Below are 72,089 nucleotides of genomic sequence, written 5' to 3'. Positions count from 1 at the left end.
GTTTCCAACACGTGTTTGCAACTCTTGTTTGTAACCTGTTGAGCACGGTCGCCTGTTACTCGCCTTCACGTGTTTAAGACGTGGCGTTGGACACGTAAAAATCACGTAACTAGTTTCGTTTCTAGTCCGTGTTGTATTTCATTTGCAACACGTGTTCGATACGAGATTTCTCGCCTCAAATAATCATATGCGCGACGAAGCATTTATTTTAATTCTGTTTACATTTCAGTTGTCTGCAAAAATCCGCAACTTTCCCGAGTTAACTAGCATAAGCTAAAAATTTTCGAATACAAAAAGAGAGAAAAGAAAGTATTAAGAACGATAATGGTTTATTACTGTTATTCAATTGATTTACACTATATACTTTTGAAATAATGTAAAAACTGTGATAGCAATGCGGTTTGTATTATACTTAAACCTCATAATATATATAATATATATTATCGATAATATATTGCTGTTTTAATTGACTAAATTACTTTTTGTATTACACGAGTTTCATAGTAATGCGACTGATTTGTCAAATTTAAGTAAATTTTGCTTTTTAAATATAACTGACAAAAACAATGCATACAAATTGAGTAAAAAAATTTATCAACATTACAGACTTAAAAAACAAAATCAGTATAGACTAATAACATAAAAGTTTTTTAAAGTCTTCAAAGGCGATGCCGCTGTTTAGGTGCTACTCTTTTACGCCATTGCTTTTAACACTCGCTCGTTTTTGTTTTGAGGTATGTCTCTGAAAATGATTTCCACTTTTGTGTCAAAGACTTCAACATGCACATTAATAAAGTTTCTAATTCTGTTAATGCAACGTGGTCAAAATAGTTTTTTTCAGGTACATTATTGCCGTACATAAGATTGACTTTATCCTATTCTAAGATAGATACAATATGCTCCTTTTGATTGTCCGTTGAAAGAGCCAAAGTATCAAACGATAATTTTAGTTTCCGTTGAAGTTCAACGTCTGCTTTCAATTTGGCTTCAAAAGGAATAAAATCTTTAAAGTGGTTAATTCTGTTAAATAAACTACTGTCATCGTTGTCCGCGTTCTTAGTTAAAACTTCAGCTAATCGACTGAATTTTTTTTCTAATAAAACTAATCAGTGACTGATGTAACAAAGACAACATCACTTTTCGTTGAAACTCGGCCGCCTCCAATGGGTATTCGCTGTTTTCACTGTTTAATTGCACACCCCTTCTACTAGACATTGATAATTGTGATTTTGCATTTTCTGTAACTATAAAAAAGTAAGAAATATAGCGAAAACTATAAAAAAAGTAAGAAATATAGTGAAAAGTTCTTTAGAGAACTTTTCACTATATACTTTTTTTCTCCTCTTTATTAGTAAATTCATTATAAAGTTGAACTAAATTCAATAATATTGATCAGATACTTAAAAAGTATGTTAAAGGAAACCTGATTCCAAGTATTATTCATTGTAACCAATATCATTCTCACAGATAGTGTCTATTCCACTGGTGACAGGAAGAAATGTTAGCATTTTAGCTTGGTCTTGAACTAAAACGAAAGCATACAAGTACAAATATATAATATGTTGTATTTGAGTCATCAAAAAAAATATTTTGGATTATTAGGATTTTAGAATTACTACTTTACGTACGAATACATTTTTTTCACTCAACCGGTTTAATCTTACATTTTCGAATTTGATTATGTCAGCAATAATATTATTTCTTTCTAAGTCGTTGAAAAAATAAAAGCAACTATTTTATGTCAATTTTAGAGCAACATTTTTTTATAAATTAACAAACACATATATTTGTTTAACACTAGACACGCAAATGTATCAAATTATTTTTTTTTACAAATATCCTAAAAATTATCACTGGCAGAAAAAGATTAGTGATCATTTTCAGTAAAAATAAATAGTGAAAAGTTCAATTTTACATGACTTAATTGAAAAATTGAAGTATTACATGACCAAAAGAAATTCCATGAAATTTCTATGATTTCCAGTGGCCATTCGTAAATAGGAGTGGCTTCTGTATATTATATCATTATACTCAAGGAAATTCATGCAGACTGTTAACAGTTTGTATGAAATTTCGTGAGTATTTTATATTGGGCACATAGTTTAATAAAAATCATATGAGGTACATACACTGAGATAAAAATGAACTAAAAAGAAATTGATTTTTATCTAATGAAGAGTGTGTTAAAAATATACATTTATAAAAGAAAAAAATTTTCTGATCATAGATGTGAATATTGTCATGTCATGTGAATATTGTCCTGTCATGTCATAGATGTCAATATTGTCAACTGATCATAGATGTGAATATTTAAGACTTACCAACAGTAAAGTCCAATTTTTTCTAATTATTGACCACATTATTACGTGTTGGTTGTATTCTATCACCATGGCAGTGTTCGATACTGGGGTATTTAACTAACTAATCAACTAAAAAGAGAAAATAAAAGAACTGCCTAAAGTAAAAAAAAGAACATAATATAATATGTAACACGTGCAAAAATAATTTGAAATTGAATAACACCACAAGTATTCTCATGTGTAAATTTTTTGTTTATTACTGCACTTTTTCTTTGTTATTAAATCCACTTCAATTTCATAATACTATCTAATAATAAAAAAAACAATTAGCCTAAATTTATTGTTATATGAAACTGACAATATCATTGTCGAAACACTGACATTTAAATATTTTATATTTGGCATTTACTTTTGGATAATGTTCCTTTAAATTTGTGGTTACATCCCTCGTTAAACTCTGTAACTACAAAACAGGTACCTTAATAAAACAAGTTTATAATAAAAAAATTTTTAATTAAAAGAAATTTAAAAACTTACAAAGAAAACCAACATTTCGGGCTTTCTTTTTTATGTCTTAAAAATAGAAATGGCTTTTTGTCTTTATCTGTACTTGGAGTTCCAAGTTTTAGCTCTACAACTAATTCCTCAAATGAATCTAAATTTAAAAATATTCAATTTCTATAACTAACTAAATGAATAATAGAAACTGTAAAAAAACTCTAAATAACTATTAGAACACTTAATTTTAATTAATAGGAAAGAAAACCAAGATTTAGAAGGCTTAGTTCACAACTTTATCATTGATAGAACTGAATTAACAGGATTTCTTTGAAAAATTAATGTTTACTTTTAATGTCAATCCAACTACATGGAACGATGTCTTAAACAGTGTTTCGCCCTTCTTTCTCAACTGCAACACAGAATTTATGCTCTGTCATTTTCTAATTAGCTGCAAGAAAAAAATATATTTAAAAAAGATTTTTTAAATTAAGTTTTTTTTTAAACTTAACTTGAAGTTAGTAAAAATCTCAGGAAGCAAGATTTAATTTTATAACTTTTAAATAATAGCATTTATATTTTATTAATTGTTTATATTTATAAAAATGTAAATGTTATTGATTTCATAAAATTTGTAAAAATATTAAAGTTACTAAAAAAACATTTATATTTTTATAAATGTTATTATATAAAAATATATTATTTCTATAAAAACATGTTACCTATATGTTATTTCTACAACAACATTATTATCATTACATAAGCACACACATAATTTTACTGAACATTTTATATTAATAAGATAATATTAAATAAAAGTACTTTATTTTTATTCAAATAATTAAACTAATTAGATAATAGATTACTTATAAAAGCGTAAGTGCCCATACATAGTCAAAACATGAATAATAAAGAAAAGATATATTAATTAGGCTCATTATTAATTGAAAAAAATATTATATTTCTACTGAAGCAATTGATTTATCAGGTGTGATTGGTGGTTCATCATCAGAATCACAATTATGGTTTGAAAAATATTGATTATCTTCTGATTTCAATTGACTTTCCTTTATATAGCTAACTGACCAGATTTGGTAACTCTTCATCTTTTCATATAATCTTTTTAAGATTTTGAGCATTCCAATCACTTTATACCATTAAATAAATATAGTGACTTCTTTAAAATGCACACTTTAATACATAGTTAAACAAATTATTAAAAAAAAATACACTATACAAAAAAATACAAGAAGAATTTCTTCGTGATGGACCTACTGATGGTAAAACACAGTGTTGAAGAAAAAAAAAATTAGATAAGTTTTATTACTAATTTATTGCTCTGTTCTTTAAGAACATTGCGCACTCTGTTTGTAGTATACACGAACATAATTTATATAATATGTATGTATATAATGTATATAAATTAGGTTAGTGTATTCTACAAACAGAGTGCTCAATGTTCGTAAAGAACAGAGCAATAATAAATTAGTAAAAACACTTATCTAATATTTGTTTTCTTCAACACTATGTTTCACCATAGTGTTGAAGAAAACAAATAGTAGGTTCATTAGGAAGAATATATATATATATATATATATATATATATATATATATATATATATATATATATATATATAATATGTATATATATTTTATGTGTGTGTATATGTATATATAATATATGTATATATATATAATATATAATATATATATATATATATATATATATATATATATATATATATATATATATATATATATATATATATAATATTTTATCGAAATATTTAGAATTTGAACGAATTTAAATATGTATTGACAAAATAAAATTCGTTCTTGATATTCTTTTTAGCAAATGTTAACCTGGCGTTTTTAGCAAATGTTAACCTGGCTTACAATCAATGCCTACCTGACATTGATTAAGTGCTTATTGAAGATGCTGTATTAAATGGTTTGAAATTAAAAACCAAGAAAAAAAAACTAAATAATTCAAAATTTAATTATCCATTTTAAATGACTTTAACTACTACGTGTTATTATAAGTGTTTTATTATACGCATTCAGCTTTACTCGTTGTTTTTTTTCCATATAAAACATTTCCGGCGTTTGAATTTAGTTGCAGCAGCTCAAAACTTAGGTTAAAAGCACGAAAAAAATACTGCATTATGCACGGTGTTTAGCACGGAGTAAATGCTGTATTTAACACGTGACTAGAACTACTGGTGTAATTTTTAAGGTATTTAACACGTGTTGAGAACGTGTGGTGTTATTTAACACGCAATGTGCCGGCTGGGTACACTCCACTTTATTTCAAGTAACTGTAAGGGTACCACAAAGTTCTCTTTGCTCCTGTAATGTTTCTCATCTACAATAACAATTTTCATGAAAATTTTACATCTAAAGTACCTCTATTAGCTAAGGACTCAACTTTATACTCTTGTCTTGTCAAAAAATCTTCACTCATTGATTGCTTAGAGCAAGCGCTGGTTTTTAATATATATCTCTTTTGTAACAGCCTAAGGCTTGCAGTAGCTTGCAGATTTAAATTTTTTATGGCAACAAAATCATTTATTTACTGCAAAAAAATATTGCAATATTGCTGGCATACCTATATTGACGAATAACAACCTTCTTATTCTTAGACAAAGTCTAAAAGCAAAACCTGCTTTATCTGCCAAGCTTGAACCACTTCCCCATTGTTATAAGGTTGCATTTTCTTCTTTTTTCTATAAATACTATCATGGTCAATGTTTAAACGAGCTATCATTTCTATAACGATAAACCAAAACTTATTCTTACTTGGTTTCTTATTCAACAAGTTGCATCTTTTTACTGTATCTGTCCCTTCATGCTATAAAAACTTTTATTAATTCAGTTTTATGTTCTTACACATCAAAAAAGCCTTTTAACTCTTCCCCATCTTAGTGTTTTCATTTTTAATAAATACTGTAACTTTTAAAGTTTTCAGTTAACTGTATACTTTTTAACTCATAACTTAATAGTGGTTGCTTGCAATCTTGTTGAAAGTAAATTCGAGTTTAAAAATATATAAATATATGCCATTATGTAATAAATGTAAATGTAAATATAAAATTATAATACAAAAAGTATTATAAATTTTTTTCTAGCCCCGGTTATCAACCCCTGTTAAATCTTATAATTTTGCCGTGGCCGGTGCTGGGTTTACGAATAGTCTCATCTTGAGCCGGGCGCTTACCATATACGATATTTAAATTTGGTTCAATATTTAATCATGTTTTTAATTTATTATAATAGTGTTTAAGGTTACTCAAATGAGAGGAATGGGAGGAGCGACTCCACGGAAATTAGTTTAAAATGTTTTGAATGCTATCATGGAAAACATGCATTATTTAGCTTCTTAGTATAAACCTATAAAAGGTGAGCATTGAATGCGAGTTTGTAGCTATTGCATTTTACATAAGACTGAAATATTTATGTTAACAGTAAATAGAAGAATGTGAAACAGTAATACTTTGCTCATTTTCTCCTATTCAATATTTGCAAATATATTTGTGGTCGTGTTTTATTTTTACTTTGTTTTTTTATCTATGACTTTCCAAAACTTAAAACAAGGATTTTAATATAAACTTTTATTTTGGGTGTCTTTTAATTTATTGACTTTTTGGAAATCAAATTCAAAAGCAAAGTTTCTTTACTTTGCTTTTGAATTTCATTGTTTATTTTTGGTTTTCTATTTCTTTTTTTTATAGTGGAGTCTGTATGAGAATAAGCTGAATAAAATTAAACGATGAATGAACGGACAAAATTTTGACGTCCGTAAGACGTCCAAAAGCGTCTATTGTGGACCTCCGAACAGTCTGTTTTGGACGTCCTTGGACGTACTTTATAGGTCGGACGGACAAAAGTTGTTGCATTTGGTACGTCCGATGGACGTCCACGGACGTCCAGGATGTCCGAACTAGCCATTTTGGACGTCCTTGGACCTATTTTGGACGTCCGTGTGCCCATTGAGTTTGTAAAAAATTGGATCACAAATTAATAGCATACGAAAAAACGTAATTAGAGTTATAAAAATGATCGGTTTTAAAATAGATAGATCCAAACAAGATTAACTGCAGTCAACTTTTAAGATGTATCCTTTAACTTAGAAAAAATTCCTACCAACCTATCAAAAACCAAATGAAAATCTAAGTTGCATCCACACTGATTCCAACAATCCTCTGCAAATAATAAAGCAAATCCCCATCTCTATAAACATCAGATTATCACAAAATTCCTCAAATGAAAAAACATTTAATTTACCTATACCAGAATACGAAGTCGAATTAAGAAGAAATGGCTACTCTGGTTTTAATTTAAAGTATAACCACCAAAATAAAGAAAAGAAAAAGAAATGTAATATGGTTCACCCCCTCCCCCTCCGTATAGTCAAAACGTTTCTACCAATATCAGACATATCTTCCTAAACTTAATCGATAAACATTTTCCAACATCCCACTCCTAAGTAAACTATTCAAGCAAAATACCATCAAAGTGAGTTACAGCTGCCAAAAATATCGAAAGAATAATAAAAAGCCATAACAAGAAAGTCATTTCAGAAAGACCAAAAGAATATCCACCCTGTCACTACATAAATAAAGAAAACTGCCCAATAATAGGAAAATGTAGAGCCTGTTATTTATAAATGTATACACTCCAGAAAAAGTATATATTGGCCTAGTTGAATTTGAATGGAAAAAAAAGATAGGCTAACCACAAATACTCATTCACAAACAAAAAGCTGAAAAATCTAATCACACTTTCAAAGTATATATGGCAGATAAAAGAAAACTTAAAAATAACACCCAAATTAACCTGGTCTATAATTAAACAAGTCCCCGCCTACAGCAACGTAATAAAAAAATGCTTGCTTCGCTTCCTTGAAAAACTTTGCATAATATCATAAAAAGGTACGCAAGAATAATTAAATAAAGAAACAGAAATAGTATCTAAGTGCCGTCACTAAAACAAGTTCTTGCTTGACAACCACGAGCTCAAAGATTAAAAAACCAAACTTCGCAAAATAGTAGCAGTTTTATAATTGTTTTTGAACGTTACGGTGTGTATTAAGAGTATATTTTTTTACGAAAAAAAAAAAATGTATTTTTTACCTGATGATTGCAAAAGCCATAAAACTTTTAAGAGTAAAAATTATGTAGTTATATATATATATATATATATATATATATATATATATATATATATATATATATATATATATATATATATATATATATATATATATATATATATATGAGTTCTGGCGTCAAAACAAAACAAACAAGAAGCGTAAAACATGATTAATCTTTTTGTCAAATTAGAAAAGAAGCTGGCTACAGCTTGAGTTCTATCAAAGTCTTTCATCAGACACTTTTCATGAAAGCTGTCTGTTTTTATTTTCATGAAAAAGCAGAATTTCCGGTTATTTCTATATTATTTTCTTTTTAACGCCATATTGCGAAGGCATTGTTAATTTAAAACATTCTTTACTTTTGAAATAATGAAGCTATTTGAGCGTGTAGCATGTTTTCATAAAGTTTTTTATTATCTTAAACGGGTTCGTATCAGAGTATTTCGATTGAGTTTTTTATTAGGTTTACGATTACTAAAGGTATCTTTTTTAATGGCTGGTTAATAAGAAGCTAATACTAAAATCCCAAAAATCTGAAGAACTATTTGCACTAAGTTAAATTTTGATAAGAACTTATTTTAGAAGTAGTTGTACGCCTTTTTTTATTAAATAGTACAATATCCTGTCATAAGCATCCTGTCAAACCTGTCAAACCTGTCTTTGATATATCCTGTCATAAACATCCTGTCAAACCTGTCTTTGATATATCCTGTCATAAGCATCCTGTCAAACCTGTCAAACCTGTCTTTGATATATTCTGTTATAAGCATCCTGTCAAACCTGTCAAACCTGTCTTTAAAAGAACTGCTAAAAGTAAAATAAATTTGAAAGAACAAAAATTGCCCATGGGGTTTGAATCTTGGATCTTTTGTTTTTGAGGCAAGAGCGCTACCACTGCACCACGGCTGCTCAAAATCAATCAAGCAGATTAAGCGTATATCGATCAACAGTAGATTAAGCGGAGCCTCAGTTACAAGCTTGACACACATCACCACTAATTGAACTTGATACGGAAGACTTTCAAGCTCAATTATTGTTTGCCGACTAAATTTCACAATGTAATATTTTTTCAGACATATCAGCTGTCAATGTTAGATCGGCTATTTCATTGTCTTACCAGTTGGTGATTTACAGAATTTACATACTTGCGATTCCTGCATTACTTAACGTGACTGCTGAATAGTTTTTTTAAGATGTCTACACATGGCCTACTTAAATACATGGCCTTCTATTCTTCTTAAATCGAAAAGAAAGAAAAGGCCAGTTGAAAAAACGTAAATTTCATCAAATGGAAAAACTTTCTCAAAATATTTTGATATTGCACTATAAATTGTAAAAATCGTAATGACGTGTTTATAGAAAACAACACAACATTTATTAATCTTCATAATTATATATTACTAAAATGATTTTAAAAACACATGGGCTAGATTTGTCAATAGAAATTTTGGGATATTTAAGGACTGTACAAGAAATAAGAACACACAAATTCTCAAAAATAACCTTAAAAGATTTTTAAAAAAAGTTATACACAAACTGATTTAAAATGTAAAACAATTTTTTTTTTTTTTATAAAGGCAAAAATATCATCTGCAACAATGGAATCACTGACTCTCTTCCTGATGTTATTAAAATAAATATTTGAATAACAGTGTGTATAATTTCTTTTCTATGGTTGGTAAACTTTTCTACGGCGATGAACTAACTTTGCTGATTTATGGTGTTGCATTTCAGACTAATAAATAACATCAAATACATGATTTAGCATAGCAAAACTGTCACAGACATATTCTAAAAGCGGTAATGATGGAGTTGTAAGCCCGCCTCTGGACAATTTATTTAGATAATTATAATCATTCGACTCCTGTTGACAATTTTGAGTACACAGCAATTTGCAACATACTTTAAACATCTTAATCTGTTTTTTTGGCAATGAAACCAGCAATATAACTGGCAACTTAGCGAAAATTATCTGATTACACAATCTAAATCTCTTTCTTTGATCTGATCCATCAAAGATCTAGCATGTTGTGTATCTTCAAAAGCATTAATATCATTTTCAAAAATTTAAATTCATCTCTTTATTAAACTTTTTATTTGGATTATCTTCTTACTATAAATAACGTCTTTTAAACTGACAAGGAACCTGCCACCACTCATTTGGTGGTATTGTCTTAATCTTCTTTGTAACAGATCACTTTAAAATATTCAATATAAATATATAATTATCTTCCACCAGATCATCTATTAATGAAGCTTGACATAATAAAGTTTTTTGTAGTACTGATGATGTTTGAGTAGATAATGTCCCTTTACATTACATAAACTTAAAGTTTGGAACTTTTGTGCTTTTCCATATATTTATCAAGTCAGCAAATGCTTGAAAAACTTTTATCATTAATAATAGCAGCATTTCCAAAACGGTTATTAGAAAACTGATTTTTTGAATTTGTAGATGTTCACCATTTATTGAAAAGTATCTTTATCTATTATAAAGTATTGATATCTAAACGATCAGGAAATAATGGGTTTTTTGTTGCTACTGTAGTTTTATGGAAGATACCTAAAAACAACATTTTGTTTGTTTTTTCCAGGATAGACAACTTTGTTGTTTATTTTCGGTGTTTTTTTATAAAAAAAAGTTTGATATTTTTGTCAATACGAATACATTCAGCAACTTCAGGCATGTGTAGTTCATTTTGAATAATTTTATGAAACATGACACAAACATCAAATTTTGAAAATGAACATACTGTTGGTAAATTTTAAGTAAGTAATTTCCTTTGTATAGTCTATACCAGTTATGTCTATAAGCTGTTGCTATGCTAGCAGGGTATATTATAAAAACAGGCTTCAAATTATACAACAAACGAAATCTTTATGATGATGCTCCTTTGTGTATTAAAATTTCATCAAAATGTTTTGAATAAATCACTTAGTGACAGTCAAGGAATTTCTGTTTACAAATCTAACCCATAACTTTTTCAGATCATCATCTTTTGGAAAACCAAATTAGAGTTAAATTAGAGTTAAAACCAACAGCACAGCATTTATCAACCATTATTATAACTTATAACGAAATAAGTAGCCACAAATAAAAATACAAAGTTTAGTGAAGTTTCATAGCGATTGCTATTAATCCAACGCGAAAACTTTTATCCAGATTTACTTAAAAGTTATAGCGCAATAATTAAAATATTTTGAGAAAATTTGTCTATTTGATGAAGTTTACGCTTTTTCAACTAGCCTTCTATTTTTTTTCGATTTAAGCAGATTAGAAGGCTGTGGTTTTCGGTCCTGTATTTGATCGATTCAAATAAACTAGTAGATGTTGAAGAGAAAGTTTGTTTGCATCCCATAAAAAAAAAAACCATTGCAACTGTTGTTGAATTTCTTTTCGAAAAACGTATTTTCCCCCACCGTTGTTTCTGGCGTTAACGCTAGATTTGCCGCAGCCAACTGCCACAAACTTCTAAGCGTCAATATTTCTGGTAGTAAAATGATAAAGGTAGGTTGACGAATTTCGGGCCGCAACGAATTTCGTGCAAACAGCCTTTGATATCAAAAAAGTAACACTGCTTTTAATTTTATAACAGTGTTGTTTTACGTTTTAATAAATAAAATCCTTTTTCATACAGTAAATGGTAATGTCACGTCGTTAGTCCAATTATTTATAATAAAAACAGTGTTTTTAGTCACTATACAACAATTTTCCACATAAAAAGAAAAAAATTAAATCTTTTAACACCTAACTTTTAGACTTAACTGTGCAACTATGAAGTACGACACTTCCTTAAACAAATACGAATCGCCACCTAGTTTTACCAAATGTTTAAAAAAGTAATAAAATTAAAAAAAAGTTTACAAAACAACATTTTTTTGATTTAAAAAAGTTCTGCACGAATTAAGGCATCATATTTCGTGCAATATGCCCAAAATTTAATTCTACAGTATTAAATTTCGTGCATTATTTTATTTTTATTAAACGACATATTTGATTGCGTTTTGTGGTTTTAAATAATTAAACAACCTATGGTAAAGTTGCTAATGAAATTTATTAGACAATGCAAAAAATTAAAACAACAGGTGGTTATCAGCATGACTTGAACTCTGGTAATTAATTTAATATTTTTAATCAAACTCGATCTTGCAGAAACTAATTGATTGCGAATTAGCGTAAGTGCGCCGAACGAATTTGTGAACATTGGCATAAATGCTAATTGCCATTCTGCACTTATGTCAATTCGCACTTATGTTAGTTCGAATATTTGCAAAAAATTATGTTAAGCTACCGGGAAGTGTGTTTTAAATTTGCATATTTATGGTAAATTGTTCGTAATTAGCTTTGACCCTAACCACAGACACTGTTTTGCGTCCATGCATTTTTAAACGCAAGTAATTGTTTACACCCATTCACTTGGAATTCTATAATATGTTATATGTGGTATGAAAAATATAAAAAGTTGCTAATTTATAAATTGTCAAACTAATAGTTGTTATGTTGTTTTTATATGTCAAAAAATATTATTTAAAAAAAAAAAAACATTTACGCAAAAGGTTTGCAAATTTTTAAATTTGCTATATAATCATGGTAGAGTCAATATCATCAAATACTAGAAAAAGGAGCGGATCAAAGCTTTCGAAATACAAAGGTTTTGGAACAGACATTCTTGTATCAGAGTGACCAACGCTAAGAGATCTTCTTAGATATGGTCTATTTTACAAGAAAGAAACAATAAAAAGAAAAGAAATTATCAGATAAAATACTCAATGCACGATGTTTACTCAAAGTTGATTAGTAAATGGATCCACGCAAATGCTTTATTTGTAACACATATCAAACATTATATTACTGCGAGAAAGGAAAAGCAAGCTTAAAGGATAATGATAGATTTATTGCTAAACTTGACAAGTTATTTAATATACTGAATTGTAATTGCCGAACTATTACTTGTAAAGAGAAAAACTGTTCGTCAGAATGTAACGATGGAACCCATATTAATTGCACGTGCGAAAAGAAAAAATAGATCCCAAAGAAAGAGTAAGTTTTTATACTTGATAAATAAAATAGGGACTTCCGGTACACATCAAATCGGATTAGCACACTTAAAAGAAAACGAAAAGCTACATAATATTGGAGAAAGAACATTGAAGAAAAAAGTAAGGTTTTTTAATTAAATATCTTTTTTATTAATTTTAAGTTAAAAAATAAAATTATTACACTTCTGGTATGTATAAAAAGAAAAGAACATCATTAGTGTCAAACCGGTCTACGTAAAACTAGTAGTAACTGATAATTACCACTAGTGTTGAATTTAAAATAATCAAAATTGTGCAAAACGTTGAAAAAACATCGAATTGAAAAAAAGTAAATAAAAGATATTAAGTATTTATTTGTTTACTATTGTTTATATATATATATATATATATATATATATATATATATATATATATATATATATATATATATATATTACAAATAAATAAAAGATATAAAGTATTTATTTGTTTTTCAAATTATGTTGCAGAAAAAATTATTGGCTGCTCAAATTAACCTCCGTTTATTCCTGGAAGCTGTTTGTTCAGAATCCATGTTTGCGGCAAACGATTACCAAATATACTGATAATTGAGATGAGTGAAATATACTAATAATCGAGATGAGTGAAATATACTGAAGATCAAGATGAGTGAAATATACCGATGATCAAGATGAGTGAAATATACTGATAATCCAGATAAGTGAAATATACTCATGATCGAGATGAGTGAAATATACTGATGATCGAGATAAGTGAAATATACAGATAATCCTGATGCGGGAAATATAATGATAATTGAGATGAATTGCAATTACTGCAATCTTTTTAGAGATCTCTGTGATAGCAGGATCTTTTGTACCGAGCCGGTGAGAACCTAAATGGTGAAAGTCAACGTTTCCTCAATTTAAGATTTTTAAACTTATGTTTAGGTAGGTTCTTTTGTACCAACTGTTGGTTTCATCTGATGTTTTGCAAGCAAGTAATATTTCATTACATTTGTACATGTTTTTGTATGCGAAGGTAATTCTAGTAAGGAATTTTATATTAAATTTTAAAAAGTTTCACTTATTTGCTTAGTCATGAAGAAAGAAACTCAAAATATTTTTAGTAAAAGTATTTATTATTACTTTGGTATAATATGTATAATATATATATATATATGATATATAATATATATGATATATAATAGTAATAACAATAAAAAACGGCCACGAAACGTGCATACATCGACTGACATTAAAATATGCAAATAGATCTATTGATACTTTGACTAACAGGAATCGAATTGAAAACCTATAGTTCGGATCAATAAAAATGTACAATATATAAAATAAATTAGTTGCAAACTAAAAAGTACTATGTCTTTTTCTGGGATTTTAAGTCATGTAAAAAACATGGCTTAATGTTAAAAAAAGGCTAAACCTTGCAAAAAATTTTCATTTACTCCCATATATAAGTTTCAGCAATTCAGTTATACAAATTCCACTCTCAAGTGTTTATTATCCTATTATATTGTTCTTTATTTTGATATAACCGATGCCATACATTCTTTGTAAAAACTATTTTTCCAATGTCTACAAAATTTAGCAGTACTGCACAAGCGTCTTTTTAAAAATGCAAAGTTAAATAAACAACTTAGGATTTAGAAGGTAATTCTTTCTTTTTACGATTAGATTCAAAGAATCGATACTTAATACCTCGAGCTGCTAATTCCTCTTTGCTGTCATGAACCAGGGCACCATGTTGAAGCTGTATATCACACATGTATTTTAAAGGCTTTCGAGCTACCTAAAAAAACAAAAATTTATAAAGATCAAAAATATTTAAATTGATTTCACACACAGATATACATATATAGATATATGTATATACATATATCTATATATCTATATATGTATATACATATATCTATATATGTATATACATATATAGATATATGTATATACATATATAGATATATGTATATACATATATAGATATATGTATATACATATATAGATATATGTATATACATATATAGATATATGTATATACATATATAGATATATGTATATACATATATCTATATATGTATATACATATATAGATAAATGTATATACATATATAGATATATGTATATACATATATATATATATATATATATATATATATATATATATATATATATATATATATATATATATATATCTATATATCTATATATGTATATACATATATCTATATATATATATATATATATATATATATTATATATATATATATATATATATATATATATATATATATATATATATATATATATATATATATATATATATATATATATATATATCTTGGCGTCTCTTTTCTAGTGATGAGTATTTAATTGCAGAACAGCGAATAGAGTAATCAAGGTTATGAAGATTGTGTGCTATCTTTGAAGCTCGTTTTTGAATTTTCTCTAAAATTTAATATCTTTTTTTAAATAAGGCGACCATATTGACACTGCATACTCTAAAAATGGTCGCAGATAAACTTTGTAAAGTTTACTCCATATAGTAACATTTCTAGATATAAATGTGTTTTTTAGAATTGCAAGCATTCGATTAGCTTTATATGATGCTTTTGTGACTTGATCCTGAAATTTAGGATCAGATGACAATACTATACCTGAATCTTGTTCAGTTGTTGTTACTTCAAGCTTAACTTTCTGGTGTGTGCTAAGGTCATTTATATAGTAATCAAATTTTAGTAAATTAGAACTCCCTAGAATATGCATTACTTTATACTCGCTTTCGTTGAGTTGCATTTGCCATATTCTTGTCCATTCTGTAACCCAATTAATATCACTCTGCAGTCGCTTACAGTCTTTTTTGCTTTCAATTGTGGCAAGTATCTTTGTGTCATCAGCGTACATTTTGCAAACGTTGTTTATCTTATCAGGCAGATCATTAACGTATATAATAAACAAGGTAGGTCCCAAAACAGAACCCTGAGGAACACCGCTAGTGATAGGAACCCAATCAGATATTGTTTCTCCTAAAACAACACGTTGTCGACAATTTAAAAGGAAAGAGTTCATCTAAGAAGAAAGTTTACCAACAATTCCGTATTGTTCCAGTTTTAATAATAAAGGTTTATGCGGTACTTTATCGAAAGCTTTAGTATAATCAAGGAATATAACATCTACCGATTTTTTATTTGATTTTGCAAAGTTTATAAAATCCATAGTTTCCAAAAGATTTGTGACACTTGATTTATTTGTGACAAATCCATGTTGACATGTAGATATAAGATTATTATGATATAAATGTTCTGTGATTTTATCTCTAATTACTTTCTCAAGAATGTTACAAGTAACAGAAGTGAGGGAGACTGGTCGATAATTTGCTGGATCTGTTTTGCAGCCTTTCTTATATAATGGAGTAACATTGGCTTCTAACCAGGACTCTGGTAATTCAGATTGAATGTTGAAATATAAGCGATAATGGTTTGGCTAATGATCTTGCACACTTGTTGAACTAATGGACTTACGCAGTCAGTGCCAAACGATTTGTTGTTGGATCTAATTTGAGTAAATGTGATTCTACTAGAGATTGGTCTATTTTTAATGAACTGATTGTGCTTGATGTTCTGTTTGGGAAATGCGGCAGTGTGTGTACATTTCCAGTTGTGAAAACGGATTGAAATTGCAAATTTAGTACATTTGCTATATCCACCATCTTTATGCTAATATCTGACTCAGTGATCAATGCATTAATAGGGCTTGATGATAAACGTTTAGAATTAATATACTTGAAAAGCCTTTTTGGATTGTATTTATCGTTTGCTAAATCTTCTTCAAAGATTCTAATTGCTGAACGAGTATACTTTTTGATTTGATTACGAACTGTATTATAAAGATTAACTAGATATGGAACTTTCCACTTTGTATTTCTATTATTGTACCGTAGTTGTTTTTTTGTTTTACTTAACTTAATAATGTCAATTGTGATCAAAGGTTGATGTTTTTTTTGTGTGTGTTTTGATATAGGAGGTATGAATTTAGCACATAGTTTATGATATATATCAGTCCATTTTTTGTAGGAATCACTAATACTTAAATTTTAAACATAGCAATCCAATCATAACTATTAAAAGCTTCATTTAGCTTTGCATAGTTGCTTTTTTTATAACATAATTTTGAGAAAATAAATGGGGTTGAGTAATTTGATTTTTCAATGATGAGATTCCATTTGAGCAGTAAGTGACTTTGTGTTGCACATCCAAGAGGCGGATCAAAGGTTATTTTACTTATTTTGTCTGGAGAGTCTGTTATAACAAGAGTTATAATAAATGTTTGTGAGTGTATGCATTGATACAAAAACGAATTATTGAGTGTGTTAATAAAATTTGCTTTAATTTGGTTTGCTTTGTCCTTTGAAGTTTGTCGAATAGTCATCATTCCAAAACCATGTTAGGATAATTAAAATCACCTGTGAGTAATAGTCCCGAAAAACGGTTACTAATCATAGATTTTTAGCTAAAGTTATACAATTGTTAATTTCTTTAGCAGTTTTCTCCATCATTTTTGGTGGGCGGTATATACAATCAATCAGCAAATTGTTACTGATTGGGAGTGAAAGTCATAGTTTTTCAGAATGTTTAAAATTAAAGCAAGAATGAATTTGAGAAAAGCTTAATTCAATTACGTTTAGGCAAGTTCTTGAATAAATAGCAACTCCTCCATGATCATTTCTGTCATGTTTGATCATAATTTTTTATACTCGGAGATGATATTTCATTAAACCATGTTTCGGTAACAAATATAATGTCTATAGATGTTGAGAGAGAGCAATATCAGATAGTTCAAGAAACTTTTCTTTGTTTAAAGATGTAGAATTTGTATAAAGACATTTAGGCTTAAGCGAGTGATTATCATTTGAGAAGTTATTATTATTATTAAAAGAATTTACAAAAGGTTGTTTTTTATTGTTTACTGTAGAATTTTTGCTGCTGTTTTGCTATCAATGAATGGATGTTTTTCTTTTTCGTTAAATAAACGGGTCTGTGAGATATCAACGCTGTGGACCCGGTCACCGCCGATTACAAACCTAAAGGGCTGATCAAGAATACCATTTTTGCGTAGATCTTCATTAGCCTGTCTTTCTTTGAATAACTTAACAAACTCAGCTTGTTCAGCTATAGTTCTTTCAGGTCGAATGTGGATGTTTTTATATATACCTTTACAAAGGTATTTAGCAGCTGCAATTACTTGGTTGCGTACATAGTTATTTTCAAATTCAACTGTAATTGTTGGTTACGGCTAGGTTTTTACATTAATTTTCAGTTTGAACTAAATACTTTGACATTGGCATTGAGACTTAGTGAATGCAAAATATCTTGAACTGTCTTAGTTTCTTCGTCTTTTTTTTCTAGTAGATTACTTTCGTTTGAGGAGATAAATATGTCTTTTTTGGACTTCTTATCGCTAATTTGTGATACTGCTTTTATAATTGCAAGACTTTGGGGTACCAGGTTTGGTAAATAATGAGGCAATATCCAGATATGAAAGTCGCGTTGACTGAGCGGTACATTTTGCTGTTAAACTTTCTAGTTTGGAAATTTTGTCATTTAGATCGCTTATAATATTATCCTTCTTTGCATTTTCACTATGAAGACCTTCAACTTCAACAGATTTAAGTTAAACCAATATAATCTCTCTCTCTCTCTCTGTCTCTTTCTCTCTCTCTCTCTCTCTCTCTCTCTCTCTCTCTCTCTCTCTCTCTCTCTCTCTCTCTCGCTCTCTCTCTCTCTCTCTCTCTCTCTCTCTCTCTCTCTCTCTCTCTATATATATATATATATATATATATATATATATATATATATACATATATATAATATATATATATATATATATAAATATATATATATATATATATATATATATATATATATATATAAATATATATATATATATATATATAAATATAGATATATATAAGTCCCCGTAAGCATCTTTTTTTTGTAAAAAAAATGTCCCCGTAAGCAACTTTTATAGAGAACGAAAAGTACATACATCGACTATCAAATAGCCTGACTTGCAGCGGAGTGCTGCTATATCGACTGAGGGTTTGGTTAGGATCAGCATTAAGGTCAGGCTTAGGGTTAGGGTTACGGCAAGGTTTAAATATGGTTATACTACTGTAATTAACCGTTTTTGTAAACAGATGAAAATAAAAATAAAATATAATATATAATAAATAAATAAAAATAACAAAAATAAATATAAAAAACATATTCTTATAATAAAAAAACAAATTTAAATGTTTAAATAAAAATATGATAAATATATATTTATATATTTAAATATTATATTATTTATATATTTATATATATATATATATTTATTTATATATATATATGTATATATATATATATATATATATGTATATATATATGCATATATATATGTATATATATATGTATATATATATATGTATATATATATATATAATATATATATATATATATATATATATATATATATATATATTATATATATATATATATATATATATATATATATATATATATATATATATGAACTGTATGAGTATAAAAAAAAAGGTAGACGGGAGAGTATTCCTATGCGCGAGGAAAAAACTAGATTTTAAACAAGTTTTTAGAGAATGAAAATATTATAAAATGGAAGACTAAGTAAGAGTGTTGCCAGTCAATAATAAATAATGCTGCAGTCTACTAGCTTGACTATAACATCTAATGAAATCTTTGACCATTCTGATTTAATTAAAGCAAATAAATTATTTTATTTTTTATTTTTTGACTTTTTAATTGACGATCTAAGTGTTCCCTGAAATGCTCAATTTGATTAAGATCATGACTTTGTAATGACCGCTCGAAAACGCAATTTTTTTTTTTTTTTTGCTAGCAAAGAAATTCTTAACAGAGACTGCATTATGCTTTGGATCATTGTCTTGCTGAAATATCCATCCTCATTGCATTTTATCCTTAGCATGACAAAGTAATTTATCATTGATGATCTTTTTATACACATGCTCATCTATAACTCCTTCAATATGAAAAATAGGTCCAATACAACCATGGCTGAAGCAGCCCCAAACCATAATAATTCCACCACCATGTTTACAGTTGGAAGTTGGTACTTAGTATTGAATCTCTCACCTGCAGGACGTCGAACATACTTAATTCCATCCGATCCAAATAGCATGAACATAGATTCATTACTTAACTTATGCCAACTTATTTGGTGTCCAATTGAAGTGTTTTTTTTTTGCGAACCCAGTTTAAGCTTTACGGTTCTTTACAGAAACAAGTGGTTTCTTCACTGATCTTTTGCCAAAGAAGAAAGCCTTACAAAGACAACGTTTGGTGGTCGACACAGAGCATTTTATTTCATAAAACTTAAGCATTTTAGCACTTAAGGCCACAGCAGATTTTCTTGGATCTTTTTTGACATTCAGACGTTACTTGAAACAAATAAAAGTGTTGGCTTTTAAGAACATCTATATTACTGAGGTTAAAAAAATGATTCGAGAATATCAAAAGCTCTCCCAGATAAACTATGTGTCCTCCCTAAGAAAACGAGCATATGGTGGACACCAGGATGCCAAATTTTATTGAAAGCCATTGATATGTTAAGGTTTAGTTTATGTAAAGGTTAAGCACTTAATCAATAGTTTAGAGAGAATGAAAATGAGTTCCGGAGATTATTTTGTTAGACTAAAAATTTTGTCTGGACCACAAACAGCAGATATTACTTTAGCAATGGAAGCCATTTTGAAAATAATTTGAATGTCTTACAATAGATAACCCTGTTATTCTGGAATGACAGGTAAAGTGTGGTCATTAAATTCAATAGACAAATTAGAGAAAAGGTTTTTAAGAATATTTCTGTTTTTACCATTGGGAGAAATAACAAAAATCAGATGTATAAGAGATGAAATGTTAGACTTGGAGTAGTTAATGACACTGCTGAAGGTTTTCAAAAATTCTCTAAAACCTAACTTATGAGACAAAATACGAAGTTTAATAAACTGAAAATTATGGAGCTAAGTTTCAGACAGCACCATTTTGCATTGATTTGTGCACTAAAAAAAAATGTATAAAGAAGGTTGCTCGTAAATAAAAAACATGAAAAAATAATTACAATTAAAAATGGGGGTAGACAAGACTTGTGCTGGGGTAGGCAAGGCTTGACTTAAAAACAATAAGAAGGAATAAGAGCGTTCAAGCCTACCAATAAATAACATAGAAGGTACTTTTATCTTAGAGAAACAAAAGACATCAGCCCAAGGACCATCACAAAGTAAATCAGGAAAGAAATCTAAGTCAGCTTTAAGGTAATAGTTAGAAGTGCGATAATAGGATTGAAAAAAAAATATGAAAAAAAGTATGAGATAAAGGTGTTGGAGAGATCATTGCAACGACCCCCTTAATCCTTAATCCTAACCACTAAAGGAGAATAAAGAGTACCTAATCACAAGTTAGGTTGAGAGAAATACAATCATACATACATAAATACATACATACATACATACATACATACATACATACATACATACATACATACATACATACATACATACATACATACATACATACATTTATACACCTGTTTTTAAATATAAGGTTAGAAATAATTACATTGTATAGCTACAACCTCAATCAAATCAGGTGTCTTTTCAAACTGTGCAATTGCAATAGCAACAGCTTCTAATGTTGAAACACTATCATTGTTTGGTTGCGTTCGAATTACAAATTGACTTTTCCATTTTCCTGACAACATTACCTAAAAAAAAAATTTTTTCTGCAAAATGCAAATACTTGCAAAAGAATATTCTTTACATAAAAAGCTTAAACAAAATATATATATATATCCTTTTTAAACAATATTACAATATCGTTTACAAAGGTATTATGAGCTCTTGTTTTTCAAAACTTCACAACTATTAATATAGTTCTAATATAGAATATAGTTTTAAGTATCAGTATATAGTTCTAATATAGAATATAGTTCTAAGTATCAGAATATAGTTCTAAGTATCAGAATATATTTTAGAATAGAAAACTTTCGTTTATAAATATTATTATCAAACGTGAAACACAACTGTTTACAGGAAAAAGTTACCAAAATCAAAATGACATTTACAACAAAATTTTTTACTTTTCTTAGCATCAGCCTGCATTTTTATTTTTTATTACTTTTATTTATCATTAGTAGATATAAAGTTATATAAACATAAAAAATATATCAAGAATAAATAAATGCTCTAATTTGAATAGTAACTATTTAGTAATTCCCAATCAAATCACCCATAACTCAGGATATTTTGAACCATGGGTCCTCATACTTTTGAGAAAAATTTACACAAAAATTTAGCCCCAAGTATTTACAGTTTCTAAAATATTTTAATATTGACCAGGTTTCACAAAATGACCTGTTTTTCATAACATTTGAAAAAACGTTTTTCAAAATGTTATGTAATAAATGAATAAAATGTTTATGATTATTACTACAAAAACTTAATAAAACAAATGAATGTTTAAATAACCTACACAATAATATACATATAATTTTTGTTAGTGTTGCATTAATATAACCTTGACAGAAATTTTTTTATAAAATATATCAATGATGTAAACTAACTGCAAGATTTTGGAGCTTAAACAAAAAATTTTTATTTTTTTAATTTGTTAATCTAGTTAGCATAAAAAAAGAAAGAACAAATGTGTAAATGATATATGCTGCTTGGCTTTGCTATTTAAATTAAGTCAGGTCAGGTTATCCTGCTCCTGGTAACATATAACCCAGTACAACCTGCTTCATTTCCTGCTACCTATCTATGAGTACTATCTATGCTTTGAGTCAAGTTTTTTGAAAAATTTAAAAATGATTAAAGTATAAAAAACTATAAAACACAAAAGACATCATCACTAAGTTCTCTAAACCTATCATTCACTAATATTTGTGGTCTTCAAAGTAACTTTTCTTCTGTTGAAATTCTTATCTCTTGAAAAGTTCACCCGACCTACTTGCTCTTTGTGAGACTAATTTGAGTCATCTTGTGATCTCAGATGGTTATTTTCCTTTAATTCATAAAGACTCACAAAATATACACAGAATAGTCTCACATGCTTGGCCTGGGCATTTACATTCGTAAAAATTCACCCATTTGTCAGGAAACTAGGTGTAAATCCACCGACTATTCTTTTATGTGCTTTCAGTTAGCACTACTTCACTCTACCGCCTTTCTCTTTGTTCTATATCGCTCTCTTTCATTTCAAGACTGCACTCTTTTCGATGTTATTTCTGATCAATTGACCATGCCCTTTCTCTTTATCCTTCAGCTGATATGGTTGTTGTTGGTGACTTTAATGCTCATCACACTGAATGGTTTGGCTCTAGTGTCAGTGACTCTACAGGCGTTAAGGCCCTAAACTTTTACCTTTCTCAATCTCTAACTCAAATCGTCAACTTTCCAACTTGCTTTCCAGACAACCCGAATCATTTATCTTCTCTACTTGACTTATGTCTTGTTTCTGATCCAAGTCAGTGCTCAATTTCTTCACATTCATCCTTAGGTGCTTCTGATCATGGTTTGATCTCTCTAAAACTATTATCTCATCCTTTTTCTTCAACAGAATCTCCCTATCATTGTACTTTATACAACAACCTTAAAGCTGACTGGGACTCTTTCTGGAATTTTCCTTGTGGTGGCCCTTGGGTAGAATTCTTTCGTCTTCCTACTGACAAATGTGTTTCTTACATGGAATCTTTTATTCCCTCTTGACGATTCCAAGTCAAGCCTCACATGATTTTCCTCAGATTGCACTGCAGCAATTTCCAAACGAAATCATTACTTCCATATCTATCAGCAAAACAATTCTCCAGAAAACAGACATCTGTTTACTATTGCTAGAAACCATTGTAAAAAGGTTTTGTCTAACGCCAAAGCTCACTATTTTCAAATCATAAAATCTTGTATTTTATCTCAAAAATTAGGCTCTTATGACTTCTGGAAAATCTTTAATAGTATCAATAATTAGAGCAAATACAGCAGAGAAAATAGAATTAGCCTCACCTTTGGGTGAGGCTAATTCTATTTTCTCTGCTGTATTTGCTCTAATTATTATAAAATGGCAGTGAAACAATTATTAAACCTACTTTATTTCTTATTATCTTCTACTACAATTAAAAAATGTATAAATTGGTATGTTTCATTAATTACAAATAGTAAAAAAAAATTAAAAGTATTCAATTTGCGGAGAAAACAGAATTAGCCTCATTTACGCTATATATACAAGAAAATACAGAAAATATTTTGTTTCTACGCTCATTTAATATTTAGTATTGCTTACTATATTTTTATGACTTCAAATATGCGACTTGACATATTAGTCACAAGATTTTGGATAGTTTCTATAAATATTATATTCCAAGCTTCTCTGATGCGAGATTTCAGCTCTAATGTAGATTCATATTCTTTACCATTTTCATAAACCTTTCTAGAAAGTATTCCCCATAGATTTTCAATTGGGTTTAGATCTGGACTGCATGCGGGCCATTCCATTACGTGAATATTTTTTTCTCTAAACCAAGCTTTTGTTAGATTTGAATTATGGATAGCAGCATTGTTTTGTTGAAAAGTGAAATTTTCACCCATCAATTCTTCACTAACTTCAAGTAAACTAATTTTCAAAGTCAATGTAGCACTGTGAATTTGTTTTTGTTGAAATCCATGCTAGTGGAAGTTTTCCAGCAAAAAAAAAAACCCCATTAAAGACTCATCCAATTTTTTTCCTCCTTTTGAAGATCATGCCAGTAATATTGATGACCATCAGAACCATCAAGATGGAACTGTTTTTCATCACTAAAGAGAACTTGATGCCACTCTTCCTGCCAAGACATATATTCTTTTGCAAATTATAATCTAGCTTTTACAAATCTCTATATTAAAATAGAAATTAACAATCCTAACAGTGCAAAACATCATACTAAAGAAGAAATATTAAAAGGTTTGAACTATTTCTACATTAAAAACTTTTTTTTATGCAAAATATTAAGTAGAAAAGAACAATTGTTTGTTTTAAGAAATACTATATTCTTATGGTTAATCCCAAGGTAAATTTATTTTTTTCTGGGTTATTAAGGTGCTCCAAGAAGACCTATTGGTCTTATCACAGAGCACAGCAGAGGAGCATTTAACCAGGAAGTTCACACTTACTTCCCTACCAATGTCTTACTGGCGTCAAGCCACAAACCTCTTGGTTCTGAGCCAAAGCTCTAACCACTAAGCCACTTTATGCTACCTAAATTATTTAATTAAGATGTGTTCTATTGGCTTAATGATATCAGAGTCATGTGAAGGCCAACAAGATGTTATTGAAACTTAAGGCAATGAAGAGGAAAAATTATATCTTTACACTAAAACATAGAATCATCAAACTTTACAAAACATTGAAAAAAACATACTAAAAAATATTTGAAAATGTATCCTTTAAGGCAGAAAGCTTGTTGTGATTCGAGGCACATACAGAGAAAACCAGTAGTAAGAAGCTGTAAAACTTATTATTATTATTATTCTAAAACATAACAAACTTAAGTTTTAGACTAATGCGAGGACATTGCGAGAAATTTTTGATGAGTTACAATAAGAGTCACAAATGATTTAATTAAGAAGTAGTTTAATTATTGCTTTTGGGAAAAAAACTCTGCAAACCTCTGCTAAAAAGTTGTCAGAAGAGAAGATTCCAGGGTGAACAAGATGATGAAGATTTTTTAAATACCATCATTTAAAATTAAAAGACTGGAGATTAACAAAAATTTCGAAAAATTTTAATATATCTAAAATTTAATTCAAAATCCATTAAAACAAACGCTCTCAGGAAGAAAGCAAAAAGTTGCACACATCAACGAAATGGTTACTAAGAAACGAAGTTACTAGAAGAAGTTGCATGTCATCTTTAAGTTTCCAAAAAAGAGTGTTATGAAAAAAATTGTGCGCAAAAGAAGGCTGGAAACTTTGATTATATTATAATTGAAAAAAGTCTCTGTTCTGATAAAATTACTATTGTTCTACTTCTCACACTAGCACCACCAAATTGGTCAATATCAGAAGTAAAAAATAACTTTGAAGTTTAAAAAATGCCAGGCAAAGATGGCTAGAAAGCTACTCAAAATTTGCTTCATTTAGACCAAAGTGGGGCATTTTGCCAGGTGCAAGTGGTGCAAAACAAAGAATGCATGCTTGACTGTATTATGATTGTCCTCATAAAGAAGTGTATTTTTATTAGACTTTTGGAGAATATGAACCGTGTACTTTTATGAGACTTTTGGAGAATATAAAGATGATTTTGAGATAAACTACAATCAATAGCAAGCTACAGATTGCACAACACTATTGAGTTTGACAGCAGATTTTCTGACATTCATTGAACTATTAGTACCTTGTTTTTTAAAACTGAAAGCTAATTCTTTGCCCATTCTCAATCACAGTACCTTAAACAACTAAAATAAAATATGGATCAATCAAGCATATTAACTATTGGCGACTTTGCAGAAAATTATGAATTTGAAGTCCAAGATATAGAGTTATAACTGTAACACCAAATAATGTACTTTACATTCATTAGCAATATACTTTAAAGACGATGAAAGTGTACTAAAACATAATTCTTACTATTTTTATATCAGACAACATTACACACAATTTAACCTACATGAACAAAATATTTCAACTAATCTTACACACATTTAAAATAAAACTCCCACAATTTATCCAAATTACATTTATTCACTGGTGGTTGAGTAGGGCAGTACATAAATTGTAAAAGCTTTTACAATCTATGCTAACTATCAGAAAATTTAGCCTTAAATGTGAACAGAACTTTTTTGCAACATCCCACAAAAAATCACTATGCAAAAAATTATTATGCAAGGTGGTACTATAAAAGGTTGACAAGAGAGTTTAAAAGAACAACACCAAAACCAAATTCTCACAACAGAAGCTTTGTACAAATTTTGTATTAAAAATTTAAAGGTTGTTAACATTATTTACATAAAAGGTTTTCACATAATTCAGAATTAAAATTGCAGCATGAAAAACAAGAAGAAGCATACAATGGTAATAACTCATAACCTGGTGCTCATAGCTTATAGATCTTGTGGAAGTTGGAAGTTAACAGAGTTAACTTCCAAATTAATTGTTGAGCAGAGTTGGAACTAAAAAAGTGTACTACAAACACTAACTACACAAGAACTTACAACCTTAAAAAAAAATTTCAACTTGATGTGGTCTAGGATGATAAGTGGTGGATCAACCTTGTAACTAAAATCAAACTAGCAGAAGTTGATGCTGAAGTTAAACTCCTTGAGCAAAAAATCTATCAACATTATAATTGGTCTCAAAGAGAAAACTGTTTTATTTCCAACATAAACATGTTTGAAAGTCTATTCCATAAACATGATCTAGTGCTGGCAAAAACATTTGAACAACGTTTGAAAAACGTTTGAAAAATAGAAGTAGAAGTAAAATGGCAAAAATATTGTGAACTAAAAATGCAGTCAAAATAACTTATATCTTCAATACCTCAAAAAATCATGCATAATTCTAAGTAACTTTTTAAATTATGGGTAATTTATTTCTATTGTATTTGAAAATATCTTTAAGTAATTTCTTGAAAAAGTGAAAAATCTTTGAAATTATAGTTCTATGTTACTATTGTTATTTCCATTAGATTTAAATTGACTTGTAATATTATAAGTAAATAAAAATATTAGCAGCAAAAGAAACAAACTAATGAGGGTGTTTGAGATATTGGGCCCGAAAGATGGGTTATATAATCTAGTTTTTTATTACCTTTTAAGCATGTTCCTTTCATATTTCAGCATTTTAAGTAAATTTGTTAAATTCTGCATCAAAAAAGTATAATAAATGTTTATTTTCACATTTATGCCATTGTTATTCAATAATTTATCAAGATATATGTTTTTCCAAAAAAATCATAAAAAAATATCTTTTCAACATTTTTAGCTGAAACTTTGCATGCAATCTTTTTTTATAAATAGGAGCTATGTGTTAAAACATAAACGAAAAAGGAAGATATGTGGTTCAATAGACTGGGTGATTTGATATGGAATCACCTCATTCCTACACAATACTTAAGTTGAAATCCTTCAGAATTCTAAAGAATTTCAGAAAAATAACCTTAAATATATGATTTTTAGTCTTTGTGACTTGAGATCTTGTAAAAGTTAAAAAAAGGTTCTCAGAACAAAATCTGAATTTTAAGTTTTAAAATAACATCTAAAAAAAATCTAAAAAATTTCACCCAAATAATTTATAATAAATTAAAACACATTTGAAATTAAAGTTATCATTAAATTTTGTTATTCATTACTTGTTACTTTTTAGACAAACTTTTAAATTTAAAGTGTCAAACTTTTAAATTTAAAGCGTCTTTTTTTTTATTTTAAGTATTTATTAGTATTTATTAGTATTAACTTATGTTAGACAAAACAAAAATATTAAAGGTATTCACATTGAAGGGAGAGAAACAAAAATACAACAATACGCCAACGACACCATTTTTTTTTCTAAGTGGAGATGATTCCATTTAAGAAGTAGGGGACTCTTTAAAGCTCAATCAAAAAGCCACAGGCGCAAAAATAAACCTTGCCAAATGTCAATACATATGGTTAGGTAAAAATATTTTCAAAAACAAAAATGAGTTTCTAAATTTCAATTGGGACGAGAACTCCTTTAACAGCTAAGGAATATTTTTTCGAATAACGGAAACTTCCCATACAATAACCAATGGAAGGAGCGTTTTAACAAAATGAATAGCTCTTTGCAGAAATGGGAAAACACTTTAAAAATCCCGCAAGTAATACACTTAGCTTTTATAGCAACACTACTGAGCAAAGGAGTTTTAAACAAAATAGAGGCAAAAATTAACAATTTTGTTTTGGGGAAGTAAATTATGTAGACTTAACAAAACAAAAACAGAGCAAAAAATAAAAAATGTTGGAACAGGAATTACAAGTTTAATTAATAAACTTAAAGCTGTCCAATTACAATGGGTAGGCAAATTTTACAATAAAAATATAGATGGACCTTGGAAGGATGCAAAGGTTCACATGAACACCATAGTTCCACAATGGTTAACTAAACCACCATAGAAATACAAATACCAAAGCAAATACATTTTTAAAACTATCCCTACTCAGATTAATATGTTACACCAATTTTATTCTCAGCTATCAGTCAATTGGCATATATTAAAAGAAAAGTATATTTTACCTTTAATTGAAATTGAAGAGATTTTGAATCAACCCTTTTTTTTTTTAACACAATGATTAAAAGGTTGCCTGAAAAGTTTACAACTCCAAACAAAACACGCGCTAAAAGCGACATAGTAATAGTAGCTGATGTTACCAAAATGTTTCAGCCAGGTTTTTTACATCATAAAAGCATGGGCTTGACTGAGAGTTAGAAAATATTTTAAAAGCTTTGCCAAGGAAATGGCAGCATAAAATTTCAACCGAATTCCAAAATTATGATTACAAAAAAGCGTCTTTTTATATAGCCAAAAGTACGAATATAAAAATTTAACTGTTTTAACTTTATATAATTTATTAAGTAAACCAACAAAAAAAACAAAATACAAGTTTTATAATTGGGAAGCATTTTTTGTAAGCATGAAAAATTTAAATGAAAAAGATAGGAAACATTTTTTATAAATCTTCATAAAAGAAACAACAACAATAAAGCTAGCAAAATTCTCTTTAAAACAGCACATTTTATATTGCCGAAAAACGAAAAGATGTTTAATATTAAGATTAGAAAGGGCAAACTTTGTCCCCAGTGTAAAACAAAAATTAAAACACTACCCATATGTACAAATGTGATAAAGTACAGCCACTCATTTTTCATGTTCGAGATATTTTTGACCAGCTCTACCTCATGCTAAAGGAACAAAATAAAGAAGACAAACATAAAGATGAAATTAGAAACATTTTTAAAATGGAAAATTAAATTTGATACTCGATGTTCGTGACTACTTCATGTAGTTTTTTTACATATTATTATTTTTTTTTTTTACGATAGTAACTTTATTATAAAAATTTAAAACAAATTTAAGTTAAAATTATTTAAAATTTTTCAATCAATTTTAAAAATGAAAAACATAATCATAATCATAAATACAAATAAAAATATAAAAAGGCATGAGCATATTTATTAAAATTAATCTCAGATCACAATAAGAGTAAAAAATAATTTTTATACTATTAAAATATTTTTTTGATATTAAATTCATATTGATAGTTTGTTATAAGGAGTCTGAATACAAATTCCATTTTGATTGGTTATTAAATACTCTGAAAATCTATTTCAACAATTATGTTATAATAAGCAAGTTATCACATTTTGGTTAGTAATTTCGTACCATTTCTTAAACTTTTTATTTGAATAATAGAAAAGATTAATAAAACAAGAATTTCTATCAATTTTGAAACAAACGTGAAACAAGAAAAAATGTGCTCCACATACAACTATGACTTTAACATGAAATAATCATTTAAATAATATTTGAATCTTCATTATATTTTTTAAACTTTACTTTTTTTAGATGGTGTAATTTAGGAAAGTTAAAGTAAATTCACTTTGCTTCTTTCCATGTTCCATCAACAACAAATAAGTTTATGTCAGCCAATTCATTATCAACAATATAGTCTTCAATAGAAATAGCTAAAATATTAAAAAAAAAATATTATTGAGTGTATGCTTTTATATATATATATATATTATATATATATATATATATATATATATATATATATATATATATATATATATATATATATATATATATATATATATATATATATATATATATATATATACATATATATATATATATATATATATATATCTATATACATATATTTATATATATATATATATATATGTATATATATATATATAAATATATAAATTACATATATATATATATATATATATATATATATATATATATTATAGATATAAGTATACACTCATACATACATACATATATATATATATATATATATATATATATATATATATATATATATATATATATATATATATATATATATATATATTATAGATATAAGCATACACTCATACACTATAATATATATTATATATATACACATATATATATATATTATATATATTATATACACATATAAAATAATATATATTATATATATGAATATATATAATATATATATATAAACAAAATATATGTGTATATATATATATATATATATATATACATATATATATATATATATATATATATATATATATATATATATATATATATATATATATATATATAAATTAGTAAAAACGCTCATCTAACTTTTACTTATTATTAATTTTATACCTAAGCGATTTTACTAATTTATTATTGCTTTTTTCTTTAAGAACACAGAGCACTATATTTGTATAATACACTAACATAATTTATATATATATATATATATATATATATATATATATATATATATATATTATATATATATATATATATATATATATATATATATATATATATATATATATGTATGTATATATATATATATATATATACATATAATATATACATATATATATATATATATATATATATATATATATATATATATATATATATATATATATATATATATATATATATATATATGTATGTATATATATATATATATATACATATAATATATACATATATATATATATATATATATATATATATATATATATATATGTATATGTATATATATACAGGGCCTTCGAGAGGGAGGGGAAAAAGGGACAAATTGACCAGGCGCTAAGCTTTAAGGGGTGCCGAACAACCTTTTTGTTTTTGTTTTTTGTTTTTGTTTTTGTTTTTTGTTTTTGTTTACAATTTAAAAAAAATTTAATGACTGACGATGTGAAATCTGCTGAGTTTTTGTATTTGAGGTTAAAACTTTAGTATTTGGACTAAAAAAACACATTAAAAAAAATTAAATTTAAATTCTATTATTATTAATAATTACAGGGCTTAATAATAACTGTTCATGGGCTTACCGAATACCAGGGGTATTCCATAAGCCCATGAACAGTTATGCTTGATTGCATGAAAGAGGATGCGCTTTGGCAATTATAATGGAAGCTGATGAAGTATTGCTTTAAAGTAGTGGAAACGAATAGCACTAAAATTTTGTTAGGTAGTTCATTTCATGGGTGAGCAACGTGGTTGTTATAAAAGGTGAAGCAAACAAGACATTTGTTGAAAATATCACACTTTTTTAAGTAGTATTTGACTGTTAAAGCAAAAGAGAGAATCATAGCGCTGCATTTTTTAGGCAAATAAGCCGCCTTGCCTTTACCAGGATCTGGTCAGTTATCAAGTAATTGAGTTTTTGCATCAGGTATAAAGTACTTTAAAACCAATAGGGAAAAAAACTTGCACCAGTGCACAGTGGGACAGAGTGTGTCAAAATACCAAAAATTTGTCATAATGGTAAAGACATGCTCATTAGAGAAAATATCTAGTTGAAAAAACATTAAACATTAATTTAAGCGTAATTTTATGTGGTTATTTACACATTAATTTGACATGTGTTCCAAAACGCTATTTTGCATTTTTTATTTATCAACTTTCTTACGCTACTATTGTTTCAAATTAACTTAATTGACTTTCATTTTAAAATATAATATTTTCATTAACAATGTTGTTTTTGCTCAGACTTTTAAAAACAATTTAACGTAAGTGTAATCATTAGTTTTTATGCATTGAAAACAGACAGTTTTCGATATATTTTTTGCTACTAACCTTTAGTATTAGGTATCAGATAAACTATCCTCCAATATCCTCTAAACATTTGACTATGTAAATCTCATGCTAAATGTATGCAAACAGCCATGCATCATTATTATTTTGCTATATTTTGCAATAAAAAATATTATAACAAAAGATTAGTCTTCGGTTAATGGTCAGTTGATGAGAAATACTGAGCATATAAAATACAAACATTTTAGGTGTTTCTAAAACATGGGTCAAAAGAAATCTTCCGATGCTCAAAATGGTGCTAAAACTACTAAAAAAGCAGCAAAAGTAGCAACAAATAGACAGACTTTAAAGGATATGGGATATAGAACCATAACACAAACCAAAGAAAATGTCTCTCCACCGAACGCTTAATTAAGCCCTCCAGTAAGTTAACTATTTTTTGTATCATTTTTTTTTTTCGAGTGATAACCTCTGGTATTATAACCTTTGTTGTTGTTACTAACTTTCTGGTTTTATCTGGTCAAAAGTTAGAAAAAAAATTGGAAGTGAAAAGACTAAAAAGCTTTTTCAAATATATAGACAGTATCAAAAATAGATAATTGGTTTTGTAAAAAGTATATCAAAAATATAAATAGTCTTGTCAAAGTGTATTTATTCAAAAAAATCTTATTAAACAAATGAAGAATATAAATTAAACTTATTTTCTTTTAAAGTAACCTTTCGTATAAAATGTTTATTAGCAATACATAGAAACCCCATTAAAAGGATTAATTAATAGATTAAGAGAGATGTCATATATATATATATATATATATATATATATATATATATATATATATATATATATATATATATATATATATATCAACTACCTTATAGCCAGAGGCAGCAATCTTTTGTTTAATTATTCTTCGCTTTTTAAAAATAAGTAAAACTATTGAGCAAGAGCAGATACATTAACTATATATATATATATATATATATATATATATATATATATATATATATATATATATATATATATATATATATATATATATATATATATATATATATATATATATTTATATTTATATTATATATATATATATATATATATATATATATATATATACATATATGTATATATATATACATATATATATACATATATATATATATATGTATATATATATATATATATATGTATATATATATATATATATATATATATATATATATATATATATATATATATATATATATATATATATATATGTATATATATATACATATATATATATATATATATATTTATATTTATATATATATATATACAAATATATATATACATATATGTATATATATATACATATATATATACATATATATATATGTATATATATATATATATATATATATATATATATATATATGTATATATATATATATATACATATAAATATATATGTATATATATATACATATATATATACATATATATATATACATATATATGTATATATATATATATATATATATATATATGTATATATATATATACATACATATATATACTCTTGCATGGTCGTCTTTAAGTTTTTACCATAAAATGTCAGTTTTAGGCTTTTTTTTAATTTTAAAGACTGAAAAACAAAAAAAAAAATTTTTGATAAATTAAAAAAAATTTAATTTGATCTGCCCAAACCAAACCCTCAATCGATGAAGCAGCACTCCATTGCGAGTCAGGGGATTTGTCAGTCGATGTAGCAGCACTCTGTTCAGAGTGAGACACTTCTTACATTTATGCGTATTTCCTTATTTACATTAGGTTGAATTTTTAAAATGCTGCAAAGTATTTACATTTAAATCTTTTAAACTTTTTTGACATAAAAACTGCTATCACCGCTTAAGAGGGAGAGGGGGTTCAGGTATATGTGATTGTTTGTGACAGGAGGGAAGGGGTTAAGAATTGACAAATATAAGGTGACGTGCTTTATGGATGATCCCCCTTAATTGCATTTACAAACAATTTGTTTTACGAAAAACTGATTTTTTTTATATTAGAAGAATAGCAAAGATTTTTTTTGTTTTTTTTTTTTGATTTCTCAATAAAAATATTTATACAATTCTTATTTTTATTAATTTATGTATATTCATACGTCAACCAAAATAAAACTACATAAACAAATAAAGAACTTTAGTAAACGCATGTAGTTTTAACTTACGTTAAACAAATTTTAAAAAAAAATGCGCTTTAACTAAGCACTGTTATTCAAAACTTTACTCTTTTGCATATATTATTAAAAAACTTAAGTTTTTTACCTATATTTTAGAAAAAACAAAACTTTGTCATGTTTTTGTTAACTTACATTACATGATTGCAAAAATTGCAAAAGTTCTTTTGTTATTTTCTTGAAATATATATTTTATAAAGTATAAAATCTGACCAACAACAATTTGAACATGTTAACTCCATTTTCAGGCTATATTAATTCCAATTTAAAAACATTTTTCAATGATGCTTTTTTATCATGCAACAATAAGAAAAACTGTAACTTTTTAGTAATAAAGGTATCTTTTAAATAAACTTTAATGTGTCTACATCAATATTCATTATCTAAAAGTTGACAAATTAATATAATAATTAAGTTTTACTACTTCTTCATTTTCCGCCATGGAATTGCCCATATATATATATATATATATATATATATATATATATATATATATATATATATATATATATATATATATATATATATATATATATATCTATATATATATCTATATATATATATATATATATATATATATATATATATATATATATATATATATATATATATATATATATATATATATATATATATATATATATATATATATATATATATATATATATATATATATATAATCTTCTTATAAGAATATGAGGATTATATATTTATATATATAATCCTCATAATCTTTTTTTGCTATTTCCCAAATTTCCATAAATTCTCTATCGAATTTAAATCCAGGGATTGAGCGGGCCACTTTATTAATTCAATTTTATTATCTTCCGTCCATTTTGTCATGAATGCTGATGTATGCTTAGGATCCTGGTCATATTGAAATCTCCAACAAATGGGCATTTCCTCCTCAGCATATGGTAACATTTTTGTTTCTAAAATTTCTTTATATTGGAAACGATCCATTTTATTATTTACATCCCCACGCCATCACAGACCCACCTCCATGTTTTACTGTTAAGTTGCAGTATTTAGGCAATAATCTTGTCCCACTTGGTCATCTAACATGTGTCATACCATCAGATTGAATTAAATTAAATTTGGATTCGTCGGAAAAAAGTACAGTTTTCTATTGTTGCAGAGTCCATTTCCCATAAGTTTTAGCAAAATAAAGACATGACTGGCTTACAAGCTGGCTGCCGAATTGGTAATTCAGCCTCAAGAGCTCTATTTCTGATGGTTCTTTCTGTCTATATTTAACTCTTAGTTCCTTAAAACTTTAGTGGATAAAATTGCAGGATATTTTTTTATTTGTTTAATAATTAATTTATCTTCACGGATTGTTGTTTTTTGTGGATGGCCTTCCTTATGATTTACTTCTACATTACCAGTTGTAATAAATTTTTTCATTAATCTTGATACTACAGATTTACTAATATTATATTTTTCACTTAATTCTTTTTGAGTTAATCCTTTATTATAATCACTAAATATGCAATTTTTTGTAAAAATATGGTATTTATTTCTCGCCATTTTACCTTTTTTATAACTTCAATTGGCTAAAGTACACAACTATCTTCACAGATTGCAAAATTGACTGCGAATTATTTTTCTAAAAATATTTTGTTTTAACCATATCATAAGAAACTTATTTAAACTTGTTTGTTATTGTAATGTTTATTTTTAGGTAATAAATCAAAAAAATATTAAAACTTAACTCATTTTGTCATTTTGTAGTTGCTTTAGTTTCAATCATTTTGTAGTTGCTTTAGTTTCAATTTAGTTTCATTTTAGTTTCATTTTAGTTTCATTTTAGTTTCATTTAGTTTCATTTTAGTTTCAATCATTTTGTAGTTGCTTTAGTTTCATTTAGTTTCATTTTAGTTTCAATCATTTTGTAGTTGCTTTAGTTTCATTTAGTTTCATTTAGTTTCAATCATTTTGTAGTTGCTTTAGTTTTTCCACAGGAAACATTGCTATTTTTGCTTCATATTACTTTTTTAATTAGGAAATTTTGAAAAAATTTACTAATTAAAAAAGTAATATTTTTAATAGTTTTAATATATGAACATCAATGAATACAAGTTCTCTGAATACTATTTTTTTTAGAAATTTTGGCTAGATTTTTGAGACTCGCATCTTGAGCTTTAATTTCAAATTCTTAATTATATTTAATTAATTTATTATTGAATTAATAATCTAATTTATTTTCGGAAACTAAACTAAAAAATCCTCATCCCTTATAACAAAATGTAGCAATTCTCCATTTCCTAGACAACTCGGAAATAAAAAATTTTTCAAAAAAAAATAATTTTAATTTTATTTATTACTAAAACTGCATGACTAAAAGCAAGTAGCCTATTTAGCCTATAACTAAGTAGCCTATACTCAGTAAAACTTATGGAAAAGACATTTTATGAGACTATAGGTTTTATTATAGGTTTTCTGTTCATTTGCATCAAAACAAACTTTAAAATGCTGACTTTTGCTAGAAGCAATTAGTAAACTTGAAAAATTGTTGATTTAAAACTTTGACTTTAATGTTACTAGAACTTTCAAAGGTATATGTAATTGTAAACTTTTTCCTTTCATTGTTTGTATTTCATACTACAACTGTCAAAATTGCAACCAGAGGTAGTTGCTGTGACTATCTAAATTGTCAATTTATACATCTAAGGTGGATTGAAACTCTTGCTGAACCAAAAACCAGGCATCTTTTTAAGGATGTCCTTATTATTACATTAAAGGATCTTGCCCTAGTTCAAGAAAATATTGGTTTATATAACAATAGAATAAAAAAGCAGACAACTACAATAAATCATACAACATAAAGTAGAATTTTTGAGCCAAAATTCATTTGGGTGTCTGATTTGATATAGTCAGAGGATGTCTTTGACTAAAACAAATCAACATGAATCTGAATGATGTCATTGAAGAAATCCTATTGACACAAAAAGTGTTTTCAAAGCATCTAAATAACTTGGAATTGATGGTGGACGTGGCTTTTAAAATTAGGTAAAAATTTTAGGTAAAAATACTTAAAAGTTTGCTTGGGAATTCCTTGTCTTGAAACAAAGGTGGTAAAAAGTTCCAGCAAGCTCCTCCAAATTCCCAATTTTCCAAGGATAAAAGGTATGAAAAGACAACTAATTGTGACAGTTAATGAATGAATTCACTAAAAAATAATTCACTGAAAAACTACAATAAGGTAAATCTAATGATGTCTATTCTTGAGATAAGTAGTCTTTTAACATGAAGTTAGCCAATATCATTTGTCGACTGCAGGCACATTCTTTTTCTCATCCTTCCATATGGTGCACTGCAAAGAGTTCAATCCTTTCTGAATGTGGCAGGACATTTGGATCCTTGATGCAGTTATTTAAGGGATTTAGTGCAGCAGGCTCCAACATCAAGGAACTAATATTAGCACTTAAGGATGCAAAGCTAATTTTGGATCTAATATAACTAGTGAACGGAAACTTTCGGCTTCGGCCGAAATTTCGGCCAAAGTTTCGGCCGAAACCGAAATTTCGGTTCAAACCGCAACCGAAATGATCCGAAACTTTTAAAAGATTTTTTTTAAGTTTTAATATAGAGTGGGATCATGACGATTTCCTAATTGTAATCGTTTGTTAGTAAATCAAGTTTTAATTATAACAATTGTAAAAATTTTAATTGAAATCACGTTACATAATAGTTTTAAGTTACTATTCTCAAATCATTCTTAAAATAAATTAACATTTAAGTAAAGCAACCCAAACCAATAGTTTCATCAAAAGTTTCTCAGTGCTAAATTTTACAATGGAAAATAATCGATAAAAAACTGGTTTATGGAATCATTTTACCGTGACAGTAAGTGATTTCAAATACGGAACTTGCAATTTGAAAATATCTCGTGGATCGCACAATCCAAAACTTCAATCACTTAGCGGACTTTCATCACATTTAAGAAGTGGTTTACTCTGAAAAATCTCTTAACTGAAAAAGCAATACAACTACCGGCAGTCCTATAAATCTCAAAAATTGATTCAAACTTTAAAGAAGGTCTGAAGTTTCTTGTGCGACCGTGGCGCAGTGGTTAGAGTGCTTGCCTTTTAAGCAGGAGATCCAGGCTCAAAACGAGCTTCGGATATATTTTTGCGTCACGGTAATGAAGGAGGCGTGAACTTCCTGGTTAAATGCACTTCCGCGGTGCTCTGTGACAAGACCTATAGGTCTTCTTGGGGCACCTAAATAACAAAAAAAAAAAAATTTTATAGATTTATATTAGAAAACAACATTAAAAGCAAAGCTTGGTTTGGCAAAAGTAGCAAAGAGATTCTTTAAACCTCCACCAACATCTGCCGAAGTTACAAGGTTGTTTTTAACTGCTGGAGAAATTCTTTCAAATGAAAGAAACAGACTTTTGCCAGAAAACATGAAAAAATATGTATTTCGCAGAGAAAATACTTTAATTATTACCTTTAATTATTGAAATGTCTTGACATATTAAAGTTTTTATCAAACTATGTTACATGGTGATTGGCTAGATATATGTAAAATAGTTTTTTTTTGCTTTAATTTGGTGATCATAAAAGGTTCAGGGATTTTAAACATTCATTTTCAAATTTCGGCCGAAATTTCGGTATCGGTTTCGGCTGAAATTTTGGTTTCGGCTACGGCTTCACTGAACCGAAATTTCGGTACTTTCGGTTTCGGCTCAAATTTTGGTTTCGGTCGATCACTAAATATAACTAATAAAGCTTTATTCACCCACGGAGCTACATTTTAAAAATCTTAACAACACTTAGGTTAAGTTAGGTGATTGGTTTTCAACCATTGACCTGACTAACCGAGGTTTGTCAATCATCAAAACATTTTGAAATTTGATACAGTAGTCTTTTCTTGTTGTGGCAACAAAATTGGATTTATGATTTTAACAAAAAATTTATTAATTTGGTTATTACTTATTAATAGTGTCATGAAGTTGTGTCACCAAAAGTACATGCAGTATTTTTCCACAATAGAGATTTTGTATCATGAGCTAAATCAACGCTTGGTACTTAAAGTGAGCACATAACAAAAGCAATGCACCATTATTTTTATATCCTTTGGCAAAGATACAAAGGGCCCATCAGTCATCCAGAATATTGTTGTCATAAGTCTCATCTGGGGCCATCAGGCCCCATCAGGGTCATCAGTCATCCAGAATAAGGTTGGAGATATGCATTGTTGACCTCAATAGCAAGAATATTTAAACTTTCAATAAAGGAAAATCAAAAATTTATGTCCAATTCAAGAAATAAAAAATTTCCACATTTTGTTATTAAGGATCAGTATTTTTAAAACTGTTTCCAAAAATAAATTAGATTATTTATTTCTTTTATATGTTATATAAATAGTGTAAAGTGTTTACTGTGTTTATTTGAAGATAAATTTTTTTTATCCATATTTTACGGAATATAGTTGTAATACTTAGACTGAGTTTCGTGGATGTTTCAGGAAAATAATTTTACTCCCTTTTTGAAATTTATAAAATAGCAATTTAAAAAATTTCAAGAAGTTAAGGGTCAAATAATTAGGGCCTAGATAAAAAAAATTAAACTTAAAATTAAAATCATACAAAAAAAATTATTAAATAATATTTAAAAAAATGTAAAGTATAAAAACTCAAATATTACATAAAAATATTAAATAATATATTAAAAACCAATTATCGAATAATATATGAATCAAGCTGAAGTGTAAAAAAAAAGTACAGTACCATCTTTAGAAGGAAATAATAGAATTGTGTTAGGTCTGTCAAGAACATCATGAACCTCAGGAAATTTTTGTGCAGGAAATCGCTTTCCTCTGTAGACTTTGCATTTATCTTTCGGAATACATTCTTGAAGTAATGGAACTGTAGTCAGTTGACGAAAATCTTGCTACAATAAAAAGTTCATTTATGGTCATATATACATAAATACATACATACCTTCACAGGAGATGCGACTGTGGTTATATGTTTTGTTTGACCATAAAGAAGTTTTTTATTTAGACAACTTGGTCACAGCTGTTTGCAAGTTTCATACATTAGGTGTTTTAATAATTTGCAGAAAAAACTAAGTTTCAAAAACAAAGAAAGCAAAACTAACAAAATAAAAAATTAAAATAAATTTAAGACTACCCTAACACTTATATATGGCGGATGGGAGTCTTCAATATTTTTTTAAAGAGAAAAATTTCTCTTTCCTCTTTAAAAAAAACAAATAAAATATAGGAAAATCAGACTTTTTAATGTCGATATAAAACTGTTCTTTTTTTAATAATATATATTTTAACAATATATATTTGTTACATTAAAATTATACAAATATATTTTACAAACAGATAGTATCTGTTTTTCAAATATATTTGTATAATTGTTAATGTAACAAATATATATGTCTCTGTAATGTATGCGTATATGTTAATATGAAGTCATATGTTGGTTTGTTTATTTATGCATATATACATATCTACTAGGGGTGTTCAAAAAAATATAATCCTTAAAATGCGAATACAAAAGAAGCCAAATTTGAAGTAAATATAAAAAAATATGATTACAAAAAAAAAATTTCAAAAATATTGACATTTACCTTGTGCTCAAGCAGTAAAATGCCTTGAAAAATACCCCAAATTGTTCCTAAATTATTTTATAGTTTAGGAACAAACTATTGGCTTTGAGCGCAAGGTAAATCTCAAAAATTTGTAAGATTTTTTTTTTTCTAATGTTTGATGACATATTACACACACGATATATTACACAAAACAATTGGATAAAAATTAAATTCTCAAAAAATGCATACGATTTTTTAAAAGTAAACTAAAAATATTTTATAAGTTAAAGTATATTTTTCAAATTTAAAAATCATATTTTAAAGAGTGCCCTTGTGCCTCATATTGCACATCTATTATTTAACAGTACTGGGCAAAGAAATAGATTCAGCACAGTCATCCAGAGACGTACTGTGATGTACTGAGATGTAGTGTGCAATGTAATGAGATGTAGGGTGTGATGTACTAAGATGCAGGGATGCAGAGTCCCAAAAGGACTCCGGCTTTATATCTCTGCTTTTTCCAAGTCTGTAGTGTCCAGAAGCTCTAAACATGTTTGTTGACTTATGATCTGCTATAAGAAAAAAATTTAAGAGATTTAATGACTTGAAACTTATTGTTTTTAAGCCCGGAGTCCTGGAATCTTAAAGTACTTGCCGCCATTATACTTAAGGACTCCGGGTTCAAAAAATGATTGTTCCTCTAACCTAAAAGTCTTAACTTTTTTCCTATTAGTAGTCCATAAACTTATTTATATTTTTAGAGCTCCTGGATACCAAAAACTAGGATAAAGTAATCTTTTTGTGACTTTCAAATCCGGAGTCCTTTTTGGGACTCCGCATCCCTGCTGAGATGTAGAGTTTTTTTGGATTTCGAACCTCTTAATTATGAGCTGAGTGTTTTATCGCTAGTCTATTTTTATAGAATATATAGATATATACATATATCAAGCCTTCCCGAGAAGCGCATGCAGTCGCACATCTCGTTTGTTCAAGCTTAAAGTAATTTTTTAGACAACTTGACCATATTTTTATATAGAAAGCGTTTTAAGAATTTGTGACAAAACAAAGCTATAAGAAACTAGAGTGAATAAAACAGCAATACTCTAAGAAAGGAAATAGAAATAGACTATATGAAATAGAAAATCTAAATAAAATAAGCTATAAAGATTTAAATATTAAAAAAAAAAAAATGTTGTCACAAAAATAATATACCTAAATATGTAACTGCTTTTGTTTTTTTATTTTTAGGGTGTTCATTATTTTCCAAAATTTATACAAGTCGAGGAAAAAAGAAGGTAAGAATTTAACAAAAATAAAAACATTTTTGATATACAGTTTTCTCGCAACTTTTTTCATTCAGTATATTAAGGAAATACTTTATAATTTGCACTAGAAACATTGACAACTTTTAAAATTGTTTTTTAAATGTTTTAGCTAAACTTTACTGTTTTTATCAATGCACAGGAAGCAAGCAAACTAATTGTTATTTATTTGTAAAAAAAAAAATTTTAACAAGTTTTTCATGTTAAAAAATAAAAAGTCATTAAACTTATATTTAAATATAAAGTATTTGGTTGTTTTCACTACCCCCTATTAAAATAGTCTGCACTTTTGTTGGATTATCCAAGTTGTGCATTTAAACCCTATTGTGTTCTAAAAATAAAACTACTTAATGTAGCGCAAGTTAAAAATTAAAAACATGGCTTCATAAGTTTGTAAGAAAAGATTTTACCAACATTAATTATTAAAAATAAAAAAGTAGTATATTGGAATTATTTGATTTTGTTGGTCCAGCAAAACATGATTTAAGTTTCTAGAATTCCACAACCAAAGATATTACACAAAAGAAACCAAACTAATTATAGACCTGTTTTATCATTAAAAGTTGTTAAGTTATAAGAAACATCTTCGTTAGAACCATGATGCTGAAATATGGCAAAAATTAAGAACACTATCTGTTTTTTTTAGCAAATACAAACTCCAACTGTGCATAGTTATATTTTAAACACAGCAAAAACTATAAAACTAGATTTTTAAGGATCTTTTTAAAATATCTAGTAAAACTATAAGCTGCGAATAATAAACTTTAGGCTCAATTGGCCTTGAATCTTCAGGCTGTTTTTAAATTTTTATATAAAAGTGTGTATAATAGATCTTAAATAAAAAAGTTTTTGCTATAAGAGCCCTAAATTTAAAGAAATATTTAAATTATACTCCATCAAGTATTGAATATCTGTACTAATCTATATTTATTTTTATTCCTTTCATATTGGTGAAAAAAGGCTGACATTTTTTAAATTTAAACAAATAAAAATATTTGAGTACATTATTACAAAATTGAGATTTCCTGTAAAACATAACGTTAAGAACAAAATAAATAAAAAACTATATATATATATATATATAAATATATATATAAAATAATATATAAAATGAAACTATATATATATAATAATATGTAGAATGAAAAAAAAATTAATAAGCGAATTTTGACTATTATTGCTCTAACATTGCTCAACATTTTAAGAACATTGAGCTCTCTACTTTGTAGAATGCATTTTAAATTATTTGTATATATAGGTATATCAAAGTTTTGTCATTTTACACTCTTCCATCTATAAAGATTTTTCTGATAAATTTTTATAGGTAAAATACAGTGTAAAGTAAAAAAACTTGATAAGTGATTTTTTACTTATTTATATATATATATATATACTTTTTTTTTTTTGTAATTCACCTTCCCAAGGCCGAGAAGACCTTGAGGAAGATGAGGAGGTTACTTGAGGTTACTTGTGGTTATAACCCCTCTCCACTCTAATCTCCGAAATACGAACCTTGACAAACAAGGCCGCTGCACGGAGAAACAAGTTGAGCGCGGTACTACCATGGACGTGGTGGGAATCACATATAATTATTCAGATACGTAGCTATGAAATTAACTGTTTTAACAATATTAGAGGTCTGTCACACATTGATCAGTCAAAAATCTTTCAGAACAGAAGCAATTATCTTTTCAGAAGTTGATGGCATATTAACTACGCAACCATTTAACAAAATATAAAAAGTAAAAATGTTATGTGTGTACTACCAAGACAATTTGCAATCAAGTTGCATCTTGCTGTTTTAATAGTTCTTTTACTTGCATATAGCTGTTTTGACTACTAATAATGTTTATTGCGCCAGTTATATCCAATAACATATCATTTTTTATTAAATGGTAGACATGTGTACGTAAATAAATAAGTATCCACAGAAGAATCAATTCCATTTATAGTATTCAAAGTTAAAACACTATTGTCTTGACTATTTTTTAATGCAACAGGTATCAAAATTTTCTTTCCTTTCCTAAGAAGGCTTAGTTTTACTAGTTGCAGTAAGTTTTACTTAAATCAACATTTTTTCCCACCTTTTCTGTCTATGACACTCAATACATCATTTTATCTCGTCGACTTTAAATTTAAAAAAAAAATTTTTTAAATGCTTAAGGATCATTTTTTTCCAACAAAAAACATCATTCAAATTTTTTTCCAATGCCAATATAAACTTATATCACAGTCATAAGTTTTATAAGAAATGCATTACACTTCATAGATCAGCTATGCTTACAAAAGTGATTTGTTTGTTCGAATATCAATCCCAGAATTCTAATTAGTAAAATTTTGTGATGTCAACCAAACGATACGCTATTTACTGATTTTATTGATATTTTCAGGAGCTTATTTAAAACTTTTAAGTTTTAAATGTATTTTTTTCAAACAGAGCAATCGTTATGTTCATTATCTTTAGTAATTTGTATTAACGTTGGAAATCGGGCAATATAAAAGTAAAAATTATAGACATTCATTAAATGCAGTAAATACATATACAAAAGAAACCATGTTATTCTTTTATTTGATTTATTCCATCATTATAAAATTTATTATTCAAATAATATATTTTACAAATAAATAGCAATTTATTTTCTTATTTTCCTATTATATAAGTATTAAGAAAAAACATCAAGTATAGCAAAAACATTTTTAAAAGACAACAAAACAAATAAACATAACAAAAAAAATTAACAAAACTTCTCATAATTCTAGCGTACATTGCAAATTAGTTTCTTATTTATAGGGAGTGATAAATATCGTGAATAAATTGCATAAACTTTCAATTGTTGTTAAATTTTTATAAAAGATAATACATTTTTTTTCATCAACATGTATCAAAATCGGCAGCTAAAAAAATAACAATCACATAAAAATATATATATATATATAAGTTGTATTAAAATTATATATACAAAAAAAAATTAATTTTCTTTTTTTATATACTAAACTTTTTAGTTTATTTAATTAAAACTTGATATTTCGTTACAATTTCGTTTCCCTTTTTTTAGTATTATTTATTTTTTTCTCAGTAGATAAGCTTAGCTTTTTGCAGCAAATTATTTAAAAATCAATATTTGAGAGCAGGTATATTGGGATATAATATATATATACATACATACATACATACATACATACATACATACATACATACATACATACATACATACATACATACATACATACATACATACATACATACATACATACATACATACATACATACATACATACATACAAACAGACATACATACATACATACATACATACAAACAGACATACATACATACATACATACATACATACATACATACATACATACATACATACATACATACATACATACATACATACATACATACATACATACATACATACATACATACATACATACATACATACATACAGACATACAGACAGACAGACAGACAGACAGACATAAATACATACATACATACATACATACATACAAACATACATGCATACATACATGCATACAAACATACATATATATACATATATATATATATACATTCATATATATATATATATATATATATATATATATATATATATATATATATATCTATATATATAAATTATATTAGTGTATTCTACAAATAGAGTGTTCCATGTTCTTAAAGAACAGAGCAATAATAAATATTTAAAAACACTATATGTGTGTTTATAGATATATATATATATATATATATATATCTATATATATTATATATATAAATATAGATATATATATATATATATATATATATATATAGAGAGAGAGAGAGAGAGAGAGAGAGATGCACACACAAACATACTCTCTCTCTCTCTATCTCTCTCTCTCTCTCTCTCTCTCTCTCTCTCTCTCTCTCACACACACACACACACACACACACACACACACACACACACACACACACACACACACACACACACACACACACACACAAACACACACACACACACACGCATATGCACATTAAATGTGTTAGTAATTTATTTCAAAAAAGTTTTTTCATTCCCAAATTTTTTTTATTCAATTTCATGCTTTAAAATATACAATTTTTAGCTGCTATTGAAATTAATATTAAAGTTGTAGAGAAAAATATATATTTCAATTATATTTTTACAGAGAATCAATTTACTAAAAAAAAATATATACATAAAGGAAAATCAAATCAAAGGAATTAATTTTGGAAAAAAAAATAAAACAAATTTATAGTGAATTATAAAAACTATTACTTCTCTTGGATGTTGCAGAATAAATACATTAGTAGAAATTGGAAAAGCCTCCTTAGGAAAAGCAGAACAAAGACAAACTCGCAGAGGACGACTAAAGAAATTTATTAATTTAGACTAATATGAGAATATAAATATAGAATAATGTAAAACAAAAACTTACCAACATCTATTACAAAGATTTCTTTTTGAAACAGTTTTTTCAATTTCAATGAAATGAGAAAAAGGAAATTCTGATGCAATATCATTCATTGAAATAATTATTTGACAAGTGACCTAAATAAGAATAAGAACCACTTTATACTTTTAAAACAGTAAAGATATTTGTTTAGTTACCCAGCTAACACAAAACATTTAACAAAAATTCATTCAAATTCAAAATCAAATTCAACATTCAAGAACATTCATAGAATGTGCTTGAACGTTCACAACGTTTGTCAAATGTACTTGAATATTTGGTGTTAGCCGGGTATCAGCAAGTTTGTTTATCAACTATAGTTTTCAGTTTATTTTAATGTTTGATTCAAAAATAAATTCGAAAAATGACTAATTATTGGATTTAAACCCTTATTTTGCCAATTTTTTTTTTAATCTATGCACAAGAAAAAATGAATTAGTTTGAAATTTTAGTATAGAAATTGTATGGTAGTTAGTTTGCAAACTAACTGAAACAATGTTTCAGTATTGTCTAACTTTCAATCTCTTTACAAAATAAAATTTTATCAAATTTTTAAAATACTTGTATGCTTGGGACAAAATAAAATCATTTTAAAGAAGTTTTTATTGGACTCTTTTTTTCAAGATGTTTTTTAGTATTCCAAAAATATAACGACATCTTATACAACTAACGTAATTCTTCCACCTCAAGTTGATGGTGTACAGTGTATTTTAAATAATGATTTATTTAATTTATATCACAGGCTCTCTTGGCTTAAGATGATATTCAAAATACTTTATCATTTCGTTAATAGCTTTCAGTTCTAGCAAAACTGCTGTTGCATAGAAATGAGACAATGTAAACTGTTAAATATATTATGCTGATTAAATTTGCATAAAACAAAAAAATATATATGATGTGTAACTTAGAAAGTATGTAAGTACAAAACTCTAAAATCACAGTTTAATAACAAAATTGGGTTCAAAAATGGTCGAACTTAAATATACACGTGTTCGAATTCTACGAAAATATCATCGCAGTTGGAAGCGTTTTTATATTATTGTCGTTTTTATATTGCGTTTTTATATTATTGAAGTTGAGACTTTTTTCCATTAAGCAAATCCAGCTTTCGAGTTGTTTTAAAATCCTGACCCAAGTATAAAAAATGCTTGAATATCGAATTCATTTTTTATAGTGTATAAGTTATAACAAATTTTGCTATAGGATATTTAAAAAGCGTCACTTAATATAATAAACCTAATCTATTGCATATTATTATTTAAAAAAAGAGTTTAAATGGTTTAAATAAATTTAATTAATTTGAGTCTTGATTTTATAAAAAACGCAAAACCTGGAAAAAAGTATCGACACAATTGGAAGTCTGTTTTTTATTGGCGATTTTCCACCAATTACGACGTTAGTAAGTTTTGCGGAAATTGATGACCCTGACTTGTCAATAAGATCTACATTTGCCGACTGACTTGTCTAAAAGGGTCAAATTTGCCGACTAAATGACAAAAAATTCATTGATGGGGGGGGGGGGGGGAGTCTTGGCCTTAGTCTTGCCTTAAAGCCAAAAATTAAGGACTTGGCCTTGGTCTTGGCCTTGAATGTTTTGGTCTTTGCCTTCTGCCTTTTCTTATCAAATTCAGAACTGTCTTGTCATGTTTGCAATTTTAAAATTTTACTACACTTGATTTAGTTTAAAAAAAGCTTTAGAACTTAGTTTTGTGTTTTATGCCATGGTTTAAATTGCCATTTATGACTAGTCATTTTAGAATATGTATTAAGTCATTTGATTTGTTTTAACGTTTTTATTAGTTAAAAATATTTCAAGTTTAAAAAAGGTTTAAACAGGTGATTTTTTCTTAAAACTAAAAACAGAATTTTAAAGGTTTTTTTAATTAATATAGTTTTTATTATATTTGTATTATAATTTATTATAAAGTATTTTTTTAATTTATTTCCACTGTTTTTATTTAACTTATCCAAATCTGTTCGTAAAAGTTGTTTTTAATGTATTTTTAATTGAGTTTTCTTTTTATAATTTTATTTATTAAATTCAATTTTGAACCAATAACCAATAGTTTAATTATCCTTCTTTAATTATCTTTCTTTTCTTTTCTTCGTTTGGTTACTGAACTATCGAAGATTTGCACAAGAACAACACCAGAAACCACTTTTACATCTACTAAAAATAGTGTTATAACTCAGACTTTAAAGCCCTTTACCAAAAAAAAAGCCTTTTTGCAAATTAAAGAAAAAGTCATGTTTTACAAACAAAATAGGTTTGACAAGCTATTTTGAACGAATAAATCACTAGAATTTAATCAAAAAGAGTTTTCGTTAAAAAAAAAAAAACTGTAGTGAATTAAATAACATTCAAAAATTTGAAATATATATTTGACAAGTATTTCTGTGTCCCTGCGCCAGCTCCTGTCAAGCGTTCTTTTGTCAGAGTGGATTGACAATGTGCCCTCATAGAGCTCGTGCGTCTGATTTGTTGCTTGAAACTTTGATGTTTCGTAAATGCAATAAAGATTTATAGGCTATATCTTTAATCAAAAGATATTAATATTAGTTGTTGGCATTAAGCACAACAATACATTAAAAAAAAGAATTGAAAGTTTTTTATTTTTATTTTTATTTTTGGCTTTCATACTCATTCTATCTCAAAGTAAATTTTCTTGCTGACTTCGTTAAACTCTGCACATAACCTTGGGATAGTTTCACAACATGTGGTTTTATTGCCCCTGCATTTGATACCTGCAGTTTTTTTAGAAATTGGCGTTAACGTAAGGCCAAGTCTTTAGCCTTGAGAACGTGTGCGTAGGCCTTGGCCTTGAAACTCTTGGCCTTGGTCTTGTCCTTGGCCTTAAAACCTTTGGCTTTAGTTTTGTTCTTGGCTTTTGAACATGTGATCTTTGCCTTGGCCTTGCTATTTTTGGCCTTGTTAACAAATCTTTTACTTACTTTATGTTACTGTTCTACTATTAGATCTTTGAAATGTTTGCTAATACGAAATATTTTCAAATATCAGTCGTTTTATATCAGTCGTTTTTAAAGTTACTTTAACAACGACTATCTGATATAAAAATAAAACTTATCTAACTATAACTAATTGTTCATATTTATATTTTATGATTAAGTCAAATTCAAATTCCAATTACACTCTTTTATATTTTTGCTTTTTATTTTTTGATGGGCGATATTGCAAGGTTTAAACCATGTATACTTTCTAAAAGTTTAATATCCAATATTATGAATGGATAACCATTAAATAGAATCTGCTGTTCAATGTTCTGTCCAACTTTTTTTTCTTCAAACAATGTTTTACGTTTTGTCAATTTAAACTCTAAAGTTTTACGAGTAATTTAAAACCCACCACCACCTAAAAACCACCACCACCTAAAAAATATTTGTTTAGCCATTTTAAACCATAATACAAAAAAACATTTTAACAAAACTATATTCGAAGTTAAGTTTTAAAAATGTCACTAGTAAAATATATTATATTTGGGGTAAAATACCTTAACTAATTTCTTTATCGAACATGTAAATTGAATATTTTGAAGATGTTGGTAGTTCAAACATGATAAAATAGGCAGCAGCTTAATCTAAATTGTAATAGATACTATTTTCAACTGAATTAATAAATTTTTATTTTTATTAATTGAAATATAAAATTGACCAACCTGGTCGAACATTTTAAAAAAACCTTTAAAAAATAATTATTCCAGAATGCATTTTCTGACATTCTAAAAGAGCTGGCTGTTGCGTAAATTGCTCTTGCATATTGTATATTTGTTTCATCACACTCTTGTGCTGAAGCTTTATCAAAAAAACACGATATTATTTTTTAATTACTATTAATATTTGAAAAAGAACTGTAGAACAGAATGTAATCCATTATCACCCCACTGATTGTGAAACTTTAGTTGTAAAAGTGTAGTTAGACATAGGATTGTTTTTACCAACTTTAAATTTATCTATATTTATATTATATATATGCATTAGTCATGTATTAGTCCAGTAATATGTCAGTAGCACTGTATGCATTAGTAAATTTATCTATCTATATATATATATATATATATATATATATATATATATATATATATATATATATATATATATATATATATATATATATATATATATATATATATATATATATACATATATGTAATATTAGGTAAATAGTAATATATTCTACTTATTTGAATTTATAAAATCAATACTTTAATCAATTACTAAGTATTCATGTGCACAAAAACTGATAACTTCATACTATAATACTATTCTTCCAACTGCTATACTTGTTTGCTCTTCAGAGTTTTTTTTTAAATTTTTTTTTGATGTTTTTGCATTTTGAATTAAATTTGATTTTGTTAATTGATTTAAATTAATTTAAATTTGCACAAGAAATTGTTATAAGTAAAAAATAGTGAAGAATAAGAAATAATAATGATACAAAAAAATAATTATTAATAGCCACTCCAGTTTTACAAATGCAATCTGAAAGACCACAGCTATTGCATCATCAAACTTTAAATGATAAACCTTATGATGCTATGGAAGTTGAAAGCATCAACCACAATATGTAAATCTTTCTTCTTTGTTATACTTTTTACAAATTTTATATACCAAATTTTGGTATATAAAATTTACTTTTTTTGTTACTTCACCCTTTTTTAAATTTAATCATTTAAAGAGTTAACTCCAAAGTGTTATGGAGTAATTACGTAATTAAATGTTTTACATTTTCTTAAAAGATGTTTTATATTTTCTTAAAAAATGTTTTATATTTTCTTAAAAAATGTTTTATATTTTCTTAAAAAATGTTTTATATTTTCTTAAAAAATGTTTTATATTTTCTTAAAAAATGTTTTATATTTTCTTAAAAAATGTTTTATATTTTCTTAAAAAATGTTTTATATTTTCTTAAAAAATGTTTTATATTTTCTTAAAAAATGTTTTATATTTTCTTAAAAAATGTTTTATATTTTCTTAAAAAATGTTTTATATTTTCTTAAAAAATGTTTTATATTTTCTTAAAAAATGTTTTATATTTTCTTAAAAAATGTTTTATATTTTCTTAAAAAATGTTTTATATTTTCTTAAAAAATGTTTTATATTTTCTTAAAAAATGTTTTATATTTTCTTAAAAAATGTTTTATATTTTCTTAAAAAATGTTTTATATTTTCTTAAAAAATGTTTTATATTTTCTTAAAAAATGTTTTATATTTTCTTAAAAAATGTTTTATATTTTCTTAAAAAATGTTTTATATTTTCTTAAAAAATGTTTTATATTTTCTTAAAAAATGTTTTATATTTTCTTAAAAAATGTTTTATATTTTCTTAAAAAATGTTTTATATTTTCTTAAAAAATGTTTTATATTTTCTTAAAAAATGTTTTATATTTTCTTAAAAAATGTTTTATATTTCGCATAAACTGTAAGATTTAATTTGGTAAATGGAGTGTTGTGGATCGCGACTTCCAACTTACTAGGTTGCAATTAATGTTTATTTTAAAATAACTGACTTTTGTTTGCGCTGTAAATTAGGTCTTTCTAGCCAAAACATTTTGTAGTAGATGATTTTAAGACGCGGTTATTTAATTGAAAATTGAATTGAAAAAAACAAAAAAAATGATATTTTATCATAACGTTTGGAAAAAATGATATATGGAAGTCGATGGTTGAATAAAAAAAACACTTCAGAAGGTAGTGGCTGAGATGGTAGTTATTGGCGTGGTGGTATTAGTATAGGTTCTTTTGCTTGAGGTGACAAAGACTCATGTTGAGATAGTGGTGTTGTAAACGTGATAGAAGTTTGTAATTTTGACTTATCTAGTTGAATTGATTCAAGTGGTTGCGGCAATCTCTTGTTTAAATCATTGCCCATTGTTTCACCAATACCACGAACACGCATATAAGGAACTGTTATCGGTAAATTGAATAATTGAGCAGATTTGATTAGTCAAAGTTTCTTGTTTTAAAATAGGATCACTCCAGCCGCAACTTGCTCTTTGGCGTATGGTTTTACTTTTTTCCTTTGTGTGCAAGTTTTTTTAAGGCATATATTATATAAGAATAGATTTGATAATAACTAATTTGTAATTTATTCGAAGAGTTAGTTTATTTACCAAGTTTGTATAATTCATTCAACCCTTTTGCTCACTGTTAACTAGTAAAATTAGTAAATTTTACTAGTTAACAGTGTAAATAAAGTTTTACTTCCGAAAGTTTTAAACCTGTTAAAAAAAAATTATTTTTTATTATGCTTTATATCTTCATGTTTAGAAAAAGATTCTCTACAAAATGATCAAAAAGTTTTACAAAAATTTGATCGTTAGTTATGACCAAAAAAAAAGTTGTTGACATAACCATTTCATTGCTTTCTCTATATCATTCTACCCCCTATACATTCTATACCCCCTTTTTGTTTTACTCGTATCATTCTATCTCCTCTAAAAAGTAAATGAGGCAAGGAGAAACTCCGTAGGGCGAGAAAACTCCATCGTTCTAAATTCTTTTTATTTATTAAGGTACTCCAAGAAGACTAATCGTTCTAGTAGCGGAAGACTCGGGTAGAGCTTTTAATCGAAAAATTCACGTCTCCTTCCTTACCAATGTCGCTTATGTGGCCAAAGCCGGCATCAGCTCTTGAACTTCTTGGTTCTTAGCCAGCACTTTAACCACTGCGCAACAGTTGCTGTGAAATCTAATTTGCAACAATTTGGATTTAACGCAAACACAAACATTGCACAATTTTGATTGGAGTAGTTAATAAATACAAGTTTGTTTTAAATTGCTGTTTTCTTGTGCAAAATATATTACAATCATGCGAAGAGTAATGCAAAACATTCCTTGTATTGCATCATAATACTGGGAGACATATTACATAGATAACAATTCTTCTTAGTATATGCAACTGCTCAAATGATAAATCTCAACTTAACAAGTCTGCTTCATAGCTGGACAACCATGTAGTCCAGTTACATAGCGAACATAGTTACAAAATATGCAAGCCATACTTGTTAACTTATCTCTTTTTTTCAATAGTAGCGAAGACTTTTTCGACATGTTTACCAGTAAAGTTTTATTTTGTTGACTTGAATTGGTTTTTAAGGTATTTACTTCAAATGATTTCAAAGAAGTATTTGTTGAAAGGGTTGTTTGTTGTTGGGTTTTGATTTTCATTAAAACTTTCAAGTCATCGGCTTGGTGCCTGATAGTATGTTTTGCCCAACGTACGCTTATTTTATTTGTAACCAATCCATCTAGCATTGTAGCATCTTGAAGACGAAGATGTTCAACAAAATATAAATCGTGCGTTCCTGGTAGGCTAATAAACTGTTTTGCGTGGGCACACAGCATCAATGAAATAATATGAGCATAATCAGATGAATGTATACCAGTATTATCGTCTAAAAGTCTATTATTAATAAAGTCGTCTGCAAATATTAAAGTAAATCTTTTTTCTTGCAATGGGTTAAAAGCATTTCGAAAACTTGCATTACAAACAATGAAAACGGTGCTAGACACGTTGATTAAGTTAAGTCTATCTGCTTCGTTTGATATATACAACGATAAACCATCTGGTTTTATATCACCTTCAGCAAGTATAGCTGAATACCCTTTTTCTAAGAGATTTACAAACTCCTTGACTTTCTGCGTTAAGGAACGAGAAAATCGAATATAAAAAAGCAAAATTTCTTGAGCTTTTTGTGTGCGTTGTTGGTTAAAAAATCGAATTTGAGTAGTGTCTAGCGTGTCTCCTTGAAAAAAGATAAGATCTTCTTTACGTTTAACAAGTTCTGTTATAATTCCTCGGTACAAAGGTTTTGTTCTCAAAGGTGGACCCCATCGGTTCATATATTCTTTAGTTCCTGGACAAACATATTCTTTATTACCAAAAGTTATTTTTAATTTTAATGGGTAAAAGTACTGTTGCTTTAAAATTCGCCATGTTTGTATATTTTCAACAGACGGAATGTAGTCTACCCAAAATCCAAGATGTGGATCTTGACAAACTTTATATTGGGTCAAAGTAGACATATTTCTTTCTTCGAGCGCTTTTAATTTTATTTGCGTTGACAATAGGTCAAAATCAATAATCTCTGACATTGATATTTCATTTAATAAAGAAATGGAAAGATTGTTTTGAAAATGTGCTTTATGAACAAAGTTTTTGTTGTAATCGTAACTTATTGAACCATGAGGAGAATAGTTAAAGTATGGTCCATTGTTATTAGTACTAAAATTAATTTTTTGGTTAATAATATTTTCAGATTTTCGAAGCTTTAATTTTGGAACAAGCAAAGTTCTCCCTGTAATATAAGCAAAAATAACTGCATTTTCAAATATTGTAATTTGCTTAGTGATAGGACCATTTATCCGCTCATAAGAAATATACTTTTCTTTATCACTTGTGTCAGGAAAAAAAAAACCATCCTCTTCTATTTGAAACCTCCATGGTATGGGAGCTTGCGGTGTTGTTAAAGTTGTGGACACCTTTAGGTTTTGTGATGTAGTTTCAACAACTACAAAACTATTTTTTAAAGCAATATTAATGACACCAACGTTGTATAATTTTAAAGTCAAGAATAGCGTAACCATTAACAGTAATACAATGTTTATAAGTATTGTATTTCTTTTAACATACATCTAACTATAATACATCTATCCAAATTCAATTAATATCAACAAAATAGAGTCAGATTTTATTTATACAAAAAAAAATAGTTGAATTTAAACAAAGTGGGAATTGAAGTATAATACTTTAAAGATGAAAAGATCATTTTATACTGAATTCAGGTTTCCATAGTAACTCGTGTTTTTAACGTCGTCCGTTTATACCGAACTCAGGTTTTAGAAAGTATGCTTGCTTTATGCATTTACATATATATATATATATATATATATATATATATATATATATATATATATATATATATATATATATATATATATATATATATATATATATATATATATATATATATATATATATATATATATATATATATATATATATATATTTAATTATAATAACTATATATATATATATATATATATATATATATATATATATATATTTATATATAATTTAAGTGACATTTTTAATAGTATGAGTAATAACTAAAAAGCAGTTTAGAATAGAAAATGAATAACTTGCTCGAGATAAGAAAACAATGAAAATAAAATTTGCGTAAAACAAAGAGAACTCGGTAAAAAAGAGTACCTATCACACCCTTTTCCTATGGTATGGGCAAGATGTACATCATGAGAGATAGAACACAAGCATAGTCAAAAAGTAAAAGTTTAGAGTAAATTTTGTTTGATACTTTTTATTTATTTTATTTAAATTTTTAAGGTACTCTGAGAAGACCTATTGGTTTTATCAGAGAGTACCGAGGAAGAGCATTTAACCAAGAAGTTCACAGCTTCTTCCTTACCAATGTTGCCTGTTGGGATTGAGCAGGCGTCGAACCACAACGGCTAGGTTCTGAGCCAGAACTCTATTAACTGCGCCACAGCTGCTTAAATTATTTTTGTTAAGTTTATTAGTGGTTTGTTTTATATATATATATATATATATATATATATATATATATATATATATATATATATATATATATATATATATATATATATATATATATATATATATATATATATATATATATGTATATATATATGTATATATATATATATATATATATATATATATATATATATATATATATATATATATATATATATATATATATATATATATATATATATATGTATATATAGATAGATAGATAGATATAGATATATTAATTATTTGTAGAATTGGAGGTAAAACATTTTTTGTGACTTGGAGTAAAATGTTATGTATTTAGGTTACGAGTATCTACATTTAGCGTTAATTTTATTTTTAATCATATGTTTAGTTTTTTTTTGTTAAATATTTGTTTTTTTAGTGAGGTTTTTGATTATTGTTGAAGAATAAAATTATATAATTAAGAAAGAAATTTTGTGTAATTTGCAAACATTTTAGTTTTAAAGTTGTTTGAGACATTTGGATGTTTTTTATATAAACTAGAACGAAGGGGGAGCAAGAACGGAACCTTGGGTTACACCACATCAAGCATTTACTATATTTGAGTTATTATTTTTACTTATAATATCATATTGTTGTCTGTAATTGTGGTAGTTTTAAACTATCTTAAGGCTTGATCGACGGTATCGAACGCTAACGACAACTCGATAAAGGTCTCCAATGTAAATTTTTTTGTTTTGTTAAATGATTTGCTAAAATTATTTGTAAGTTCAAGGATTGCATACTTTGTTGAAGGTTGCTTTTGGAAGCCTCGTTTGCTTTTAATTCTGATTTTGTTAGTATTTAAATATTTATATACTCTATATATGTATTTATTGTGGACTACTTTTTCAAAAAGTTTTGAAAATAAAGGGTATGTTAAGATTTTCTATAATTGTTCAAGGAGCTGTTAATTGCTTATTTCCCCTAATATACATATAATTTTTCAAATTTTTGTTGAAAGTTGTTTAACAATCTTTCACAAACTCTTTTGAAAGATTGTTAAACAGCTTTCAAAAGAGTTTTTGGGGTATTAGATTCAGCCCCACCTAGTAAAAGCCAAAGTAGCTGTTGAATTCGTTAAACATATCACTTTTTTTAACTTACTCTGAAGATTTTCTTATTTATTTTACGTGGACAACTTAGATGATATAAAATTATTATTATTTATTTTGAATTTTGGAAAACTCATAAAAATGTGAGCAGGCCGGGTGAATTAAAATAAACAATTGTTTTTACTCAGTAATTGGTCAGCTTTACGTGAATAAAAATTTCAGCGATTTTGCTAAAGTTTTTATTCACGTAAAGCTGAGCAATTGCTGAGTAAATTGCCTAACTTTACGTAAATAAAAATTTGAGCAAAACTCCTAAAGTTTTTATTCTCGTAAAGCTGACCAATTACTGAGTAAAAGCAATTTCTCATTTTTATTCATCCGGCCTAGTATATTTTCAATAACAGTAAAAAAATTAGAAACTACCTAGTTCGGTTTGTTGATGATAGAAAATATACTGACCTGATTCATGTTGTCAAATAGCCTTTTAGTAATCGCATGCTCGTTGTATTTTAAACTATTTATACTTGTATCTCCCAAGTGTCAAATATTTCCTTATAAAAATTGTTTCTAGGGGTATCTCGAGACACTTAAACAACAGACATTATATTATTAAAAAGTTTTGAATACAAAATCATATAACAATTTAAAAAGATGGTAATCATATTTTATTAAAAAAAATATAATATATGTGTACATACACACAGCAAACGTTACCAGCTATATAATACAGAATAAAACAGAGTTAGTTAATTGACATCATAAACACATTTAATCAAAACATTTAAGAAACTTTATTTAAGAAAAATTAGTATGGATTATGATAATTTATGACAGATTACGATAATTTATGATAGATTATGTTAATTTATGATAAACAATGATAATTTATGTAACATTTTGAAAGTATATTAATTAATCTAGTCGGTTTAAATACTAAGTTATGTTGCGACAATCAATTCAAACGCTATTTTTGAATAAAGTTTTTTTTTTTCAATAATATTAGGGACCTGTTTGTAATCAAAGTTTGAAAAAAAAATTTCCATTAGAAAGTCCAAGAAAACTTTAATATTTAAATTACTCATCAAACAACTTAATGTACCTTATATACTGATACTGAACACCTAATATGCTGATAGTTCAAATCAATTGTTTGGCAATTATTTAACTAATAGAGATGTAAGCTACTTAAAAGAACTAATATTTTGATTATTACAGGTTGTTATTGGTAAATATTTAAAAATACCGATAGTTTAAAAAGCTTCTCATATTACATTAATCAGAAAAGTTTAAAATACGTTTATAAATACTTTCTAATACATAATAAGTTATCACTTTAAAAATAAATCTGAAAAAGGTAATTGTTAAAATATTCCAGTAAGTTTATATAAACGAGGATAATAGAAAACGTAGGTTTGAACTGCTTTTTGTTTAGTTACAAAGCTTTACATCCACAATGATAAAACACAAATAAATTAAAGTAATATTAAGTAGTTAAAGCATTGCAAATAACGGTAGCTTAAGTAGCCTACTGTCAGTCTAGTAATCAGGGCTGCATGTTGTATTTGAGAAATATCAGCATTTCCAATGTTTCTGGGTTTAGGCGAGCCCTGCGCTCACTCATCGTCACCCCACACACTGAAAACACTCTTTCACTGGCAGTACTTGTAGCAGGAATAGCCAACAACTTTCTACCAATCAATGCCATCGTCGGAAGCTTATGTTCACGGTCATTGTCTTTCCAGAATTGCAATGCATCACACGCTGTCACGGGCAGTGCCAAGTATTTGTCAAGTTCATGTCTTTTGTCATTACTGTCAGCGTTAGACAATGGAGTGGCAACTGTTTTTAAGTCTGCCAGCAAATCATACGATTCAAGATCAGCTTTATTCTTCTTTGCAGGAGGCAGCTGATCTGAATGACTGCATTCACTAAAGCTGTCTATATCTGTATTGCCTGAGTCCTTTCGTATCACCTGATTTGGTGAAGAAGAAATAATTTTGTCCACCATACTACGCATTTCTGAATTAACAAAATTGCGATCGTCTGTGTTGACAAAAGCCAAGTATTTGTAAGAAGGAACAATAAGTGTTGATAGCTTGTGCAAAAGATGAATAACATACTTTTCATTCAAACTGGACAGAAAAACTGCCTTCAAATCACGCATACTGTCGCTGTCTGAACCATTGATCTTACAGACTGATCAAAGATAAAAAAGCATTGGCCATACATCAGGGGACGTCGGCACCTTGTCATGTGACAATTGTACAGTAGCCTTGTGAAAGAGATGCAAAAATTCTACGACGTCATGCAACAATTTTTCATTAACGTTGTTCAGTTGCTCAAGTTTGTCAAACTTCTTTGAATCAGCAAGAATTGACTTGACATGATCTAACTGGCATGACAGTGATTGCAAAAGAAAAAATTGACTGTTCCAACAAGTCGCAACATCCTGTTTGAGAGTGTGATTTAGTTCCTGGTTTTTCCCACTATGTTTAAAGTAGCCCACCATTTCCTTTGAAGTCTTGATCATTTTATGAACTAAATTAGCACCAGGGGATTTCAAAGCTTTTTCAACAGCTAAATTAAGATTATGACCTGCACAACTAAGTCTAACATCGTTGCGATAAGCCGACTTCATATTACTCCCATTATCAGTCACAAATACCAAATTGTCACTTTTTATAGTCTGAGGGAAAAGTTTTTTAAGTATTTCAGTTGTCTTTGCTTTTACGGCAATGCCAGTCTTAGACTCACTAAACTCAAACAATCCAACACACTTACTTATAAGGCAATAACTGCTGTTAATGTAATGTGCTGTAAAAGTTTGATAAGAGTATTTTAAAAAAAAATTTGATAAAAGTTTGATAAGAGTATTGATAAGAGTAATGTCATCGGTCCAGTGATCAGTTGTTATTGCGATATGAGTAACCCCAGCAAGTTCGTCTTTCAGCTTTCGAACACATTCGTTGTAGAACTTTGGTAGTAGTGTCTTAGACAGCGTTGTTCGATCACACATAATATCCTCAAGTTTCACTGATCCATACTTCGATCCAATATCAATCATTGTTTGAGCAAAGTGACGGAACCCATCATCCTGAACACACGAGAATGGCTGAATGTCTTTTGCAATCATGTAAAGGGCTGCACGTTGAGCATATTCACAAATGTGTTTAGGAACCTGTAAAGTATAAAGCAATAAACAATAGACATTAAACACATAGCAATACATAATGGCTTTTTTTTTTGTACTAAAAAAAACATTGTATTTCTAAAATATTGCTAACAACTTGTAACAAATATATTTTGCTATCAATGGTAGCAAGTGAAAAGTTAAAACAGTAAATAGGAAAAAGCAAGATCCGCAAATTATATTTATTAACCTCTGTCTTTTTAGGTAAAAAGCTTACATTTTTAATTGTCCAGGTTCTGAACTGATCTTATTGATGTGTGATGTGTTATGTCTTTGTAAAGTTGTAGTATGACCAATTGGCACTGACAACCATAATCCACACTGCTTACAAACGGCAAACTCCTTGACAACCTGTTGATCATAACATGATTACTCACAGTTATACAAAAATCAAATAAAGTGTATTATAACTAAGGTCAATTGACTATTTAGCATTTGATATTCAATTAATTATCAAACCTGAATGCTGCTCAGTTTGGCATTGTGTGCAATATGCAATGCCTGAGAGATGCAGGTGATTATTGATTTATTGAAATATTTATAAAACTAAATAATTTTATATGCAGTAAGTATAGCTACAAACCTCATCCCCAACTTCAACGCAACGGAAGCGTGTCCAGCATTCACTCTTTGTCCATGATGCAGGTACTAAGCGAGCCGCTCCGTCTGTTATCAATTTCTCAAACACTTTTTTAGTCCATTTACGAGTTAATTTACTGTTACTCATTATTACTACAATATTATGTAACTATTGCAATCATTAATTACTAAGATATGAATAAAAACTCAGAACATTAACAACACCTCAATATTGCAAATGTTTAGAAACAACATTTCCATTTTGGTTGGTAATGTTATGAATTGTAGACTTATCGCGAGGTTAGAATTATTTTGTTCTATTTCCCATTTTAAACGTTGGGAGAAAGTTTTTCATTTTTTTCTAAAAGTAAAAATTACTTAAAATTTTAGCTAGTTTTTAAAGAAATAATAACTTATGCTTTAAATAATTTTGATTTAAACAAATTATTTAGAAGAAATTTAAAAATTAAAATATATTTTAAAAGTAATTATTAATTACTAAAATTACTAACTCATTTTCTTCCAACACTTAATATGAGAGATAGAACAAAATAATTCTAAACTCGTGGTATGTTATACATTAGGTAATGAATTATGTTATGTATGTTACACATTAGGTAATGTAGCATGTTATGTATTGTAGTGATGTGCGAATTGCAAAATTTTCACTTTTTCAAGCCTCTATTTAGCTTGGTGAGGGCAAGAACAGTTGGTTTGATTCGGTTCGTTCACAACAGTTTTAAAGTTCGGGTTCGGTTCGGTTTAGTAACAACTAAAGTTCGGGTTCGGTTCGGTTCTGTCGTAGATAAGGTTCTAGTTCGGTTCGTTCGGTTCAAGTTCGGTTCGTTTCCCATCTCTAAAATATAAATATATATATATATATATATATATATATATATATATATATATATATATACATATATATATATATATATATATTATATATATATATATATATATATATATATATATATATATATATATATATATATATATATATATATATATATATATATATATATATATATATATAGAGAGAAGTGGGGTCATAACAGCCCCAGTAAGGTTTAGATTAATGAAATATGAAAATAAAAACGACTTGAGTTTTTTTTCAGCATTATTCCAACAACCAACAACAACAAAAAAAAGCTTTTAATTTTAGTAATTTAGAAAAAAATGCAACAGTTTTTGAAAATGCTATTAAACAAAAATCACAAAAATCGCTGGGGTATACTTTTCGCGGTAGAATTTCTGCAGGTGTATCATTTTTTGTCTCTACAGTCTTGCCAACTGTTTGAGCGCTTTTTGTTTTTTAGTTTTTATAACCATTTGTTTTGCCAGTTCCGCTTTATATGATGAACTGGTGAGTACAGCTGTTTTGTCTTTTTGACATCATTTGCGAGTTTGCTGAGTTTTCTCATTCGAAATACTTACAATTTCTGCAAGTGAAGCAATTGTGAAAGAAACCATAGATGTCGAAGACAAAGTTTCTGATTCAGAGCAAGATGTCAGGGATAAATCTTGCAGTGAAATAGTTTGTGTTTGAGACTTGGTAGTTAGATTTAGTGTTGCTGAATCCATCTCAGGAAATGACCTGTTGGTTGTTTCTGTGGTGGAAAGCAAATAACAGTAACATAATTTTCACGTGTTTTCATTATGAACTCCATATCTTTTGTATGTGTTGCATGACCATCTAATAATAGCAGTACAGGCCTTTTTTGGATGGCATTACAAAGGACAGAAAATGGTCAAACCTCTTCAAATATATATCTGTTTGCATCCAACCACTAGGGTGGTATGATGCAATAGTACCCGGAGGAGCTTTTTCGATAATATTAACATTATTGGGAGCTCTAACACAGGGGAAAATAATCAAGGAGGCACGTATATACCAGAGGCACTCATACACATTTCAATTGTTATGATTTTCCCTTATTCAGCTGATGTTAGAGTTCTAAATTGTTTTTTACCCCTCTTGGCAATTACTTTTGACACTTTTTTTGGTACTGAAGAAACTCCTGTCTCGTCAACATTATATATATTATTTGGAATTATGTTATTTTCATCTATGCTTTTAGTCAATAGTTCAAAAAATTTATTCACAGCAGGTCGGTTAAATCCCATTGCTCTAGCTCCAGAAGTTCTCTCTGGCATACGCAAAGAAATAGCAGGATTGCGTTTTAGAAAGCTTTCTGCCCACTGGTAGCCTGCCATTCCTGTTTTTTTGTTAAAGTTATGTGGCATCTTGTTCTTTTCAGCTAGCTGAAATGCCAATTCTCTCAAATCTTTCATTGTAACTGGAAAACAAGCGACTCTCTAGAAAAATTAGGTGTTTAGCTAACTCTTACTCTTGTTCAAGGTTAAAAACTGATTTAAAATTCCCAAGCTTTTTTACTGCACAACTACTTAGTTCTAAACTCCATTGCTGAAGTCTTTTTATTCTGTCTCGCAGTGTTGTTGTTGGGATACAAAACGTTAACGATGCCTTCTTATACCCCATTTCCTTCTTCATTACTGATTCAAGAGCTGCTTTCATTGAATTTTTTTCCCAGAATTGTCGAGTAGTTAGACGTTTGTATTTTCTAACCATATTAGGTAACTGTATGCACAAAATAATAATTTTTTCTCTATAAAAGAAAAAATATAATAACAATATATAAATATACAATATGTATCTATATATATATATATATATATATATATATATATATATATATATATATATATATATATATATATATATATATATATATATATATATATATATATAGACACATATTGTATATATATATACTACTATATATATATATATATATATATATATATATATATATATATATATATATATATATATATATATATATATATATATATATATATATATATATATATATATATATATGTATGTATATATATATATAGATATATGTACTATATGTATATATATCTATACATATATATATATATGTATAGATATATATATATGTATAGATATATATACATATATATATGTATATATATCTATACATATATATATATATATATATATATATATATATATATATATATATATATATATATATATATATATATATATATATATATATATATGTACTATATATATATATATATATATATTTATATATATATATGTACTATATATATATATATAATATGGTTATATATATATATATATAATATGGTTAGAAAATACAAACGTCTAACTACTCGACAATTCTGGGAAAAAAATTCAATGAAAGCAGCTCTTGAATCATGAAGTATACATATTCAAATTAGGAAATGCATAATTATATACCTACAATATATGATAATCACCAGATATACATAAATATTATATTTATGTATATCTGGTGATTATTATATATTGTGTAATGTAATATATGTTATTATATATTGCTAAGAGTATAAATCGATATCTTGTTATATTTAATATAAAAAGATATCGATTACTACTCTTAGCTTTAAATTTTAATCAAAAACTCATTTATAAAATTTAAATAAAAAAATACGAAATCATATTTCCGACATTTCAAAACAATACTATTTCTATTTAAGTTTTTACATGATGCATTCAAGTGTGACGATGGTGATTATTGTCATTCATAATTATCTAACGATGTCAAATCGTTGGGTTGCTGGCAGAAGTTGGTAACTAACATTTTGGTGTTTCTGAGATATTTGAATTTTAATATTTGAAGAACTTTATAAATCAGGAATCATAAGAAAAACACATGTTTCATACTTTAAAATGTTTATTATTTTACAAAGATACAGATGCAAAATTATTTTTTTCACAAAATAAGGAGGTTTTTATAAATTTTGAGAAAAATCAAAAATTGGTTGCACTTACTGACTTCTGCTTGTCAAGAGTTGAGGCTTATAAGAAACTTAAGTGAATGATTTCATATGATATAGTGATTAAAATAAAGGCAAACCTATTATTTTGTGGCAGACAAAACTACTTTTAATCAATTGTTGATAAACAAACATACTAATAATAAGAATTTTAATATTTAAGACATAATTTTTCAATTGTTAGCTAAAAACTTAATGCTACATAGTAGGTGACATTCATTCGTCGTCTTCAGAGTCATCTTCACCAGACTCTGGTGCTGAACTTCTCTATTAATTATATATCTCTTGCAGTCTGACTGACGGGCAGATTATGGTACCATTCTTGTACTTCAATAAGAATTATTCCCAAAGTACACAATCTTTCCAAGTCATTCTTTTTTGCCTGTGATTTGGGCAGTAGAGTTGTGTATGCATTATTTATTTCTGTAAGCATGCTGAATTGTCGACCTCTGCCCTTCGTAAATACTCTGGTTATATTTCGCCATTACACAATAAAGTGTAATCACTGTAATGGAACACGTGTAGCCGTGGAAGCCTTAGAAAGTAAATATATAAATTGGACAGCTGTCCAATACAGATTTAAAAATAAGTGTATTTATATATATCTTGCCTATGAATATGTTACATGCTTACACCCGACCTGAGTGATAATAGAAGTTAGGTATTATATTTATCCGAAATGATCCGACAAGGTCTGTTTACTCGATATGTAAGCTGGACCTGTCAGCCTAAGGAAACAAGTACTAAAATATATGATAAGTAATAGATTTATGCAAAGTTAGACAGGTGTCTAGAAAGAATTTTAAAGATTATGGATTACGGGGGTATGAAAAAGTATATTCATTTCTCTATTAATTATAGACGTCTCTTGCAGTCTGACTAACGAACAGATTATGATACCATTCTTGTACTTCAATAAGAATTATTCCCAAAGTACACAATCTTTCCAATTCATTCTTTTTTGCCTGTGATTTGGGTAGTAGAGTTGAGTATGCCTTATTTATTTCTGTAAGCATGCTGAACTGCCGACCTCTGCCCTTTGTAAATACATTTATATACGGCGTGGTAAAGTCATAACGATACTGGAAACAATTTGGCTTAGATTTTTCATACTTTATTTTATTTTCAGCCGTTTAATGGTAGCACCATTCTCATCTTTGTTACGGTTTTTTATAATTTTTTTTGATAAATCAGACAAATCTAACATATTAGAAAATGTCAGTTGATGTACATTAAATGGTTTAGCATTCTTTCGTTTCCTTGAAGACCGTGCCAATCTGAAAACTGTCATGCAATTAATTATTGAAAAAATTGGTACATTTTTCTTTTAAGCTTCGAATTCACTGTGCATGGAGTCAACATCTATGTGAGTATGTCCAGTTTCTAAGAATTTGTGTTCAATTCAATCGAAATGGAGTGTTTGCACCACATACATAAAAAATGCAGCTATGGGTTGATTTCGATTCTGACCTCCACAGCAATCTGAAAATAAAGACAATTTTTTAACAGTTTTGGGAATTTGTTTCAGCCGGAACCACAAGGCACTTCCTGTTTCCGAACTACCCCTTTTCCCATTCAATTTTGTCCAAACATTGCAATATCCGTCATTAGGCAAGCATAATTCGTATATCGTCAAATTGTAGACACAGATCTTGCGAGAGTAGTACAATTGAGAAGTGTCACTAGACGGTATTTGTAGCACACTTTGGAGATCGAAGGTTGCAGATAAAAAAGACGAATCAATGACGGAGATTTATTCTGGCTTGCACACTCTGTCAAGTAAAGCTCGTACATCTTTGCAATTGAAAGCTTGGAATCAAGGTACAGCCTTTTGCTTGATCGACGACAATAGTGTGATTCCATTACAGGAAACTTTTCTATGTGTGATTTAACAAAATTTAGAGAATCTGCTGAGGTTTTATTTGACGGAGAGTGTTTACCTCGTTTATCTGGTCCTTCAAATACTCCCATATTGCTCCGTGCTGGTCTTTCAATTCCTTTCCTTGATTTATAAGGCAAACATTTTTTGCGTTTACCTTTTTCTACATTGACCGACCAACTTTCTGGACGAGATATTGTCCAGCGAGTACGTTTACGAGTACGTTTGCGAGTACGACCAATTTGAATTTCATCATTATCAAGTGTATTTTCAACTGTAACTGTCCTACTGTTGCCATTTATATTGGAAGTTTGGTCGCTGTGTACGATAAAATCATTGTTTATTATAATTTCGCTCGATTAATTGTCCTCATTAACCACAGAAATCTGAATATTAACGGGTGATGCGGAAGTTATCGGACAAAATAAAAACGTCAATAACTTATTTATAAATAAAAAAACAAACTAATATTATATTTTTTTTAAATAAAGCATTTATCTTTTAATAAAAATATATTATTTTTTATATGAAAAAATACCACCATCTGCAATTGATCTCAATTTTGCTCTGACGCCTTTCATATGCGACTGTAAAAAGTTTAAATAATTTCTTGTAGTTTTAGTTTAATGAGATCAATCAAAACTTGCTCTGTTGAAGCTTGCCAATCTCCCTCGTAAACCTTCTGTGCCAAATGTCCCCAAAAATTTTCAATTGGTCGTGCTTGAGGCACATTTGGGGGATTGGATTCTTTATCAACGTAATAGACATATTGGTTCATCCAATTTAGAGAATCTTTAGAACAATGAGAACTTGCTAAATCTGGACAAAATAAATAGTTAAAGTCTCCATGATACTTGTGAATAAATGGAAGAAGTCGTTTTTCTAAACATTCGTTAATATAGATTGATGAATTGATCGCTACAGCCTTGGAAGTGCAAAACAATGGCTCGGACAAACCACGGTCAGATATGGCTATCCACATTAATAATTTTTTTGGAAATTTCTCTTTTCCTATAAAACGAACACTTTCTGGGCATGTCAATTTGTTTGTTTGTGTAGTATCCAGAATTTCCAGGCATGTTGTCCCCTGCAAAACAAAAGTATTTTTCGTCATCGATGACAAGAAGCGATTTTGTGTTATAGAGTTGGTTAACTAGTTTCCTGCTTCTTTCCTTTGCCTTTATTTGTTGTTCTATAGTGTATTTTGGAGTCTTTTCACGTTTTCTATATTTAATATTACTTTTTATTAACTGACGACCAATTGTCGATTGATTTACACCGAATTTAATACCTATTTTTCTCTGACTGACCCCTTTTCGATTGTTGACAAGTCTCGTTAATTCGGCTTTCTTTTCTCTAGTCCAGGATGTCGGACAACCAGGGTGCTTTCTATCAGCAAACGATTGAACATTTTCAAGTCTTTTTAGGTTATCATATATTGTACTTCGAGCAAATCCTTCCTTTTCAAAATGGTTTACGATTTTTTTTTTTTTTAATATTAGGTTTATTTACAAAAAACATTTTTAGTCGCTTTCGAAAAGATTCTCGTTCAGCTGCATTTAACCTCATTTTAAATAATTGTGTTTCAAATAATAAAGTTTATATTTTATAGAACGTTTATGCCGACGCATAAAACCATAAAAACTAATTATTATGCTCAAATAATGAAATTAGGATTTGTCCGATAACTTCCGCATCACCCGTTATTAGGCACAAGATCCGCACCCTTTTCGCTCTCATGTAGTGTGCCTTCACTAAGCAGTGCTTCATTACCCTAAAATTGAATAATATAATTATGAATTCATAATATTTCAACAAAATGTACCAATTACCATAGTGTAAAAACGATTATGGAAGATGTAAAAAAATAATAATAGATAAATACTTATAATGAGACTCCTTACTTTAATTTGATTTGTAATTGATAAGTTATGATTTTTACCTGATCGGAACTTGAGTATTGATTTGGTACAAACTTTACCACAAAAACGTCATTATTACTGAAATCATAGTAGTCCACAATAATAGTATTACAATCCTCGAATAATGTAATTTCACTAGTATCCATTTCCGGCGTTAGCATTTTTTCTTTAACCTGTAACGAAATTGCTATTATAAAAATTATAAAAAATTGTGTACCAATGATTAAATAAGCTCACAGTAATACTGGGGCAAAAGGATTAAATCATTTTCTTCATTATAAAACAATAATACTCACATCAGATGTCGTGGATTGGTAGCAAGAATCATCATTTTCGGAACACGTTTTTTTCACAAGATTCACCATTTTTAGTGTCCTTTTACTAACTTTTTCAGTAATTGACATGTTCTTTAATGTTACAAAAAAAAAAAAAAAATACGTTTTACACTGCTTAAAATACTCCAAATAATATGATTCTTTAATCAAAGCAAAAAGCACACACACCAATTTGACAGGAATGTCAGTTGGGTTTAATGGTAAGTGCTGCCACCATACGGGAATGTTTTTAAAATATGTCAGGCAAAAATAAGTAAGTGACTTTACCAAGCAGTGTTGCCCATAGTGTGAGCAAAACCTAATCCCAGAAGTCAGTAAGTGATGTTACAAATCTTAGCCTGTTCTATTTTGATCTTAGGAGCACTTACATTTATTTTGACTTTGAAAAAGAGTAATTTATCCTTATAATATCACTTACAAGTTTTTACCTGACGAAGATATTGACCAAATGATGACAAATATCATAAAATATCATTTTACGAAAAAATGTAGTTACCAACTTCTGCCACCAACCCGACGAAATATCAAAAATACGCTGTTGTGCCTCCTGTGCGTCTATGCGGTTCTGCCCCAGAGGATAGTTTTTAGAAAGAGTGCAATTTCATAGGTTGCTCATTAAGTTATGCCGATGTCAAAAGCGATTTTTACTTGATGAAATAATGCTGATATCAAATATGTTTAACACTAAAATCAAATATTGCTTAATCCTCAAAAAAAAGGACTCTTAAAACATAAAAAATTAAAGGTAATTTATGTCGTATTTTTACGTTGCTAATTTTTTTTATAAAATAAACTTTTTAAAACCACATTATTTCAAAATAGGGCAAGTTGGGGCAGCTGACTTTTTTAGTTTCTTATAGAATGGTACAAACTCTCTTTAAAAAAAGAATTAACTTCGTAAAGGTAAAAGGTCCTAGCTCTATTAAAATCATTTTAAACTTGCTAAAATTTCATTTTTTAAATGCATTTCTTACAAGATGTATAAATACATAATTCAAGTATTTTATAAAATTAAGATAAAATTATCTAATATCTTTGTATATAATGAAAATTAAAATGAAAGGTTTTGTATTTAGGGAAAAAATTAAGTTTTAATAATGATAAAATTTTAATGATAAAAAGGAGCTGTTTTCGGTCACTTTCAAGCATAAGCTAACGTTTAAATCTATTATTTCAGTACTTACTTTTTTGTACCGTTAGAATTATAAGAAACTGTAGTAAATAATTAGGTAATAACATCATTTAAATTGCGCTACTCAAAAAACTGTATTTTGGGCAAATTTTAAGCGTTTCTAAATCACTGTGTACCCCAAGCAATGATTAAAGTATAAAAGTTGTTGGGGTAGTATAAAAGTAAAATTAAAACCTTTTTATCATCAAAAGAAGTAAACAACCCCCTCTTATCTTTTACACCCCTTATACACAAATCTCTTTTATATGAAATAAAAACTCTTAATATATACAAACTAAGTATTGGTAATGTTTTTTTCTTTCTTTGTAAATTATGTAAAAGATGCTGACAAATTGCTGGTTTCTTTTCAAAGCATGTTCCAAGCAAAGATATTAAAGTAAACATATTTAAAGTAAAAAAATTTTAGTTTAAAAATATATTTAGTTACTTTTAAATCTTTAATAACCCCAATTTTTATTATTATTATTTTTTTATAATTGCTTTTGAAAAGTTATTACCTCGATTACATTGTTTGGGGCATTGTTAACAAATATTTAATTTTTGATTATTACACGTAAACTTATAATTTTAATTTCAAATAATTTGCGTTCAAAAATTACAGCCATATAAAGTTTGAACTCCGGTCTTTTGTTATTGTCCTTTATGTTCCAACCAAAAATTATCCAGGTCATATTTTAAAAAATCCGGAAAACAGTTAATAGAAAAAAAAAAATCTGGAATTTATTTCCGTCTTTATTATTATCCTTATGATGATGGCTCAAACTTTTTGAGATTTTTCTTTTGTAATGACTGAAAAAGTTAAAAACGAAAAATTTAGCAAAAATATACATTTAAATTAGTATTTACGGAAAACTTTTTGGAAACCCAGAAAAACTAAAAGTTAAAAAAAATATCCGGAATTCCGAATATACCCGAAATAAGACAGGTTTCAACATCTACTCGAGGACTTTTTGAGAAAACAAAGTGACAGAGACTTTAAAAAACACAGCGTTTCTTTTGTTTATAGAAACTGAGAACTAAGGTCAATGAAATTAAAAAAAAATAGTATCAGTAACTAATGACACCAGGAACTTTAAATTAATTTTTTATTTTATCAAAAGTGCAAG

The 72,089-nt window shown here is 27.4% G+C and overlaps 3 protein-coding genes and 1 long non-coding RNA gene across 5 annotated transcripts in view; all 4 read right to left on the bottom strand.

The window, feature by feature from the left end:
* Positions 1 to 1,110: 1,110 nt before the first annotated feature.
* Positions 1,111 to 3,297, bottom strand: LOC136090203 (uncharacterized). 2 transcript variants are annotated; one of them, XR_010643252.1, is made up of 5 exons: positions 3,148 to 3,297; positions 2,838 to 2,955; positions 2,322 to 2,429; positions 1,424 to 1,525; positions 1,111 to 1,244 (listed from the first exon to the last, which is right to left on the bottom strand). It is a non-coding gene; the product is annotated as an uncharacterized LOC136090203 (long non-coding RNA). The 2 variants fall into 2 exon arrangements; XR_010643253.1 differs by having other exon boundaries at positions 2,851 to 2,955; positions 3,148 to 3,286.
* Positions 3,298 to 14,500: 11,203 nt separating this feature from the next.
* On the bottom strand, positions 14,501 to 47,507 carry LOC105847479 (tRNA-uridine aminocarboxypropyltransferase 2). The gene is given in 9 exon segments (XM_065816048.1): positions 14,501 to 14,778; positions 21,654 to 21,782; positions 21,933 to 21,939; positions 24,353 to 24,682; positions 28,137 to 28,177; positions 30,617 to 30,744; positions 40,781 to 40,943; positions 47,207 to 47,297; positions 47,367 to 47,507. Coding segments are annotated over 9 exon segments (1,131 nt in total). The 5' UTR covers positions 47,456 to 47,507; the 3' UTR covers positions 14,501 to 14,625.
* Positions 47,508 to 53,886: 6,379 nt separating this feature from the next.
* LOC124815876 (uncharacterized) lies at positions 53,887 to 56,140 on the bottom strand. The gene has a single exon (XM_065816401.1). It carries the CDS (start codon positions 56,031 to 56,033, stop codon positions 54,321 to 54,323), a length of 1,713 nt encoding a protein of 570 aa, XP_065672473.1. The 5' UTR covers positions 56,034 to 56,140; the 3' UTR covers positions 53,887 to 54,320.
* A 15,914-nt stretch (positions 56,141 to 72,054) lies between these two features.
* Positions 72,055 to 72,089, bottom strand: part of LOC100203076 (tyrosine-protein phosphatase non-receptor type 9) — a 23,945-nt gene continuing 23,910 nt past the window's right edge. Inside the window, exon 14 of the mRNA XM_065816400.1 lies at positions 72,055 to 72,089. This exon is cut by the window's right edge and continues 1,012 nt beyond it. The gene's annotated coding sequence lies outside the window, so the exon portion shown is untranslated.

Source organism: Hydra vulgaris, chromosome 13 (genome assembly GCF_038396675.1).
Source record: "Hydra vulgaris chromosome 13, alternate assembly HydraT2T_AEP".
NCBI classification, from domain to species: Eukaryota; Metazoa; Cnidaria; class Hydrozoa; order Anthoathecata; family Hydridae; genus Hydra; species Hydra vulgaris.
This window is presented reverse-complemented; position numbering and strand designations above follow the sequence as displayed.

Coding starts and splice junctions, on each gene's coding strand:
- LOC124815876 (XM_065816401.1), bottom strand. CDS start 56,033: ATGTATGTTAAAAGAAATACAATACTTATAAACATTGTATTACTGTTA.